Here is a 60,948-nt window from a genome sequence, read left to right as displayed (position 1 = left end):
CCTTTAGGGACATCTTTTTGACCATTGTTGATTTTTAAAATAAAGAAGAAAAATTCAAAATTAATACTTATAGACATTTAAAAGTAAAAGGCAATTAAGGTAAAAATAGAATGCAAGCACACAACAAATGGAAAAACCGGTGCCATCCAAATAAGTTTTAAACTTTAGTTAACAATGGTCCAGGATTAATTTCTTACTCTGGATAAATATTCTACTAGTTATATAAGATGCTGACATAAGAGGAAGCTAAGTAATAGGTATAAATGAACTCTCACAGCACTTCTCAAATTCTTCTAACAATTTAAAAAAAAACAAGGAAAATTTTTTTCAAATAAATTATGCCTTCAGCTGCCAAAATTTCTTGATATAATTAGATAATATTTTAAAACACATTAGAAATAAGTGTGTTCACTTAACATTATAGTCACTTTATTGCTCTAGAAAGTTAATTTTCAAAACCATCAGATTACACATACAGTGATGAGGCTAGTTGCACACACACAAAATCAACTGTATATTATGAGGTTGCTTCTCCAACATAGTGGATAAATATTACAAAAATACAAAAATAGCTGGTTACAGTTAAGCTATCAAAGTAGAATTTTTCTGGCAATCTAGCCTAAGAATTTCATCTTTCTATAGATTAGAAAGTTGAACAAAAGGAAAATTGATATTACTGATAAATCACTAATGAATGTATTTGAGAAATCCATATTACATGCAGACAGAAGAAAACAGGATACAAAAACAATTATATTATTCTATACTAAAATTGTGCTACGTTTTTGAACATTCCCAATCATGCAACAATAATAAGGATCAGAATGAATTTTATAAAGTAGTTGATGGGAGTTCAATGAACAGGATTTAACACATTATACAACTCAAATCACAGTTGCATAATACAGCCAATTTCTTCAAATATATCTATGCATTACAAGACTGAAATGCATACTATTCCCGATTCCTCTCCCAGGCCCATTACATATTACCTTACCTAAAAAACTTTCCACTTAACCTTTCAAATCAGATTTGATGGATAAATATGTAATCTATAGGATATTCTTCATTATTATTTCAGACATGAGTATAGCCATATGCTCAATCTTCAGTTACATTCCTTTCAAAAGGCATCTGACTGCTGCAATTTTCTAGGAAAATTCAAGCCTAAGAAACCAAGAAAACTGAAGTCAAGAACCTGAACTAGGTAATTTTACAAACTATAATACTAATAAACCTATCTGTCCACATTTGTAAAAGGATTTCCTATTTAAGAAATATTTCTCAATGGGTCTTTGAAAGCAAAGTTGTGTCACTACTACTTTCTGATATAAAGTGGTTATGTGACCCCAAATATTTATCCAATTGACTAACAGGCTTACAGTTGAGTTAAAAAAAAAAAAAAAAAATCAAAGCCACAGAATTCTTATGGAAATAAAAATTCAGGAGCTCCTAGCATAAGACATAAACTGCCTCTTATAATGATACATCCAAAATAAATCTGTCCTAGCAAAGTAGCACAAAATCAATAACAATTTGAAATAGAATTACAGTGCTTCTGTTAAATCATCAACCAAAATTACTGAATGGCAAAAGAATACTGCCTTAAAATATACTAAATTCACATGTTATTACCATAATGAATTCATGCCAGATTAGGTTACAAATTAGGTAGAAACAAATTTCAGAACTATTTTTTCAAAAAATAAATGTACTTCATGATACAGGCACAGCAGCATCTAAAAAAACTGATACATTTATCACTAGATACAAACTTCCTTAACCATTAGCAACAGAGCACAGTAAAATTTTTCTCATCAACTTTTGAAAAGGCTTGATTTAACATGCCAGGAAAATGACTATTTTTCCATTGAGATGCATTTACTATGTAAATTGAATTGAGGTCAGTGTTAACACCTGGAATTTAGTATACCCTAGTAGAAGTACCAGCTGCTAATAATGCTTATATTATATACATAGCTTAACTAGATGTTAAACTACGCAACTGTTGGTGCCAGTCTGCTTATAAAGGCAATGCTTTGGAGACAAAGTCTTCTCACGAACAGTGGACAAGCAGGCTTCATTATTATGTGTTCAACAACAATTCTCAGTTCGTTAAACAAGTTCCTGCAAGATAAAATAGTTTTTTTTCAAAAAACACAAGAAAAAAGCAGTATAGTGTTACAAAATGCTGATGAAGATGTTACCCAGTCAACAAAGAATTTGAGGAATGATTAACATAGAATGAACCATAGGGAACACACAAATATATACATCTCCAGGGTGGCATGCAACTGTTGTCCCAGCACTCAAGGGGGACTGCTGGAACCAAGGAATTCAAGACCAGTGATGGTAACATAGTGAGACCCATCTCAAAAAAAACAAACACATCCAAAAAAAAAAAAAAAAAAAAAAAAATATATATATATATATATATATATATATATATATATATCTCCATATCCACAATGAAATTCTCAAAATCTGCACCCATATCTTTTTTCAGTGAAAAAGTTCAAATAACAAAAGCATTCTAAAAAATAGTTATCTTGGGCTGGGGATATAGCTCAGTTGGTAGAGTGCTTCCCCTGCGCGCACAGGCCCTGGATTCAATCCCCAGCACCACCAAAATAAAAACCATCTCTGAGGACTGAGATTAGGAAAGACTTTCATTCTTTTCTTTGGTAGAGTCAGGTAATATTCACATTTAACTTGGGCAAATTCAACTTGTTCTTTTTTCTTTTTTTTTTAAAGGGGGGGGGAATTTTAATATTTATTTTTTAGTTTTTGGCGGACACAACATCTTTGTTTGTATATGGTGCTGAGGATTAAACCTGGGCCGCACGCATGCCAGGCGAGCGCGCTACCGCTTGAGCCACATTCCCAGCCCTCAACTTGTTCTTAAAAAGAGCAAAAAAAAAAAAAAAATTATGGGTAATTCACACACTACTAAAGAACATATTCTCTCAGAGTTTTCCTCTTCTGTAAATTAAAAGCATGCACTTAACAGAGTTGTAATGAAGTTTAAATGAGACAACAAAGATGGTCAATAGAAGTTACTTCCCAGAGCTTCTTTCTATTGATAGAACTGGCTCTTTATATTCAGACTAAAGCCCATACAATATACTATATGATCTTATCTCAATCTAACTATGGCTCATCTCTTGCCACAACTTCTGATTGAGTTATGTTGCATAGATATGCCTCAAACACAGTGTGGACTTTGCCTTTGCCCCAACTGTACTCACTGCCTACAAAGTACCCTTTATTACCCATGGTACATGTTACATGTATACTATTTGGCAGGTATATCCAAAATCACATATATTGTACTGTAAAATTTGTAAGTGATTTGAAAGAGCAAGAGTATTTTCCTATTCGTGAGTTTGACCTTATATGCTGACTCATCCTGCATGAAGATGCAACTCTTGTTTTACTTTTCTGTATCCGTTTTGTGACATCTATAGTTTGAACTTTTTTTTTTAAAGTATTTAATATGCTCTCACACAAAGACAGGAATACAATTTGCAAAAATGCACATACAACCAAAGGCCAGTATTTTCCTTGTTACAGCACCATTATTCACAGTCTCTTTAGCTACCAGACCCAAAACCTGGAGATGGAGGCATTCTATCTCATTCTTCTTCCCACACCCTAAAATGCTACATCCTAAGTATCTTTCTAACATTTTAGCTTTTCCACTAGTGAAGGCTCTGTACTACTCTAATGGGTTTGCACAGGTCATCTTCTCTTCTTGATAAGCTTGTAATACATCTTCTGAAATAACTCTAAATTGGGGGCTGGGACTGTGGCTCAGTGGCAGAGTGCTTGCCTAGCATATGTGAGGCACTTGGTTCAATCATTAGCACCACAAAAAATAAGCAAGTAAAAGAAAGGCATGCTATGCTGTCCATCTAATTAAACTACAACTACATATACATATATGTAGATATATATTGTAAAAATCAGATCAAACAGGTGTTCCCAATCCTTCCATGTACAAACCTCAAAGGCTCCCCAACCTCGAAATAAAATCCACACCTTTTCATGATCTAGTCCTTTCTACCATCTGTCGTTCTGGGCAAAGACCTTTACCACTTCCCTATGTATCTCCTGAGCTCAGACATCAAATGTTGGTATGACAAGTACTTTCAGGCACCCTTGTGCCGGGACTCAGGTTCATTCTTTAAAAGACTTGGTTTAGGGCTGGGGATGTGGCTCAAGCGGTAGCGCGCTCGCCTGGCATGCATGCGGCCTGGGTTTGATCCTCAGCACCACATACAAACAAAGATGTTATGTCTGCCGAGAACTAAAAAAAAAATAAATATTAAAAAAAAAAAAAGACTTGGTTTATTATCCCACTTCCTCAGTGAATTCTCACTTATCTCCTAATCTCTATGATTTCACAGCACCTTATCATCATACTGACTTAGGAGTCTAATTAACTTGACAGTAACTCCCACAAAGCAGATATTTAATTCTACATGCACCTGTTATAATCATACATTATCAATGTTTTCTGAATAATTCAGTCAAATGAATAAAGCTAGAAAGTACCCTAAAAAATACTGTGGTCATAAAAAAGAAAGAAAAGAGTCATGGTGTTCAGCAGAATCTTCAGTGATGATGAAAATACCAGGTATCTGGGCTGTCTAATACAGTGGCCATCAGTGACATATGGTTTTTAAGTACCTAAATGAGTTTATTGTGACTCAGGAGCTGAGTTTAAAATTTTAAAACAATAAATATCATGACAGGTAAAAATGGTATTAACTGTCAGTACAGACAGCCTCAAAACCCTTAACAAAAAATAGTGTAGTTCAGAAGATGTAGTTTTATTGCATTTTTTATTGATATTTTCCATTACCTTTCCACTGTTATGATTAAAATGTATACTTATAAGCAATCTTTGAAGACATTTATTAGCACATATTTGTGGTAGCTTGACCCACTGCTATCTTTTCATTTTTATTTACTGAAACATTCTAAATTTCTAGATGTACTAATGTGACTTAAGGGTATATGAAAAAAACAGGGTATAATCTGCGAATGAAAAATGAAGGTCAGGTCAGGGAACTAGAAGATAATACCTGAAATGAATGCATGGACCAGAAAGAAAAGGAAAAGACTCATGGAATCAATAAAAATGAAGACATTTTATTAAGGAACTCATTAGGATTGTATGTCTAAAACAAATAAGCTCTACTTCAGAAAATATCATAAAAAGACATTGTCTAAAAAAAAGCATAAAAAGCCCCCAGAGAGAAAAATCAGCTCATAGAATAAGGAAGATATTTATTTAGAACCTAAAAAATAACAAGAGTCTAAGTACTTACTTTTTAAAGAAAAAGTCTCAATAGGTTACCCATGCTGGCCTGAATTCTTGGAATCATGGAATCCTATTACCTCACCAGCCTACATAATAGCAGAGACTAGAGGCACATGTCTGAATAGTCTAAGTACTTTTAAAATATGGTTCATTTCACCCTCAGGAGGAGGTTTCCACCTCTACCAATGAAGAAATTTAAATTTAAATAACTTGCCTACAGTCACACACCTGGTAAATGATGGGTCAGCATTCAAATTCAGCTCTTTTAAGTGTACTTGTGATGGTATTATAGAGTTAATCATAACATACTGATTGAATTTCCGGCTGAATTCTACTACATTATTTTAAACATGAAAATAAAAGCTGTGTTAACATTACCAAATTACATTTTAAAATCTACTAAATGCAGTTATTCATTTTATTTCTACTTCACTTTAAGAACAGAATATATAATTCAGTGTATACTAAACTTCCATTCCTGAAAACTACTAATTTCCTAAAATACTTCTCTGCTTCCTCATTATTCTCATCCAACCCATTCTGTACAAGAATATCAGAATATTCTGAGCATGTTAAAATCATCATTCCCACACATCTAACAGATTTTAAATTTTTGATATTGAAACTCAAGAAGTTTTTGACATGACTCCAATATACCTTCTTAACCTGCTTTAGCAATTTATCATTCTGAATTTGCACTGCAGTCAAACTCCTTTACTCAATGCCCCTTCAAACATGGCCTGCACTTTTTTTCCTCTGAACTCATGTTCCTAATATCTGCCTGCCTACCTAAAATGCTTTAATGTTCTAATCCTTCCAGATCAAATTTAAATCTCTAATTTGGGAAATTTTCCTAGGCTTGTCTATCTTCTGGCCCAATGACCACTCCCGCTTCTGTGAACTATAGATAATACGGATAAAAAAAAGCAACCATATGTGATCCCTGCCTTACCCAAGGGAGACATGTTCCAGGAGCCTCCATTGGGGCTGTTTTTTTTTTTTTTTTCCATACACATATACCTATGATAAACCTTTATTTATAAATTAGGCATTATATATCATAGATATGCTAGGCAAAGGGATGTTCACATCCCAGATGGGAAGGAACAGGACAGCACAAGATTTCATTATTCTATTCAGACCTATGCACAATTTAAAACTTGTGAATTATTTATTTATGGAATTCTCCACTTTTGGATGATATGTAACTGAAATAAGAAATAGTAAAACTGTGGATGAAGGGGACTATATATTGATTTGTGAATATTTTATCCTAAACTATTGCTTATTAGTATTCAGGACATGTTTTTGTTTCAACTAGGAAAGCTCCTAGAGAATGGGATTTTTTGTATTACACATCTTTAAATTACCTAACCATAGTAGTGTTTTCAAGGTGGTCAAGATAACCCCAGTTGTAATTTCTAAAAAGAAATACAGATGTTTCCAGACTAAGAAATTCCAGTTTTTCAATTTTATGATGGTGGAATAGTGACACATTCAACAGAAACCATATTTTCCACGACTAGAAATATGCTGAATACTCTTAATTGTGAGAGTGTGCAACAGCAGAAAGCTGCAAGCCCAGTTAGCCATTTAATCATGACAGTGAACAACTGACATAGTGTACTGATTGCTGTGATGTTTGATAGGGCAGGTGTATTAAATGCATTCTTGACTTCACAATATTTTCAACTTACAATGAATTTATAACGATATAACGCTATCATAAGTCAAATAGCATCTGTACAACTACCTCAATAACCCTAGCTAGTTCTAACACATAGAACTTAAATTTATACCACCAGCAGCATGGTGATGCATGCCTGTAATCCCAGCAGCTTGGGATGCTGAGATAGGAGGATCATAAATTCAAAGCCAGCCTCAGCAAAAGCTAGGCACTAAGCAACTCAGTGAAATGCTGTCTCTAAATAAAAAACAAACAGAGCTGCAAAAACGTCTCTTCCAAGTTCTAAACTGTTAGTCAAATTACTTTTACAAGTTAAAAATACTACATTTCGACAATTCTCTAAAAAACAGAACATACTTAAACTTATCATCAGCTTACCGACAATATGGATTTCTTCTGGAGGAATATCGAAGAGTCAGAAATCTATAGTAAATAAAAGGCTGGAGCAAACTTCCTTGACCACTGAAATAAACAAATACAGAGTAATAACATACATTACCAATTCATACATATACTTTCAAAAGGCAATAGTCAATTCAAATGGAGAATGTATGTCTTCATTTAAATGAAATATATCTAAACCCAAGTTATTTTTAAAAAGGAAATAAAAGAATATAGATGATGGTAAAGAGTAAAATGTTATTGCTTAAACTTTTATAAACATAATCTATAAATATTACCTATTTTGTTTTGGTGGTAATAGGGATTGAACCCAGAGGTGCTCTGTTACCGAACTACAGCCCCAGTGCTTTTCATTTTCAGACAGGGTCTTGCTAAGTTGCTCAGGCTAACTTCAAACTTATGATCCTCCTGTCTCAGCTTCCCAAAAATGCTAGGCTTAAAGGCGTGCACCATCACACCTGGCCATGTATTACTTTTGAATTTTTTATTTATTTTTCAATGCTGGGGATTGAACCCAGGGTTACTCTATCACTGAGCAATACCCCCAGCCCTTTTTACTTTATTTTGAGATATGGTCTTACTAAATTGCGGAGGTTGGCCTCAAATCCTACTGTTTCAGCCTCCTAAGTAGCTGGGATTTCAAGTGTGGGACACTGTGCTCAGCTGAAATTATACTAAATAAATCAGTAAGTTACATAAAAGCGTTTCCATAATTATCATTGATGAAATTAAATTTTAAGACTTAACACATATTCAAATAAAAAGTACTTTATTTTATATAAACAAACAAAAACTCAAAACTATACTGGCAGTGCTGGAGTTGTGGCTCAGTGGTAGAGCGCTTGCCTGATAAGTGTGAGGCACTGGGTTTAATCCTCAGTACCACATAAATAAATAAATAAAGGTACTGTGTCCATCTACAACTAAAAACAAAATATTAAAAAAAAATTATACTGGCTCACTAGCAAATTTACACAGCCTATACTAATTAGTATTCTTGGTTAAAAAGCATAATTAAATACCTCAAGAAAGATATGTATATATAAATATGTTATGTCTATCTATCTATAGATATGTTTTTGAAACTCCAAGTCTGGAATTCTTCCTAGAAAACTCCATCTGGATTAAAACTTTCATGAAAATAACTAATAAAACATAGCAATGGGGCTGAGGATGTGGCTCACTGATACAGTACTTGCCTGGCATGTGCAAGATCCTGGGTTCAATGCCTAGTACTGCAAAAATAAATAAAGAAAAAATAAGTTGGGTATGGTGGGACAAGCCTATTATTCCAGCTACTCCTGAAACAGGAGGATCACAAGTTAGGTCATCCTAGACAAGACTCTGTCTCAAAATAAATTTAAAAAGGGCCAGAGATGTAGCTCAGTGTTAGAGTACTTCCCTAAGCATATAAGAGACCCTGGGTTCAATCCCTACTATCACCAAAAAGAAAGAAAAAACACAACACAAACCTACAGTGGACAGAAAAGTAGTAGGGTGACATAAATTTATATAACACCATTATGTTTATGTAATGGATTTAGTATGCAACTACTTATAATCTTTGTTATAAAAACTATATAACAACTTTGAAAAGAGCAAAACATAAATCTATACGTACTATTACAACTGTATCTTGAAACTTAATTTGGAGAAAATACATTAAGATGCTAAAGGTAGTTTCTTATGCTAATTTTTTAGTCTTTCAAGTTGCATCATATTATTTTCGGGGGGGAGGGGATGTTGAATCAAACTCAGGAGTACTTGACCACTGAGACACATCTCCAGTCCTATTCTGTATTTTATTTAGAGACAGGGTCTCACTGAGTTGCTTAGCACCTTGCTGTTGCTGAAGCTGGCTTTGAACTCGTGATCCTCCTGCCTCAGCCTCCCAAGCTGCTGGGATTACAGGCATGTGCCACTGCACCCAATGCATGATATTACTTTTATAGAAAAAGTACAAACTTACAAACATCACTAAATTAAATGTTACATCCATTTTCTCCAACAATTTGACAAATTAACTTTCTAAATTGAAAAAGTAGGACTAGGGTTGTAGATCAGTGGTAGAGCACTTGCCTAGCATGTGTGAGGCACTGGGTTCAATTCACAGCATCGCATATAAAAAATAAATAAAATAAAGATTCACTGACAACTAAAAGTAAAAAATTAAAAATCAAAAAAACAAACAGGGACTGGAGTCGTGGCTCAGTGGTAGTGTGTTTGCCTAGCATGTGTGAGACACTGGGTTCGATTCTCAGCACAACATACAAATAAATAAAGGTCCATCAACAACTAAAAAATATTAAAACAGACAGGGGCTGGGGTTGTGACTCAATTGCAGAACGCTTGCCTCATATGGGTGAGGCACTGGGTTTGATCCTCAACACCACATAAAATAAATGAAATAAAGATATTCTGTCCATCTATAACCAAAAAATATTTTTTAAAAATAAATACATAAATTGAAGAAGTAATGCAAACAATACAGAAAATGTACATAGAAAATACTCACTGAAAAACAAGTTTCCCCTCATCCAAATTAGCCCTTTCTCAAAGTTTTAGCACAATCTCAAATACACTTCTATTTATGTACACAAGTATACAAAATGGCTAATACTAACAGTGCACACATGGTAACACCCCATACTACTGTTAACTAACATATTATACCTTGGAAAGCATCCCATATGACAATACAGAAATTACCTTGTTCTTTTTATAGGTTCAAATACTCCTTCTTATACTTACTTGTACCATTATGTAATAAGCTCCCTAGTAATGAATATTTAGGATAGCTCCAGTTCACAATTAGGAATAAAATTATAATGATCATCCGTTTACCCATCTTTGCATGCATGTACATGTATGTGTAAGACAATTCAAATTATAAGTTAGTTCATTTTTAAATATAGTTTTCTAATATTAGACTGTGTGTCTACCATGAAAGGTAGCACACAAAGAATAGTCATTATTTATGATTGCTTTAAATGTTAGCTTGGGTACATTCAAGTTACATATTTAAAAGCATAAGTAGCTTTTCCTTTTAGAAATGGAGGCCTGGGGATGTAACTCAGTGGGTCAGCCCTTGTCTAGTATATGCAATACCTTGGATTCGATCCCCAGGCACTGCAAAACAAAACAAACAAAAGAAATGGAATATAACTTCATAAACAAATTTTAATTCTTTAAAATAAAGTAATAAAAAAACACAAAACACTGAAAAAAGAACAAAACTCAGAAAGACCTTCCTTGTTCATGAACTAAAAGACTATTGTTGCTGGGTGTGGCAGTGCATGCCTGTAATCCCAGCAACTCAGGAGACCAAGGCAGGAGGATTGCAAGTTTGAGGCCAGCCTGGGTAATTTAGTAAGACTGACTCAAAAATAGAAAATAAAGAGGGCAGTGACATAAGCCAGTGGTGGAGCACCCCTGGGTTCAGCTATAGCTAAAGAATATTTATATTGTTAAAATGTCCATACCCAAAATGATACACAGATTCAATGTAAACAGTATCAAAACACCAACTTCACAGAAATAGGAAAAAAAACCTAAAATTCATATGGAACAAGACCAGAAAAATCAAAAAAATTATGAGCAAAAAGAACAAAACTGGAAGCATCACACTACCTGTTCTTACACATAAAGGAACACAGTAACCAAGACAACATGATACTTGCATAAAAACCAACACAGACCAAGAGAACAGAAGAGATCCTACAAATAAATACAGCCAACTAATTTTCAACAAAGTGTCAAAAACATATACAGGAAAACAAAAACACACACTAGAAAAAGGATAGCCTTTATAATGGTGCTAAAAAAAACTGGATATCTACAGGCAAAATGGAATTATATCCCTCTCTCTTACCATATACTAAAGTCAACTCGAAATGGTCAAAGACCTAAATGAAAGACTTGAAACTATCAAAGTACTAGAATAAATCATAAGAGGAACACTTCAAAACACTGGAATAAGCAAATTACTTTTCTACATAAGACCCTAAAGGCAATCAATAAAAGCAAAAATGGACAAATGGGATATATAAAACTAAGAAGTTTTTGCACAGCAAAGAAAACATCAACAATGAAAAGGCAACCTGGGAGAAAATAATTGCAAACTATTCAACTGAGAAGAGATTAATATACATGATACACATAAGGAGTTAAAAAAACTTAAACAAATGGACATATAATCTGAATAGGTGTTTTTCAAAAGAAAATATACAAATGAACAACAAGAAAAAGTGCTCAACACTACTAGCCATCCGGGAAATGCAAATCAAAAACCACAATGAGATATCATCTTACTCATCAGAATGGCTACAATGAAAAAAATAAAAAAATAACATGCTTGGTGAAGATGCAGAGAAAAAGCAACTATTAAATTCAGCGGGTGAGAATGTAAATTAGTACAGCCATTACGGAGAAAAGTATGGAGTTTCCTCACAAAACTAAATAAAATTAAAAAAAAAAAAAAAACAGAACTACAGTATGATACAGCTATATCCCACTTTTGAGTATACAGCTAAAGTAAATGAAATCAACATATCAAAGGGATGCCTACACTCCTGTGTTTGTTGCATCACTATTCACAATAGCCAAGATATGAAAATCAACTAAGGAATCCATCAGCAGAAGAATGAATAGAGAAAATGTGGCATACATATCCAAGTACATACACATAATAATTATTTAGCCACACACACAAAAATATATTGTCATTCATGGCAAAAATGGAAGGAACTGGAGGACATTATAAAGTAATAAGCCCAGCACAGAAAGGCAAAAATTGTATGTTCTCACTCATATGTATAAGCTTAAAAAATTGATATCAAAGAAGACAGTAAAATAGTAATTACTAGAGATTAGGAAGGGAAAAGGGAAGGGGAATACAGGGAAGTTGGACAACAGACACCAAAATACAGTTTCACTACAAGAGTAAGTTAAGAGTAAAGAAAACAATAAAGCTATTTCCTCTTTAAATATTTCTAGTAAATTCATATCTCCTTTACAATAATGTGAAAACTAAGATGTATGCGTACATAGTAAGTGTTTAAATGAAATCTTTAAGGAGCACAATTTAATTAATCTACCAAGAAAAATGAGGTATTTCTCTAAATTGCATTGCATTTCATTAAAATTATTTTAGTCATTTTTTTTTTTTTTGTGTGTGTGTGTGTGTGTTGCTAAGGATTGGAACCAGGGCCTCACAAACGCTAGACAAACACACTACCACTGAGTTGCAACCCCAGATCCTTAAGCTAATTGAAGAGGAACAAAATAATTTTGCTTATTAAACAGAATTTGGAGGTTTCGAAGTGTAGACATCAATTACATCCATATCCATATATATAATAAAAAAAAGTTACCTACTATTTTTACTTTTAGCTACTTACAGGAAACAAATGGCAGAACCTGGTATTCCTCAAGACCAGGATTAGATAACCCAAGAAAAATGAGTAAGAAAGTAAGGAGGCAAAAAGTTCCTTTTAATAATTAAAGTGTTTAAATGATCAAGATCACACAAGAAAGAGATGAAAATTAGACCTATACATCAAGGGGAAAATACTGAAATTTTATTTTATCCCTCTTTTTTTTCCTTTGACTTAGATTACATTAACCCTTTATGTAACTTCAGTTTTTAGGATAAAACTTAACTAAAATTTGGGATGAAAGTTTTAAAGATGCATCAAATTCTGTATTCAGCTTCCTTGCAGATGGAAGAACTTTCAACATTATCTATTTCAATTAACTTTTTTTTTTATGCAGTGCCAGAATCTCACACATGCTAGGTAATATGCACTTGCCCAGCACGTGTGAGGCACTGGGTTTGACTCTCAGCACCACATAAAAATAATAAATAAAATGAAGTATTGTGTCCATCTACAACTACAATAAAATAAATAAATAAATATCTTTCATTTGCATCAATCTAGAACTTTATTTAAAGTATATTATCTAGTTGGACCCATAACTTAAGCAATATGTGGTGACCATAGAGTTTTCAGAGGAAAGCATTACTTAAAAGATAGGAAAAGATGCATTTACATTTAAGGAAATCTACAAAATGAGACTGCTAAAGAAAGATGTAATTATCAGGTATACACAAACATCATTAGTTTTTCAAGGCAATGAATATGAAATTATAAAATATAAATTTATAATCAATAATAGTTTATTACAAATCAACAAGATTAGGAAAAACAAGATATGTAGACATTTTACAGGACATTTTGGTATTTCTATTAAACACAAAATGAATTTAGCTTATAATACGGCAAAATGAAGTCTGATATGTTAAAGAAAACACTGACACCTAAGTGTAAGCAGAAAAAGATGTATACTACATCAGTATTTGGAAACAAAAAAAAAAAACATGGAAACAAAATGTCCACCAATAAAGAAATGGGTAATAAAACAGCACACTCATCTGATATAACACTATACAACCATTAAATGAAACAAACCATGACTGTATATTAGTATAAACAGGTTATGAAAACATTCAAGTAGGAAAAAGCATGGGAGAGACAATAAATTATGATACTTATGTATTTACTACACACTTGTATATTATTAAAGGATTCTTTTATATGTACATATCAAAACAAAACTGCAACTAAGGGTTGGGGTTGTGGCTCACTGGTAGAGCACTCGCCTCGCATGTGTGAAGCACTGGGTTTGATTCTCAGCACTTCATATAAATAAATAAAATAAAGGTCCATCGACAACTAAAAGATTAAAAAAACTGTAACTAAGACCTATAATCAAATAATATTTTAACTTTTATCTATAATATCTTGTTCCTTGGAAAACTAAAAATTGAAAAAAGAATCATCCAGATAGACATATGCCCTGTTTTAAAACTTAAATACAAGATATCAACAGAGAGATCAATGATATTTTAATGTTCTAACTTTCAAAAGGAAAGCTTTCTTTATTCATGAATTACTTTCCATACCAAGGGTACAAACAAAATAAGGAGGCAATCATAGATAACTATTACTACAAGACCATAATTCCAAGCAACATGAAACTTAATATTTTTATTTATTCATTTAGTCATTAGCTTTCCAAAACAAATGTATTTTTATTCTTACCTAAAAAGCATAAAAACTGTAGCAGGCATCAAGAAAATTTCATTACAAGCAATGAATTTCAGAATATTCTGTTGATTACCACTTAATTTATCCAAGACAGATCTCAACAAAGGTAAACTATTTGAACCCTTTGCCTAAAACAAAAGAAAATATACATTAGTGATAATGAAGTATTTTTGATAACTCAATTACAGCCACCCTTCAGGAAACATGGAGGATTGGTTTCAGGATACCACTAAGATTCCAAAATCTGCAGATACTCAGATGCTTATTTAAAATAGTACAGTATTTGCATATAACCTAAAAACATCCTCTTATACCTTAAATCTTCTCTAGATTGCTTATAATTCCTAATACCATGTAAACGCTATATATATAATTGTTAATATTGTATCATTTAGGGGAAAAAAGTCTATACCTGTTTACTATAGACACAAACTTATTTTTGCAAATATTTCTTACCTGCAATCAGTTAAATCCACAGATGCAGAACCAAGGGATAACTAAGAGCTGACTAAATTTTCTTTCTTTATAGATAAATAGCACATCCAACAGGCAAGAGAACCAGAAGTTAGTGATACAAAAATGACTGAAAGTTTACAACTATTTAAAAATGAACAATGTATTTTCTTGCTTTATTTTGTGTATTTGAAGTCGAAAACATTAATGAAAATATTTTTCATTCTTAGATGCTTTTGTTTCTTTAAAAAAAGATTATTTTACCAAAAAATGTTATTATTTCTCTCCAATCTTAACAAAATCTGCCTATTCAGTAATACAGTTAAAATATCTGTGATTCCTTAGCCAATAAATGATAAAAATTATGAAGTCCTGGGCTGTGATTGTAGTTCAGTGGTAGAGTGCTTGCCTAGCACATGTGAAGTACTGGGTTCGATCCTCAACACCACATATAATAAATAAATGAATAAAATAAAGGTATTGTGTCCATCTACGACTAAAAAAAAAAAAAAAAAAGAAATTATAAAATCCAATGAAGTCTGATTCAAGGCACAAATTTGGATATTTTAATTAAAATTTCAGTGTATATGCAGTAAATCCACCTGGAACACTTATGTTAGGCTTAATGTTCCAATCCAGCAATGAAATAATTTCAGGAAGACAGCAGTCCTTAATATTAGTGTAAGAGAGATTTGGTATAGTCTACCTGGTATGTTGGAATTATACAGTGACTAAATAAGAAACCTCTGACAACTCATCAAATCTTTTTTTTTTTTTTTGTACTGAGGATTAAACCCAGGGGTGCTTTACCACTGAGCTACATCCCTAGTCCTTTTTTTATTTTAAGACAGCGCCTGTCTAAGTTGCTGAGGCTGCCTTTGAACTTATATTATTCCTGCCTCAGCTTCCTGAGCCACTGGAATAACAGGCATGTGCCACTGCACCTAGCAACTATCAAACTTAAAAAGGTTTTTAAAAAAAAATTAAAAAATGGAAATTCCTCTGAGAACCAAGGAATAATTTTAAGTGCAATCCTTTATCTACAAAATGTATTATATTTGTTTTGTTTTTGTGGTGCTGGGGATCGAACTCAGGGCCTTGTGCATGCAAGGCAGGCACTCTACCAACTGAGCTATATATATCCCCAGCCCCAAAATGTACTATTTGTGACACCTCAATAAAAACTTCTAAACTCAAAACTACTATATCACTAAATAATTCATAACAAGTGTGTAAGAGAACAGAGGAACTTCCTTGTGACAAATGCCAGAGTGTCTTAGATCTTAAACTCCCAGGAATCAAAGAAACAGCATTATTTTACTTACATCAAGGACCTTTTTCGTGTATGTGGCAGCGTGAAGCAAAGAGAATAACAAGACTGGGAAAATACTCACTGAAGAAAACAATTAAGGAAAACACAAAATTATCAAGTACTTTGCAAAACAAGCCATGTATTAAGTTCAAATATACAAATCTGAAACACCACCTGCAAAGTGAGTTCAGTGAAATGGCTATTGGTTTACTAATATATTTTGAATTAAATGAAGTTTTTGTTTTTTATAAAAAAGAAAGTAAACTATTTCACTTTCTAAAACACCATTATTTTTATGAAGAAAACTAACAGTGAAGTTTTTTTTCATTTATTTTTTATTGGTTGGTTAATAAAACACTGCAAATATTTGCTAAATTAAATTAAAATCTAGGCTACCTCAAAGTTTTTGAGGTAATAAAACATTGCAAATATTTGCTAAATTAAATTAAAATCTAGGCTACTTAGTTTTTTTCTATGCATGTGGTTTTTAACCCCACAATGGCCATCCTGGCCACTTAAGTTAATCTTCAAACACAGAGATAGTCTTTTACAGTGCTTTCACAGATCTCACCCCAGGTATAAACTACCACGGAACTACAACCTCAGCACATTTAACTTTTTACTTATAGACAGGGTCTCATTAAGAGAATGAAGATAATTTGAGGCAATGGTTTAAGGAATAATTCCCAAATTTTTCTCAGTTGAAGATGTTTTATTATTTCTTTCCTACAAAGATCCCATTATATTTTAAGATAACATACCTATAAAGCTGATATAATTATCCTCTCAATTAGTAAAAATAAAAAAGATAGTATATATCTGGGGTGGTATATAATCTACTGAAAGTCTCATCAGTTTAATTTCAGACATAAACAGAAAATCTTTGTATTTAAAATCATTGATTTGGCTTAATGCCCCAGGGTAAATATACAATTTTCATGCAACATTTTGTAAAACAGAAATTTCTCAGAAAATTCCATTCTCCACCCCAAATTTTTGCCAGCCTTATAATAAAAACAAACAAACAAACAAAAAAATTGTCATTTCCATGAAATGATAGAGACTATTAGTCAATCGTGACTGGTAAAAATACTGGCCCTAAAAATATAAGCAGTTTCTAAGAAATGAATCATTGTTTTTCTATACTTGCTGAAGGCTTGACATGAATGGGAAGTGGTAATGCTCTAACAATCTAAGACTCAAATTTATTACATTCTCTGTTAGGACCCAAAGGTTCCAATTTCCAATTGGTAAGCACCTTCATATAGTATTAAAAGAACCAAATCGTGTTAACACAGTAGTTCTCCAAATTAATACCCTGACCAATTCTTTCTTGCCACTCACAAGAATTAAAATGTCAATTACCCAGAGATCTCTCTCTCTCTCTCACACACACACACACACACACACACATGCACACACAATTTTAAACTTTTTAATGAATCATAAATCCTTTGAAACTGATGAAAGGTATAATCCTCTCTTCTTTAAGGCCCTCTGTGAAACTGTTTTGGCTTAAATAATACAATTTAAACTCTGACATGTATCCAGACTTGAAGATCGATTCAATAAGTAGTAGTATCAGATAATGAAAACAGAACCCTGAATTGGGATCAAGACACCAGCCTTCCAGTCCTGGCTCTATCACAAACCTCATTTTCCTTATCCTCTGTCAAACAACAAGAAATCAAAGCCAGAGATTTCTAATGATTCTTTTATCGCTAATATTCTAGAGTTCATAAATCATTTTTTCCTAGTACTGGGGATTGAACCGAGGTGTACACTACCTTAACTTTTTACTTATAGACAGGGTCTCACTAAATTGCCCAGGCTGACCTCTAACTTTTAATTCTCTGTCTTATCCTCCCAACTAGCTGGGATAATAGACATGTAGCACAAAGCTTGGGAACAAACTGTTAATAACATATTCATAATCTTAGCTCTCAATGTCACTTTTAAATTATTTAGAAAAGATAAGGGGTGAAAAGTTTACAATTTTAACTCTTAAGTACTTGTCATTGATAGAGCAAGGGCAATGTATCACCTTTGTAAGAACAAAGATCGGGGCTGGAGCTGTGGCTCAGTGGTAGAGTGCTTGCCCTTCATGTGTGAGGCCCTGGGTTCAGTCCTCAGCACCACATAAAAAAATAAAATAAAATAAACACAAATAAAGATATTAAAAAAAAAAGATCAGAATGTTTATGATAATATTTTGGCCACCTTTATTACCATAATGCCTAACTTCCTTAGGAATTAGATTAGTATTCCTTGACAATTACTAGTTTATGTTATTCTCACTGCTCCCTTTCCCCTCCCATAGAAATTTAAGGAAGAAATCCTAAACTTCAACATTCCCATGAGAAATGGGTTAGTGAATAACCAACTGCATATACAAGACGGGTTGTCTTCCCAGTCATGGGTCTCATTTGGCATGACCTCATGACTCACTCAACAAAAGTTAAGTAAGCACCTGATCTGTGCCAGACACTGAGCTATACTTCACTTCCATCCCTTTATAAATAGTGAGGAAATGGAAATTTATTTTGCCAGTATTTACGTGTTGGAGGCTGTGTAGGCCACGTATGATTATGGGTTTGTATGAGCCATCACAAGGAAGGGAGGTTACTTTTCTGAGAACTTCAATAATGCCCAGATTATGCTGACATCCTGCCTTAGCTCAAAGACCTAGGTACAAATGCAGACGAAGGTGGGTATGACCTGCTAAGCTTCAACCAAGTTGTTTCTGCCACCTTCTTCCTGTTTCCTCAGGAAGTTCTTTACACTGAATCCCACTGGTGTTCCTACTCATTTAAATAAAGCCTGGGGACTCCATTTAGGAGAGATAGACCCAATCTCCATCAGAGCTGGTCTCCATCGGATCCTGGTTTTCACTTATTTTTGTGTATTATTTCTTAAATTTCTCATACTTTTAATATTTCTAATCTGACTCATCCCCCTAGCTTGGGGAAACTGAGTAAACATCACAAAGGTCATGAACTATAGGTAGAGTGTGTGCCTGGCATATACAAGGTCCTGGGTTCAATCCCCAGAATGACAAAAACAAAAACTATTTAAAAATGATAATTCACAATATAGGTATCATCTAAGTGGACATTTAGTCTTAGAGAAATACTTTTTTATGTTTTCCACTATATATAGTTGTATCAGAAATATTCAAAAGCCCTTAAGCTGGATTAGTGGTGCACACATGTAATCCCAGCAGCTTGGGAGGCTGAGGCAGGAGGATTACAAATTCAAATTCAGCTTCAACAACTCAGCCAGGCCCTAAGCAATTTAGTGAGACCCTATCTCAAAATATAAAAAAGGGCTGGTAATGTGGCTCAGTGGCTACACACACCTGGGTTCAATCCCTGGCACCAAAAAACAAAACAAAGAAACAAAAACCCTCAAACTCTTACATCAGCACTTCTTAAAACACTAAGTAACTTCCTAATGGGTGATCTATACAAAAAAAACTAAGAAACATTAATCTCACAATGCACAAAGGTCCTATAACAAAGAATCCTATTTCAAAATCTTTAACTTGGTGCTTCCCAAACACAATGAATTGTAGAACTTCTCTCCTTTTTGGAATAATACCCATTATCATCCGGCAATACTTTTGAAATTGTGAAAGCATACATATTCCAAATGAGTTATTAATTCTCAATAGCTACATGGATTATCCATCTGTATCTATATGTTGTTTCCATATATGTTATCCATGTTTCTACATTACATACAGTAAATATTATTTTAAATTTACTAATCATTTCTTGATAAATTTTCATTTGTTCCTAGGTCACTGAAAGTTAAAAAAGGAAATAGGTGGGCTGGGATTGTGGCTCAGTGGTAGAGCACTCGCCTCACATGTGTGCAAGGCCCTGGGTTCAATCCTCAGCACCACATAAAATAAATAAATAAAGTTATTGTGTCCAACTACAACTACAAAAAAAAAAAAAGGAAATAGGTGATGATCTACCTTTTTAAAAGGAAGACATCTAGATACTTTCTCAAAGAAGCTATAAATTAAATGAAAGAAAAATATTTGGGGGGGAGGTATGAGGGCTTGATCTCAGGGCTTCTTTACACCTGAGCTACATCTCCAGCCCTATTTATTTATATATTAATTTACTCAGAGACAGTGTCTCACTAAGTTACTCAGGGCCTCGCTAAGTTTGTAAGACTGACCTCGAATTTGGGATCTTCCTGCCTCAGCCTCTTGCGTTATTTGGATTAAAGGACTGTACCACCACATATGCCCAGTTAAATGAAAGAAAATTTTAAGTATTCACAAATCCTATATAAGCTTATGCTTTGAATCTGAACTTTAAAATACCCATTGTTAATCAAGAAATTTATAAAAGAGAAGAACATTAATAGACAAAGTTTAAAAATCCCAAATCAGCTCTTCAAAGTTTACATTTCAAGCTTTAGTGTCTGAAATTTTTAAAATAAGCATACCTTTTTCATATAAATGAAGTGCCAAAAAGCAAAAACTTCAACTTTTATTGAATGCCCTTGTTACTAATCTTTCCTATAGCAAAAAATAATCAACAGATCCCCTACATATTTAGTTGGTCATTTCACTATCAAAAAAGTAGAAAAGGATACTTGTAACAGGGTAGGAATTGACAAAGATGAGTGAATACAACAGGTAGTGGCAGCTGTCCTCTAATAAAGCTTGGGCCAGAAATGCTCTGCTTAATTGAAAGTGCGGCAATCTTTGATGTAGCCTCAGAGCACTGGTAAGAGCATTTGCCAGCAAAGCACGTTGGTAAAAGCTTGCTGCTTCATGCAACCTGTAAATTACCAGAGGAGAAGTTATCATGAGACAAACAACTACCATGTCTCTTCCTCCCTTGTGAATTGCATCATAATTGCACAACACCTAACTCATTTAACTATCAATAGAAAAAAATTACTTGAACTTGTTCTACCTTCTTAGAAGCATCATTTCATATACATATGTCCAACTAAATTTTATAAAGCAGTGATTCTTCGCATCAAGATAAAAAGGTCAAAAATGCAAAAATCATGAACTTGTCTTAACCCTGCACCTACATTTTCGCTCAGATTTTCACCATGCTTAGTTTCACAAATCATAAATCCTTCCAACTGATTATATTACTAAGGACTTGTATTTTTATCTGTCCCTGAACCTTTTACAATTTAACAATTCTTACACCTAAAAAAGTATTTCATAAAAAAACAGAACAATTATCAAAGCCAGAATTATGTATAGTACATACCCAAGAAGAGGCAGAACAAACAAAGCAGAGCAGTACACTGTGAACAAGCGAGAAAGCCACATTGCAGTGTCCAGTTTATTGGTCATCATGAATTGCTGTATTTAAAAAGAAAAATATGGTAGTAAATTAAGCCTGCAAATTATGTTAAGAATATATAGTTTTATTCATATTCAAAATATTTCAACAACCTTATAACATTTGTTTTTAAATCATTAAGTGAAAACTCTCAAGGCAATTAACTGTTTCACATAAATGCTCAATGACAAGTTAAAAAATTCTATAGTGTTGATTTGGAAAGCACAGGAACCTGGACAGAAATTTAACTACAATTGTCTGTGTTCTTTCAACACTTGTAATATTGGCTTCATCCATTTAAAAAGAACATTAAATAAGAACTAATTGCTCTCAAGAGAACCAAATGCCTGCCCAAATAGGCAGGTCTCAGAACTGAATAAAAAGGCAACACACAAACCCAGTTTGAATTAAATAAACTTTTGAAAGGACAAAGTAAAAACCACAGTCATCAGTCAGTTACAGTTGAACTCATTACTCAGTGGATGATCTGCCTAACACAGTGGAGGTGCTCAACATACAACTATCAACTATTAAATATCGCCTGCTTCTCTGATTATGACTTTCTGCATCCCCTTTAGGCTCCCCTACAAGTTTTAAGATGGGATTTGTGCTTTATTTGTCCCTATAAGTTTCAGTGACACTATATTAAACTTCTACATGCATATTTCTTCATTTTTTCTTATTCTTTTCCTTTGCTACTTTTCTTTCTCCAGTACGTATTCATTAGCACTAAAAAATGTAAAAATATGCTTTATCATTAAGATGTATTTTATATTCATATTCTAAAGAGAATTTTACATCTTTCAACTACAGTACCACAAATACTGTTAACACTGAGATCTAATACAAACATACATGGGTATATGAAGGATAACAAAGTTTCACAAATAATACTTATTCTTAATGTATTTAAAAAAAAAAAAAAAAAGGCTTCCACAGAGCTAATTTTGAAACTCACTAATGGGTGTATTTGAAGTTTCAGAACACTGCTTTTAACCAATTTAACTTCATTATCTTTGGGGGGAAAAGTGTAAAAAAAAAAAAAAAAACTTTTTAAGTAAAAATGCACGAACATTTAAAAATTCAAATACATTCTACTGCATTCCTTCTTAAATCAATATGTAGGTACTGTCAGAAATATGAAATATGCCTCTTGTTGATTATATCCTACCTACCATACTATTTCTCCCTTAAATTTAAATGATCAGGAATGGTCAAACAGAAGGCTAAATCTAGCTTTCTGTGTTCAGTTCCTCTACAAATGTCCAAGCTCTACATCACAATCTGAAATTTAATTTAGGGATATTTTCTTTAAAATCCATTTGTGTAGGGTGTTCATTTTACCATAAATTGCTGAGCTATGCATTTCATTTTATCATACAATAAAAGAAAAGTCAAAAGGGCATATTTTGGTTTAGATTTTTGAGAGTGACTAGCATTGGTAGTACACATCTATAGTCTTAGCTGCTTGGGAGACTGAGGCAGGAAGGATCACTTGGGCCCATCAAGAGTTCAAGACCAGCCTAGGCAACAAGTGAGACCACATTTCAAAACAAAACAAAAAAGAGTGACCTGGCCAACCACCAACTAGCAGTAAATAGTACAGACAAAAAATATTAATGAATCTTCAGGTAAAAAAACGACTGAGGAACAAGATACAGAGTCTCAAAAACTTCTTCTTAATTAAAGGGAAAAAAGGCATCTTTATAATGTATATTATAATCTTTATAATAAATAAACATGAAATGCTTCCTGATATGGGGTTGGGGTTGTGGCTCCGTGGTAGAGCACTTGCCTAGCATGTGTGAGGCACTAGGTTGGATTCTTAGCACCACATATAAGCAAGTAAGTAAATAAAGGTCCATCATTAATTAATAAAAGAAATGCTTTTTTATAATGCACAGAGAAGAACAAAATAATCATTCATGTGATTCCAGTTTGAGAAGCATTCTACAGAACAGGTCTGGGCTCTAGAAAATTAACAATCTTAGGGCTGGGGATGTAGTTCGGTTGGTAGAGTACTTGCCTAGCATGCACAAAGCACAAGGCCCCTAGGTTCAATCTCCCTGGCCACAAAAAAAAAAAAAAAAAAAAAAAAAAAAAATTACCAATCTTGAAAGACAAAAACGGGAGGGAAGCAGATATATGACCAGTAAACATAATGCATGCTTTCTGGCAGAACCCCTGAGGAAAAGGAAGCAGCTTTAAAAGACAATTAAGGAAACTTGAACATGAATGGCATATCAGTTTATACCACCTATCAATGTTAAATTTCCCACATGTGATAACTTAACGTGGTCATGTGAAAGAATACCGAAATATTTGTGGGTTAACAAAGACTTTTAAATGAGCCAGCAAAATTTTAAAGTGTTTATGTAGAAATACTTGCAAAATGTTTTCAAAAAGTAATTCGCCCAATTCACACACTTAGGGTGGAAAAATTAGAGGATAATAATGCTTCGGATGCAAGTAACTAGGAAGTTGCTGACTGGCATCTTAAAAAAAAAATTACAAAAGCTTGGTACTTCGCTTTGTAAAGAAGTAAGAACAATGTGAAGAAGGAAAACAACAGATGGTTCTGTGCGTCATTTCTATACAATGGCATAAAGTTGACACATAGGTTTCCAGTCCCCACGCAAGTGCGCCATGAGGCTAGTGTCACGGCATACCCTTACACGGCATCTTCAACCTTGGGGCCTAGGACAATTAGAGACTGAGGTGTGGGGAATGGCAAAAAGGACCAATTTCCAGGACACGCAGGTGACGGCCACCTGCTCCAAGACAGCCAGTTGTGGTTTCAGAAGCAAACTTGTAGCTCCCTCTGTAGCTTCCCTTCGGTTCTCCCCTCTCCGCACCCGCACCCACTCACTCATCCTAGTCCAGAAATCTCTGCGCTTCTGGAACGCTCCGGGTCCTCGCAGTACTTCCTGCTCCTTCCTACCTCTGGCAAATCAACCAACGCGACCCTGCAGGCTCACTTACCACAGCGCCCGCCCCTTGGGGGCCGTTTGGGGTCGTATCAGCCATGGGAGACACACAGGCACCCGGGACGCTGCAATCGCGGAGAGAAGAAACAAGAAACAAAATGTCAATGTCGGGACCACGACCCAGGTAACCTGCTTCCCTCCAGAGGCCCGCCGTGCCCTGCTCCGCTCCAAGCTTTCCAGCCTCCCGAGGAAAAGAGCCTTGCCCGCCCGGTTGCTGTAGACGGTCCCAGAAGCACCCACAGCCACGGGGAAATACCTGTCCCGCACCGCCGAGATCAAAGCGGGTTTTCCAGAAAGACCGAAACGAAGGCGGAGCTTCGGAGCAAGGCCCTAAAGGGCCGAACCAACGGTGCCGGCGCCCGGTTAACTCCGGCCCCGGAAGTACTCTTTTCATTTCCGCAAGGTCGAGGCGTGAAGACGAAAGCACCCCGGAGGTGGCCCGGAGCATGACGGGAAGTGTAGTTTTTTCTCTTCGACTCCACCTGTCTTTCACTCAAGTAGGGCGAGACAGAGGTATCAAATTTTGCCTCATTCTCCCTGCTCTGATCATGTCCAAACCACAGTATCTCTCTCCTCCTTAATATAGAGATGTTAGATACATCTTTGATCTCTCCCTCAAGGAGCTCACTCTATGGTTCAACTTCTAAAATTATTTTAGTAATTCTCAAAGAGGCCTGCTGTATGACAGGTTCCATGCTTGGCTTGAATGATAAACAGGTGATTATGCCACGGTCTGCAGGAGACCCAGACAAATAAGTCGAAATCACGGCATAAACTTGTATAATATGGGCAGAAACTGAGTTAATCTCAAAGAGCACTGAGAAGGGTGCCTAAATCAGAAGGGGACTGGGAGGTTTCCTGCAAATGGTAATTCTGATCCTAAATCTTGAAGGGGGCCAGGAGAAGAAGAAGAAGTTGGGTCAAAGGAGATTACAAACAGAGGAACAGAAAGTGCATGAAATTACAGGAGAGTCAGAGGACAAGTTCAAACTGAGCAGAATGAAGGGGATTGTGAAACATTTGGGCTAGAGAGGCAGGCAGGGATGTGCTCATGAGAGGATCTAAACTTGATCCTGAAAACCAGAGACCCATGGTATTATTTTAAGCAGAAGTGTGACAGCATAAGATTTAGAAAGATCATTGCTGGGGTAAACAAGTCAGTGCTTAGAAGTCTTGTTATTTTTGAAGGTGAACTAAAAAGGACTCCAAAGAATGTGCTAGGGAACATAAGGAAGAAGGAAACTATCCACTTCCCTTATCTCCAGTATTTGTGTAGGTATCAAAGCAGAACAAACTCAGTTGTGAAGTAAAGTCATGTGCTCATCAAACATTTGAAGAAACCTTTATGTGTAGTTGATGTGCAATCTGTCCTGTGTCTTGTTCCCCTTTGCCTGTAGGCATGGTGTAGCCCCCAGTTTATTCCAAACTGTGGCGCCAAGGTTTACCTGAATAGTAAAATGGCCAAACATTCTCTGCTGAGTCCTCCAAGTTCTTTTGGGGGGGATTGGAATATATTATACTGGGGCCTTTACAGCCCTGGGGTTAAGCCATCACTCTGGCAGTAGCGTGAAGGACAATAAGGGGAAGCTAGGAGATTAGTTGGGAGGCCCATTACACATAAGGAAGAAGAGATGAGATTCTAGATTGAGGCACTGTAGTGGGGGAAGAGAAGAGGAAAGATGACTTGGAGGCTGCTTCCAAGACTTGGTGACTGACTGGGTATAGGTGTGCGGGAGAGGGAAGGTCATCTGCTAAGATCTAGAGAAGAAGTGTAGGGAAGAATGCAGTAGATGAGCAGTGGATTGAGAATCAAGCATTAAAGGAGTGAAGAGAAGGAACTGACCAGAGACTATAGGACAGGTGATATATTCCTGCCCCTGGACCTGTCATGCTCCTGCTCCCTCAGATGTATACTTATCCTCAGGACCCATGGGGCAGTCCTGGTGCTACTCAGTTGCAACCCAGAAATCAAATGGTGTCTCTCAAAATCAAGTAAACTTCTCTTTTTCTAAGGCCATTGCCCAAGTTCAGCCCTTAGGATCTGCAGCCTGGATTACCTGTCCTCCCGCTGAGCTAAAATGTTACTTCCTCTGTACTCCCCAGATAAATATTACATGTTTTATAGTACTTGTTACTTCCTAATACTACTTATAATTGTCTACCTGCCAGAGTGACTGTTACTGATTTTTAAAATCCTATTATTAAAATATTAACATATTAAATGTTCCTTATTATAAATTCCATATAGCAAGGAGATTGTCATAGAATCCTTTTAAAATTTTTGCTGAGCTTTTGCATAGATAGCAATAAAAGATTATAATGAATGAGTATAATTCCATGAATGTTGCTTGATATTTTTAACGAATAAGATGAAAGTGAAACAACTAACACATTTATTAAAACTTTATTCCTTTGATAATAATGTGATTAACATATTTGCTAGATTGAACTCTTAACTTTTTAATATCAGATGAACATTAACTCATTTTTTGTGCTACTCACAATGTAACAGCTACCGACATAACACACTTATAAATTTAATCCATACTATTAACATTTTCTGCATCACTTTTTATTTAAAGTGTAGACGACCAACAAAACAACTAATAAAGCTCTGATTTGTAGTGTTGGCTGATATTTTCTTGGTATAAATACTACCAAGATCTTCTTCAAACTACCAACATAATGTTTCTGAATGTTGGAAGTAGGAAGGTATGGGCATAATACACCAATACATATTTCCATCATACAGCTATCATGGGCACAAATAATCTCAAGAACATAGATAATAAGATGTAGTAATGTAACAATGGTCCACTTTACCTTTTAAATATAGCCCTTGCTGCTTATTTTAAAAGAGACATGTTTTTCTTTTCCTCTTCTCCCTGTCCTCTTCCCTAACTTAGAGCAGGGAACAATATTACCTTGTGTTATCTGTGCTCCACAGGAAGGAGATGTCTGCCAAAGAATCTAGGAAGTAAGTATCTCCCAAATTAACAAGTGAATCCTAACACACCATCAAGGTACCCTGGGTCCCCCTACCAGAGCACACCTGGTAGAGTTTCTTTAAAAGCCCCCTGTTCCTCCTGATGGGCAGAATCACAGCCTCAGGGACAGGAGTCCCCTGTATTTCTCCTTTGCTAGCAAAGAAATAAAACTTCTTTTTCCTTTTTCTCTAAACCATGTCCTCATTATTAAATTGACATGAACTGGCATTGGGGACAAGGACTGAGATTTTGATTTTAAATTTGGCACCCCAAGTGGGACCAGGGAACAGTCCTTGCTCTCGCTTTCTTGGGCAGACCTGGCACTCCAAGCAACTGCACTTCTATGCTGAGGATGAACAGTGAACTTTTTGAGAGCTCACTGCTGGAAAGTCAGGAGATGGGCGAGTGTGCCTCAGGTGGAACTAGAAGAGCTATATCCCTGGGAGTAAAGGGAGGGACTTAGAAACTCCCAGCAGCTGCCCTTTTTGCTTTGGGGGAACTCCCACTTTCCTTCCCTGAACTTTACAAATTGCTCCATCTTGGTCTACTTTGAGAAAAAGGAGACTGAGCCCAGTGAAGTTGCGACACATTGGCCATCTGGTAAGCTCCCCTGGTGTGCACAAGGAGACCCATGATTCCACATGTCTGGTTCCCCTTTGAGGGAACATCTGGTCCCTCTTCATAGGAACATCTGTCTGTAGCATTGCTGATGTAAAAGTCATGGTTCAGTAGGAGTTGGGAACTTGGGGGGATTTCCCCCTATCTGTTCTATTTTAAAGGTTTCTGTCAGCCATGGTTTGGGAATCCTCTCTGTTTGTATGTCTCTGTTTTTTGTTTGTATCTGTTTCTGACCCTTTAAGATTTGGGCAATACTGGGTTGATCCTATAGATTGTTTCTTGGGAAAGATCTTGGCCAAATGGGCCACCTAAAGATATAAACCTGTCTATAAAAAAGATGATGTTTTACTTGTAACAATCTGGACTTTGGAATGGTTTTCTGAATTATTGTACAATTTTGTGGTTGTGAGTTGGCCTGTCAGAGGCAGAATAAGTGAAAGATTCTGTGAGTACATAATAAGGAGTCTAAACAGTCAAAAACTAAGTTGAATACAAAGAGCTGCTGCCTCTAATGTGCGAGTATAGCAGGACACCAAAAGAGGATTTAATTTTTTTTAATCCCTTTAACCCAGTGCTGACAGTCTGAGCACCTGTAAGAACATCAGCCACAGGAATGCTTAGCAATGTCTGGTCGCAATTGATAAGGACCATCATCTAAAGACAGAGCAATGCTTGAGGGTGATGCCAATGAGCATAAACTTGGAACTATATTTAAACTGCTTGTCCTGCCACATCAGAGATCTTCACTCTGAAGACATCAATGAGACTGACTGCCTTGCTGTCCATCCCTGGATCCTCTCCACCATTCTCTGACATCCACCCATCTACTGGAGTAAACCATCAGACAACATCAATGTCCACTTATAAGAGAAGTCACGTGGCATCAGAGGTACTTTGGGGCTCATGGTGTCCTGGGATTGTATGATGTATTTGCTGTGTTTAATTAATTAATGTGAATTGAGTTAACTGTATCTGATGCTTGGTGTAACCAAATATATATGCTTGCATTCAAAGACAATCCACCTCCAAGTAATTATTAAAGCCCCCCTCCCACCCCACGTCACCAGCACTGCTTTGCAGTTTAGCCCCAGGCAGCTGCAAATCATCCTGCAGTGAGTCAGGCACTCCAGTCCTGGAATGAAGAAAAAGAAAAAAGAAAAACTCAGGAAAGCTACCTGGTCTATAGAGAAATGGGCAAGGAGGGCCGGGCCTCTACTCTGCTTTCCAGCCACTCTTTGCCCATGGCAATAAAATTAGAGTTTGAGAATAAGTTTTCCATTTGTTGCTTCTGCAGACAAATGAAATCTATGTAGGCTGTAGGCCTCACTGATTTTCTTTCTGGGTTCAAAAAAATGAAATCCATGGATGGTGGCAGAGGACAAAAATAAAAGAAATAAAATTAGTTTTGAATGAGAAAAAAAGATGGAACTCCCCATGATGTGAGGGGGGGAAACTGGCGGAAAACTTTTTGAGAGTATACTAGTCTGGGGACTTCGGCTTCTGGGTAAAGACAGGGTCAGAGTCCAGGCTGCACAGACATTAAAAGCATTGGGCTAATTGTTGGAATCTATGCTGTACAGATGTTGGGAAGGTACCAAGGCTGTTGGCTTGGCCCATGACTTCATATTTGGTTTTTAGTCCTTAAGTCTGAATTTTTTGCAACCTCTGGTTGGGTCCACTCCCATTTCCATTTTTCTCACCACTCTAGGACAAAGAAGTGGGCTGAAATGCATAACCTCACAGGTTGCCTTTACATTCAAAAAACCTTATCTGGTGTCCATTATACTCATTGTCTGATGATTAACTAGCTATCTTAATGGCGGTGGAAAATGAAAGCTGCCAGTCACAAGGAATGTGGCAATAGGCTCCAGCACTATTAAATAATAACCTGGGAACAAAATGGTCTCCCCTTTTGAAGATCTGATAAGATGCCCTATTTAGCCAAAGGACCCTTCTGGGTGCAGCCCTGCCGGTTGCCCAAGAGCTAAAATAGAAGGGCCTCCCCAAGTCTCCATGAATGCAAGTGCTTGTGTCTTGGCTTTGCTGATTTCTGCAGAGAGAGGTCCCTAACAATCTCTGTATGGTCAATATGACCTTCACTGGACAAAGTGCCCTAGATACATAGGTATATAAAGAGAGAGTCTCTGGGTACGATTGACAGTGGGGAACTCACCTAAAGTTGATAGCATTATGATGATGATAAAGGAGACTGGTCAAACAACCTGTGCTCCAACCCTTTGAGTATAAACTGAAAGGAAAAATAAGATTAAGGCACTTTTTTTTTTTCAGTATATGCCAGAGTGTGATTCCTCTCCTAGGATAAATTTGTTGTGTAAGTTAAATGTAGAGTAACATTCTCACCCAAAAAGCAACAACTTCATTTGCAAGTGCCTTCCAGGAAAAGAAAATAAAGCCTGCTCTGCTGGAGGTCTATTAGAAGTGAGTGAGGCATTCTAGATCAAAGGGACCCTGAGAAAGGTGATCAGTGTTATCTTAACCAAGATTTTGTTTTAGGAAGAAATAACTTGCTCCAAGGGGGAAAAAGAATACTCCCTTAAAAAAAGAGGCATTCATTCTCTTTGGACAGTTGTTTAAAATGAGAATTGAGTCAGCTTTGCCAGATATCCTACTCTCCCTGTTCTGCCTGTTAAAAAAAAAAAAAAACTTCACTGATGAGTACCAATTTATACTAGACTTGAGAGCTATAAAATATCAAAGTGTGATGTGCATTACTTTTAGGATTTTTCTTTGCCAGAGAAACAGATGCCTTAAAATTTTGAACAGGCTTGATTTTCATAACCTAAATTTATGAGACTAGAGATATGTATGCATCTGAAACTAAATATATGTTTGTCTCAACCAATAAGTGCTGTCTTTTATACATTGCATCTGACATAAAAGGGCCACATTGCCATTTGAAAAGCTGGCTTATATCTATTGCTTTAACTAAGTCTAGTTCTGATCATTAACACTGTTCCTAAATGAATAAGAGATTTAAGGCCATTCTCTTATGGTGGGCGGGGGCGGGGGGGGGAGATCTAATACAGGGGCACTCAAACACTGAACCACATCCCCAGCCCTATTTTGTATTTTATTTAGAGACAGGGTCTCACTGAGTTGCTTAGGCCTCACCATTGCTGAGGCTGGCTTTGAACTCAAGATTCCCTGTCTCAGTCTCCCAAGCTGCTGGGATTATACAGGTGTCCGCTATTGCGCTAGCTCTTAAGGCTATTCTTGATTTTTGCTAGTATTACTAAACTCTACAAGCCTATACTATCTGTGGATTCTGAATTTTACTGTGAAAATTGAACTTCGTTAATATAAGGCCATCTGCATAATTGTGATGCTAGCTATTAGTTCTTCCTTGTATATTAAATATTCATGTTCTCCTAATATACAAGTTTTAGAATATAAAGCTTAGGAGAGCACTTTACCAAGGTGGTGTTTTCCAAATTAAAGTTGTCCGAACTGGTATTTTCAAACTTATAGAAGTAACATTTCTAGGGGTTGGGATTGTGGCTCAGTGGTAGAGTGCTTGCTTAGCACATGTGAGGCACTGGGTTCAAACCTCAGCACCACATAAAAATGAAATAAAAATATTGTGTCCACCTACAACTAAAAAATAAATATTAAAAAAAACCATTTCCATAAGTTTATATATATTGGAGATTTATTTATATCAAAATTTAATGTTCTGTAACTGGACCTGTTATCAATAAGATATGTGTAAAATTTTGTGTTACCTTTTACACCGGGGTGGAAAATTAAATGTATTTTTGAAAGATAATGAAAGTCTGACCTGTTTAAAGGTTAATATTGTGAAACGTAGAAGTATTCTGCCACTTTTTCCACAAAAAGAAAGTTAAAAGCTCTCTTAGCCTATCTTTGATTAATGTTTTAGGTGTAATATTGTATTGTGTTATTCGTGAACAGCCCCACCTTAACTGAGATAAGTCTCTGCCTCCCACCTTACTCCATGTTAAAATGGCTCCAAAATAGGCTAGACTTTAGCTCATTTAAAGTTGTGTTCAAAAGATTAATTTTTGTTGTAAAGATTAATGTAATCTCAAACAGGGAATATAATGTATAACTAGGGAGGGAGAAGAGGAATAGCACGGATGGTGGAAGGAGACCCTCATCATTATACAAAATACATGTATGAAGATGTGAATTTGGTGTCAACATACCTTATATACAAACAGAGATATGATAAATTGTGGTATAAAGGTGTATTAAGAATTATAATGTAAAAAAAATAAGAGAGCTCATGTATAATGGCATAATTTGGTGTGAACATACTTTATATACAGAGTTATGAAAAATGTGCTGTGAGTGGATAATTATGATTGTAATGCATTCCACTATTGTCATAGATGTAAGAAATAAAAATAAATAAATAAATAAAGTAATGTATAACTAAGTAAAGATTCAAGATTACAAAAGTCATTTTTCTTAGTCCACAGCTATTACACAAATTAAATGTTTGTGTGTGAGTGTGTGTGTGTGTGTATTTGTGGTGTTGGGGATTGAACCCAGGGCCTTGTGCATGCGAGGCAAGCACTCTACCAACTGAACTATATCCCCAGACTCCTAAATATGTTTTTGCTCTATTAATTTCATTTTGTATTTTCCTTATAAACATTATAACTGTTGCCTGGTAGTGTTTTACAGAGGTAATAAAATCTGGGTTAATTTGAAAGAAGCCATCTAAGACATCACCTACAGGACAGATAGTGTTACAGTTTGTATGTGAAATGTCCCCCAACAGCTCATGTGTGAGATAATGCAAGAAGGTTCAGAGGAGAAATGATTAGGTTATAAGAGTCATAACCCAATCAGTGAATTAGTCTCCTGATGGGGATTAATTGAGTGGTAATTGAAGTAACAGGATGTGGCTGGAGGAGGTGGGAATTGGGGTGTGGCATGATGTATCGTACATCATGTACCATCAGAGAAATGAAAAGTTGTGATGCGATGTGTACAATGGAAAGATGGTGGAATGTGATGGACATCATTACCCTAGAGATACATGTATGCAGTCATACATGTACCTAGGGTAATGATGTCCATCACATTCCACCATCTTTCCTGCCCCCATATCCCCTCTACTCTTCTCCCTCCCCTTTGCCCAATCAAAGTTCCTCCATTTTTCCCATGCCCTCTCCCATTATAGATAAATTCAGCTGACTCTTAAAAATAGATAGGAACAAGGTCAGTTTTGACCAAATTGGTCTTAAACACCTGGCAGGAGAGTATAGCCTGAGCACAGTCCTACATGGACATCTAAAAGGAGAAACAATGTTTATTATCATTAATTATTATTTAATGTAACTTAAGATGTATACTGTGTCAGCCCTACCAAAAGTAAGTAAAGCTGGAGGCTGTCAAGGAAGTATTCTTGTGGGAGTGCCTAATATTTAACCATCACAGAGGAGTCTAGAGACACAAGCTTGTCCTGCTTTCCAGAGACTGGCTAAAATATTAATTGCTTTTTTATTAATTGTTTTAAAAAAGTAATGCTTTGCCGTCTTGTTTATTGGTTGTCCTAGTATGAACCTTGCCCTCTGTATACCTTTTCCCCTCACCTGCCAGATGCCACCATGGACCTCTGAACTTCTGTGATGCTGAATACCCTTAACTGCCCATGCCCCATCTGACAAAAAACAAGGACTTTGGGTCACTTTCTCCCAACTTTGCCCTCTCTCAGCAGGAAGCAGCTTGGAGATGTCGATGTCCATTTTTTCATAGACATGGAATATAGAAATTGACGGTGGGGAAAGGTCATAGTAGTTCACCTTGTGAATATAGCCCTCAGTTGCTCTGAGGCTTATTTAAAAAAATATTTATTTTTTAGTTGTAGTTGGAGACAATACCTTTATTTTATTTATTTTATTTTTATGTGGTGCTGGAGATGGAACCCAGGGCCTAAGGTGAGCGCTCTATCGCTGAGCCACAACCCCAACCCTGAGGCTTATTTTTAAAAGGACAAGTTTTTCCATTCCTCTTCTCCCTCTCCCACTCCCTAACCTGGGGGTGGGAAACAAGATTACCTTGAGTTACTGTGCTCCACAGGAAGGAGATGTCTGCCAGAGGATCTAGGAAGTGAATCCTTACATACCTTCAGAGCACCCTGAGACCCCCCTGTTGGGGGACACCTGAAATGTAGCTTTTGAATACTGTCTTTAAAGCTCTGTTTTCTCTAATGGGCAGAATCACAGCTTGGGGACAGGAGTTCCCTGTGTTTCTCCTTTGCTAGCGAAGCAATAAAACTTCTTTTTCCTTTTTTTCAAAACCGTGTCTTCATTATTAAATTGGCTTGAATCGACATTGGGGACAAGAACCAAGCTTTTGGTTACAAGGGTATATATGTCACAGATGTTAATCTTCTGCCATATCTGCTTTTTTTTTTTTTAATAATACTTAGATATAGTTAAAACCACCCCATTCCATTTTCCCAAGTATCTAGAGTTGCTACTTCATTGAAGTTATTGTATTCTTTCTGTTCATGTTTTTTTTTTCCACTTTATTACTGTAATGTCAGGCACCGGTGACTAAAAGAAGGCAGATTAAAAGCTGCTGAACGAGGCTTTATTGAGATTCAATCCAGGAGAGTACAACAGAGCAGGTCCAGGTCTGGGGGAATCAAGCAGGGCTCAGCAGGACTGGAATTTTTACTAGGCTTAGGGCAGGAAGGGAGGGCTTGGGACAGCAAAAGGAGGGCTTGGGACAGGAAAGGGAGATTTTTAGAGTCCCTTGTCTTACTGGGTTTGGTCAGGGGAGCTTGCTGAGATCCAGGATTGGTCAGGAGACCCTGCTGATTGACAAGTGATTCTGTTGGCACCTGATTGGTGGTTCTTTCGCACGTGTGGGTTGCTTGGTGCTTTGTTCCTCAGCCACTTCAAACCAACCTAACAATTACATATTTAATACATGTACAATAAACAACATAAGGTATGATTTTGTAAGCCTCAAACCCCTGGACTCAAGCAGTTCATCTATTTCAGCCTCCAGGGTAACTTTTGCATCTTCAGGGATATATCATACTTCATGTATACTCTGGCTACCTATTTTTCAGTAAAGATTGTAATTTAAAGATGTATCCAGATTTGTAAGCATAGGTTTGGTTTATATTAATTCTAAATATTCTATTCATGAATTACCAAAATGAATTTGTTCATTGTCTTAGTGAAGACCATTTAGTTTTTCACTTTAAAAATCAATTCTACAGGGGCTGGGGTTGTGGCTCAGAGGTAGAGCGCTCACCTACCATGCGTGAGGTACTGGGTTTGATCCTCAGCACCACATAAAAATAAAATAAAGATGTTGTGTCCACCTATAACTAAAAAATGAATATTTTTTAAAAAATCAATTCTACAATGATATGCATGATAGCTTAAATAGAGTAATATATTTAGAACTGAATAGAGTAAATATTTAGAACCGGAATAGGTAGGTCATAGGGTATCTTCAACTTTGCGTATTAAATAATTGCCAATAGCCCTAATTCCTGCCAACATTTGTTATTTTTATTTCAGACTAACTATGTTAGTCTATTTTCAATTGCTTCAACAAAATAGTGGAGTCTTGGAACTTCTAAAACAAGTTTATTTAGAAGTCATATTTGGAGTCTGAAAGTCCACATTGGGTGGCTCCATGGCTAAGTCACAACATGGCAGGGAAATGAGAAAGGAAACAGGAAGTCAAGCACATGGCAGTGGTCTTACTTTATAACAACCTACCTAGTGAGAACTAACTCACTCTGCAAGAAGAGCATTAATCCCTTTTGAGAGCAGTGCCCCCACTGACCTAATCTCCCTTCAGTAAAAGTTCTACCATCTCTCTTTTTTTTTTTTTTTAATATTTTAATATTTATTTTTTTGACAGACACAACATCCTTGTTTGTATGTGGTGCTGAGGATCGAACCCGGGCCACACACATGCCAGGCGAGCGTGCTACCGCTTGAGCCACATCCCCAGCCCCACCACATCCCCAGCCCCTCTACCATCTCTTAAAACACCACATTGGAAAACAAATCTCCAGCACATGAATCCCTTGGGGGACAACCACATCCGAATCACAACATCAATCTTTTGCATATGATATGCTATTATTGATTCAATTTATATTTTCCTGAGTGATAGGGAAGCTGGGCATCTTTTCATGAGTTTATTGGTGACCAACATTATTGATCACTCAGGTTGTCTCTCTGTTGCTTGTTTTTCTATGGAGATGTCTTTCCATTATTACTGATTGTTGAGTTCAATTTTTTGTGTGTGTGTTGTTAAAATTATGTTTTGACACTAGTCTTTTGTTACACGAGTTGAAAAGTTTTCTTTCTTTCAAAGATGAATAAAAATACTAAATGAATATAGAGAGAGGGAAAAGGAACAGTTTGTCTTGTGACCTTAAACCCCAAGCTGAGCCAGAAACTGGCTAGGCCATGGCTCTGTGAAACAATAAATTAAGATAAATGAGATAGGGCACAAACTAGGTTGCTTTCCAAATGGTTCATGGTTTTTATGCCCAATTTATGAAAGATGATACTTTCCATTAAAACTCTTTTTAATAGGTTGACTTAGTTTTGCTGACTGAATCAACTTAGTCATATTAATCTAATAATTGAGATCTTTTGATTTCACCCTGCTTCTGCATTCTCATATGTGCTGAATATAGAATAAAAAGGGTCACAGATATGGACCTCCAATGGAGATTCTCAAAAGCTTTTTAAGAAGAAATCATTTGTTTTGAACGACTAAAAATGAGATAACGTTGAGAGCCACAGTTTAGTCTGAATGACGCCTAGCATTTTGCCAGAGGGAATGGTTGAAAGGTGACCCTGCTCCCGGAATAGGGCGGCTCCAGGGTTAGGGCGGATCCTGCTGCCTTGGGCACCCGGTACTTTGGAGTTCCTGTGGAGTTCTCCCGGGGTTCTGGGAGAATTGGCGCGGAGCCCCGTGGAGGGAGTGTGTTCCCAGGAAGTGTGTGTAGAGTGCTGTTGAGAGTTGGGGAATAAAGAGTTGCTGTTTGAACCTACAAGGCTTTGTGGTGGCTCGGTTATTTGTGCCCAGCCAGACTGTGGCAGATAACAATGTATCATCTTGTACTAAAATGATACTTACATATGGCACTCACTTTTAGTTATAGCTACATTTTCTCCTTTTATATTCTCCTCCTGGCACACAGGCATTTCAAATGCAGACAGAATTTTCTCCATTTCTGTGTCATTGTCTTAGCTTCAAATAAAACTATAAGTGCTGATGTCAATTCCAGTACAGTATCAGGCAATTGAGGGACCACATAAAGCATACTGATGCTGTAGTACAAGAAGTTAAGAGATTTCTCTGGTTAGTTTCAACTATTGAATGAAGTAATATCTAGTATTTCTCCTCTGCAAAAGCATTACAAATAATGTTGTGTTATGTTTGTGTTGTATTTATGGATAATATATGTAACATTTGGATGATATTCTCAATTTCCCTCTGCTTTTTTTTTTTTTTTTGTATTTTTAACAATTGACATCTGTCTTCTTTATTCCTATGTATTTTCTTACTTTCTTCCTTGATCCTTCTTTTTGATGTTGAGACGATTTCTTAAATTGACATGATTGCCTTAGACGCTCCTGATTGTGAGTATAGCAGTCCCTCCTATGTGAGGTTTTTCTTTCTACAGTTTCAATTACCTGTAGTCAGCCATTGTCCAAAAATATTAAATTGAGCTGGGCACCGTGGTCCACGCCTATAATCCCAGTAACTCTGAAGGCTGATGAGGGAGGATTGCAAGTTTGAGGCCAGACTCAGCAACTTAGCAAGACCCTGTCCAAAATAAAAAATAAAAAGGGCTGGGGATGTAGCTAAGAGGTAAAGTGCCCTGGATTAAATATATAAAATTGAAAATTCCAGAAGAAATAAATAACTTATAAGTTTAAAATTGCTCAGTTTTGAGTAACATGAAGAAACCTCCTGCCAACCCACTTTGAAATGAGGCAGATGATCCTCCTTCTGACACTTCGTCAGAAGGTCAATAGTAGCCTAATGCTATGTCACAGTGCGTACGTCATTCACCTCACTTCATCTTATCACATAGGCATGGTTTAAACTCACATCATTACAAGAAGGGAGAGTACAGTAACAATAAGATAGTTGAGAAAAAGACCACATTTCCATAACTTATACAGTATGTTGTTATAATCATTCTAGTTTATTTAGTTATTGTTGTTAATCTCTTATTATGCCTAATTTTAAATTAAGTTTTATCATAGGTATGTATGTATCAGAAAAAAACATGTAGGATATATAAGATTAGGTACTTCTTGAGGTTCCAGAAATCCACAGGGGGTCTGTGGAATATGCCCCCATGGACAAAGGGGGATTACTGTAACAGAAAGGACTACTGGAAAAGAAATTAAGCCCACACAGATAAGTAGGAGATTAAAGGCAAAATAATATGACTAGATTCAATGACTAGATTAAAGAGTCCAAAAGACATCAAAGAAATCTCTTCTCCCTCTTCCCTTTGAGTCGACTTCATTGTCAAACTGATTTTCCTTCCACATTAGCTCATGTTTCACCATGTTAGCAAGACCAGACCATAGAACAGGCCTCTGCCCAATACTTTTAAATAGTAATCCAGGCTTGAATTCTATTAGATCAAATTTGGTCCCATTTAAAATTCTTAAACTAATCATTTGGTTTAAGAGACAGCAAGGCTTTGGTCCTTCATTCACTCTTTTTTTTTTGTTATGAAGGTTAGTGAGAGGAATGTGTGTGGGATTAGCAACAACTAAAACTCTGTGTCACTATGAAAAGAACAAGGTATGAATGCCAGGGACAGCAAAAGCCATATAATTCTACCACAATCATCATTTTTTAAATTGATGCTTTTTAATTTTTGCATTTTTTTCAATACCTGCCAACTAACTTCTACTTGAAAAGAGTTTCCATGGAAGTAGGTAAATTCCTAAGTGTCATGCAGCTTATTTTAATTGAAGGTAAGAACATCCTGATGTAACATAATCCCAGAAGCTGAAGCAGTTGGCTACCAATAGGCCATTACTCCTTTTGGCTAGAGGTTGGCTGAGAGTGCAAGAATTGATTCTTGAGTTATTGATGACTTGGCTCTCTCCAGTTTCCAAGTGGGATTCTCCTGAACCATCAAGTTATCAATTTGCTCATTTCTGCTTCCAGCAGTGATTAATAATACTGTGGTTGGATAGAGCATCTTTGTAATTGCTAAGTGCTGAGTCATTCATCTCATTAGGATTGCATTCCTACTTTCCTTTGCTGTCTAAAAAGTAAGCTCTGTAAGTTCAGTAGAGTAGCTCTTGAGTATGCGGTCTTAATAAAGTTTATTTTCACTTTTCAAAATCGGTAATGTAAGTGAGACTGGTAAGGATCGGTCCCGCCCATGGTGTTGAAGATTGAACACCCGGGAAACTCAGAGGCATGTGCAAAAAAGAAATTTTATTTAAAGGATGGAACAGAGAGAGGCTCCTCCAGAGAGGAGGTGGTCCAGAGAGGGTGCCTGAGGGAGTGGGGGCATCCTTCCCCTTTATAGTGTAAGGGTAAAAGAAATTGAAGTTAAAGTGTAAAAGACCGGGCATTGTAAAGTTTCTAAGCTGCAAGGCCTGAGTTAAAATGTAAAGGACCAGGTATTGTTAAGTTCCTAAGCTACACGCAAAACCTGAAATTCCTGTAGCTGTTAAGACAATGCTTGGAAACAGCCCAGTAAATATTTCCCCTGATCGCCTGGTTGTTTGATAACCTAGGACCCTCTGTGTGACCTTGCACGTAGACATCGCAGGGCCTAAACCAATCAGTTTGAATGTACCTCCCCCCTTAGAACTGACCTATCACTCCCGCCCAACCTGTTCCTGCCAATGAATGAACTAATCATGTTTAGGAGTTGTTGTTTGATTTTCCCGCGGTGTATGATGATTTGTTAAAGGAGACTGTGATGTATGTAAAGTCCCCGCCCTCCCCAAAAAGTGTACTTAAGCATTGCACAACCCCTGCTCTGGGCTTTGGGCTGCTCTTCTTTCTGAGTGAGCACGGGGCCCCAGCGCGCTGGATTGGATCCTCAATAAACCCCTTTTGCTGTTGCATGAGCTGCGGTCTCTTGGTGGTCTCTTCCTCCAACGTTCACCGGACCCTTACAATAGATATCAGGTTTCCTTTCTTCTCATGCACCCTCTTCCCACTCTCCCCTTCTGGTAAAGGGCAGGAAGAGAGCCATCCAGCAAGTATCTCATTATTAACTCCTTGTTGGGAGGAACAATTCTCTGGAGGCAGGTGACCTTGGCACCAGCTAAGGAGGAGGAGGAGGCGGAAGTGTCCTGGAGGTATTAGCATTCTGTTTTCTTTTGAACCAACCCCTGTCTTCCTGACCCAACCAAATCATCTATCTACCCTGACTGCTTGTTCTTTTGTTATTATCTTATAAGGAAAAAAAAATATGACTTTGGAATAAGCATACATGCAAAGGAATGCTGAAGACTCTGGAGCTAAAGGACTTTGACTAGGCTAAGTTTAAGCTCTGGATAACTGATAGCAATGTCACTAGTTCTTGTCTATTATGTTAATTTTCTATTGGTGTTCCAATAAATTATCACAAGTTTGGTGGTTAAAACAACACATACTCATTATTTTATAGTTCTGGAAGTCAGAAGTACCATACAGGTCTCAGTAGGCTGAGATCAAGGTTCAGGCAGGGATCCATTCCTTTCTGGAGGCTCTAGGTGGTTTGTTTCCTCGCCTTTTCCAGCTATTAGAGGCCATCCTATTCCTTGGATTTTCGGACCAATTTCTTCATCTTCAAAGCCAGCAATGTGATGTACACAGTTATGAACACACCCTCTTTCCCTTGTTGAAAAATTGTAAAGCTGGGCTGGAGTTGTGGCTCAGTGGTAGAGTGCTTGCCTAGCACATGTGAGGCACTGGGTTCAATCCTCAGCACCATATAAAAATAAATAATATAGGGCTGGGGTTGTGGCTCAACGATAGAGCTCTCACCTAGGTGTGTGAAGCCCTGGGTTCAATCCTCAAGCACCACATAAAAATAAATAAATAAAGGTATTAAAAAAAACTATGAGAAATAATTTTAATAAATAAATAAAAATAGATAGATAAATAGATAATATAAAGGTAATGTGTCCATCTACAATTAAGAAAATATTTAAGTTGCTGGGTGTAGTGGTGCACACTTATAATCCCAGTGATTCCACAGGTTGAGGATCACAAGCTTGAGGCCAGCAATGTTGTTCAGTGGTAGAGTGCCATGGGTTCAATCCCCAGTACTGATGAAAGAGAGCTGACCAGAAGTTACCACGCTACCTCCAATCATTGACTCACATATAGTGTTTTGCTAGATTTAAGGGGAAAAAATTTTATACTGGGGTTGAACCCAGGGATGCTTTACCACTGAGCTTCCTCTCTAGCTCTTATTATTTTTATTTTGAGACAGGGTCTTGCTAAGTTGCTCAGGACCTTGCTGAGTTGCCTAGGTGAGCCTTGAAATTGTGATTTCTGTCTCAGCTTCCCGAGTAGCTGGGATTACAGGACTGTACCACTATACCCAGTTGAAGGAAATTTTTAAGCATTTCTGCTTGAAAAGATAAGGTATCCAATAACTCTTCACAATGGAGAGTTCACCACTCTGATGTACAGCAGTTACCCTAACTCTATTCTCTTTCACCTCAAATACCTCAATTCACCCTGACAGACTAATTTACTGTACACTTTACCCTACCTTTTGAAACTCAATCACCAAATAGATAAAAATTTCCAGGAATGTGGAACCAACAAGGAAGTAGGAGATAATGAACTTAACACTTAAATATTGCTAATCTCAAAACATTTTAATTTGTTACTTTATCATGGATGATCTGGGCAATAACTCTATTGATCAAGATCACACTGTCTAGCTGTGCTTTAATTATAACCAAATCCAAGCAAAATTAAATAAGAAGAATATGAGCCCTACATAATGGGATTTATAGGCTTCTTGAAAGCTTAAAAAAGTCAGTTTGGGATGCTGAATTATATTTGAATATATTTACAGTTTGATCAAAGTCGAGTCATTTTTATACTTATTTTTCTATAATCTACATATTTTCTCTCTGCTAGTGAAGAAAATCATTTTTATTTTTTAAAATTTTTTATTTTTATTTTTAGTTGTTGATAGACCTTTTTTTTTTTAATTTATATCTGGTGCTGACATTTCTCTTGGCCTGGTCTTTACTTAGAAGTGACTGTAACACTATCCCTTGTAGACACCTGTGCCTTCAGAAGCAGCCCAATGATGTGAAATGTTTTAGTAAATCTCCAAGAGAAATGCAAATTACCCCACCACTGTACGTATTTTTTTGTCTCATACCAAACCTCAGAAGGCTGAAACACATTATGCAGAAAAGAGAATGCAATTCAGATTCAACTACCTGCTCTCATGAACATTTAACTCATTAACAGTAGCAAGAGTTAAATGTTTAAAACTCACAGGAGACAGGCTTGGTGGCACATTCCTATAATCCCAGTGCTTGGGAGGCTGAGGCAGGAGGATGGTGAGTTCAAAGCCAGCTCAGCAACTTAGTGAGGCCATAAGCAACTCAGTGAGACCCTGTCTTTAAATAAAATACAAAAAAGGACTGGGATGTGGCTCAGTGGTAAAGTGCCCCTGGGTTCAATCCCCAATGCCAAACAAACAAATAAACAACAAAACAAAACAAAAAAACCCTCACAGAATGTTAGAAATAAATCCTCAAATGTCATCTAGCTCAATAACCCCCTTTTCGTGAGGCCGGAGATTGAACCCAGGGCTTCATGTATGCTAGGCAAGTCTGCCACTGAGCTACATCCCAGCTCAAGCACTTTCCTTTAATGAATGACTAAACTAAGGATGAGGGAAGATGAGTCCCTTCAGTCTCATGATGCCACCTGATGGTGACATTTTAGCTCACTGTCAAGAAAACCCTTCCACCCTCTGGACACCCTGGATCTATGATGGGACACATCCTTAAAACACAACTGGCATATTAAGATATTACCAAATATTCTTTTCCCACACTTGTTCTTGAGTCACCAGTTATTAATAGACTACCAAGAACTGAATTAAGTATAATCCAAAGAGTTCAGGAACTGTGTGTACAACTTGGGCTCTTCAAAAATGGACATAAATTGTCATAAATATATGTGTGTTTACATACGTATTTGTATATATACATATTTATAAATATACACACCTTTACACATATATCGTCTCACAGTGATATCATCAGTAGCTACATAACATAATAACATACCTATATACAATATAACCAACCATAAATGTATTCAGAAAAAAGAAATAAAGGCAAATTTTCTACTTATCAATATTTCAGTGTGAAAAATTTATCACCCTTTGCTTCTGATACGTTCAGTTGTCAGTTCTTAGACTTTATACTGTGTGATAATAAGCATTAAATCTGTTACATAACGAAAAAAATATGCCTTGAAATGTTTGTTTAATGTGAAAAATCAAAACATATTTTTAGTGCTGTTGTAGGTTAGTGGGAGAGAGCTTGCTTAGCATATGTGAGGCACTGGTTTTGATTCTTAGCACAGCATGTAAATAAATAATTAAAATAAAGGTCCATCAACAACTAAAAAAAATTAAAAAAATATTTTTAAAACATGAACTTTTACTGAAAGACATTTACACATTTACAGAATCATCTTCTGCCAAACGTTAGTGATATATATATATATATATTTTTTTTTAATTTAATTTTTTTGGTATTGGGGCTTGAACAACGGGGCCAGCCCTTTATCACTGAGCTATATCCCCAGTGCTTTTTATTTATTTTTTGTATGGAGACAGGGTCTCACTAAGTTGCTCAAGCTGGCCTCAAGCTTGTGATCCTCAACCTGTGGAATCACTGGGATTATAAGTGTGCACCACTACACCCAGCAACTTAAATATTTTCTTAATTGTAGATGGACACATTACCTTTATATTATCTATTTATCTATCTATTTTTATTTATTTATTAAAATTATTTCTCATAGTTTTTTTTAATACCTTTATTTATTTATTTTTATGTGGTGCTTGAGGATTGAACCCAGGGCTTCACACACCTAGGTGAGAGCTCTATCGTTGAGCCACAACCCCAGCCCTATATTATTTATTTTTATATGGTGCTGAGGATTGAACCCAGTGCCTCACATGTGCTAGGCAAGCACTCTATCACTGAGCCACAACTCCAGCCCAGCTTAACAATTTTTCAACAAGGGAAAGAGGGTGTGTTCATAACTGTGTACATCACATTGATGTCCAAACAATAATGTGAGGTAGAGATCAGAAAATCAATTCCACATGAATTGGAACTGTTTTAGAGTATTTGAATTATAATGATTTCTTTTCTTTCTCAGTGGTGCTGGGGATTGAACCCAGGGCCTCGTACACGAGAAGCAAGTGCTCTACCTACTGAGCTATATCCCCAGCCTCAAATTATGATGATTTCTAATGATATGTGTTTTTGGTTTTTGTGCTTCTGACAAACATACACAGATATAGATACACAATGCTATAGCTAAAACACACTGGAATATTTGCATTATTACCAAAAGAGAATCATATTACTAATGAAAAACATTGCTTAATGATCAGAGTTTGATTCTTGATTATGAAACTCTATGGTAGCATAACCAAGTGATTAAAAGCAGGGACTTGCATTGTTACTTCCTAGCTGCCACCAGGGAAAATTAGTTAATGTCTTGGTGCCTCAGTGTCCTCATCTACAAAATGGGGGGAATCAGAGTATCTACTTCCTAGAGTTGCTAAGATTTGTGAAGTCCTTAGAACAGTGCTTAGTTTTCTGTAAGTGCCAAGTACAAATTTGTCATTATTATTACAAGGTTATCCTCTAGAAGGATTGATTGCCAATGATTGGCTCTAAATCTTTTGGGTGGTGGGAAAAGGTATTGTCAAGTCATTGTATTGATGATCATTGAGCAAAGTCCTCTGTTCTCCCTACCTCTAACAAGTCCACAGATCTCTCTCCTTTACTATCATTCACATAGAGATGATCTTGGACTCTGATATTTGCATTGCTTGGTTATTTGAAAACAGCATTTTTTTTTAACTGGGGATTGAACTCAGTGGCACTCAACCCACGGAGTCACAGCCCCAGACCTTTTTTCTATTTCATTTAGACAGGGTCTCACTGAGTTGCTGAGGGCCTTGCTAAGTTGCAGAGACTGGTTTTGAACTTGCATCCTCCTGCCTCAGCCTCCGGAGACATTGGGATACAGGTGTGCAGCATCGCACCTGGCTGAAAACAATATTTTGATAAAAGATTTTATTGTGTGAATCTGGTTTTGTATCAACATCTTATTTAGTTTGGGATGCAATAACAAAATACTATAAGCTGTGTGACTTAAACAGCAGAAGTTTATTTTCTCACCATTCTAGAAACTGGGTGTCTAAGACTAGGGTACCAGCATGGTTAGGGTCTGGTAAGGCCTCTCTTCTGTAATGCAGGTGGTCACATATTGTTGTGTCTTCACATGGTGGAGAGAGAGAGAAGCAGCTCTTTAGTGTTCCTTCTTATTAGGGCATTAATCCCATCGTGGGCATCCCACTCTCAGGGTCTCATTTAAATGTGAGGACCTTACAAAAGCCCAAATGCCATTACATTGAGGGTTAGGATTTCAACATTTGAGTTTTGGGAGAACACAATTCAGTCCATGGTGATCATGAAACCCACATGACCAGATATTTCTTTCTTCCAAATGTTTGTAGACGACGACAGGGTCACAAAAAGAAAAGGAGAGAAGTGTCTTCTACACCTCTGCTCTTCTTTCTTCTGTTTTCTTTTTTTCAGTCCCGGGGATTGAACCCAGGTTATCTACCATTGAGCTATTGTTCCAGTTCCCATATTTTAAAAAATTTAAATTTTGAGACAGGGTTTCAGTAAGTTGCTTAGGGCCTTGCTAAATTACTGAGTTTGACTTTGAACTTGCAATCCTCCTGCCTCAGCCTCTCGAGTAGCTAGGATTACAGGCCTGCGTCACTGCTCCCTGCTCTTCTGCTCTTCTCGATGTCTTGATTAATATGCCTCTTTTGTGGAGTTTACTGAACCACATTCAAGCTTTCCTCTCAAATTACTAGATAGAAGAAATACTTTCAATAATATTATTGGAGTTAACTGTACTACATATATTTTTGTTCATTTTCAATAGCAAAATAATTGAATCATGTCCTCTCAAAAGAGATATGTCCCAAATCCCGGTATTTCAGAATTCGTCTTTATTTGTAAATTGGGTCTTTGCCAATGTAAATGTTAAATTGAGGTCAGCTGGGAGCAGGGTGACTTGGGTGGCACACACCTGTAATCCTTAGCTAAGGTGGAGGATTGCAAGCTCAAGGCCAGCCTTGGCAACATAGTGAGATCCTGTGTCAAATTAAAAATATATATATTTTAAAAAGGGTTGGAGATGTGGCTCAGTGGCTGAACACTCCTGGGTTCCATCTCTGATACCCCCCCCACACACCACACACACACAAAGTGATAGTGGAGTAGTCTGGGCCCCTAATCCAACTTGACTAGTGTCCCATGTGAAGACAGAAGATTAAAGTGATTCCTCTACAAACCTGATGCCAAAGATTGCTGACAAGCTACCAGAAGTCAGGAAAAGGTCAAGAAGGATTTTACTATAGGTTTCAGAGGGAGAATGACCCATCTATTACCTTGATTTCAGTTTTCTTGCTTCCAGAACTTTGAGAAAACAAATTTCTGTTGTGTTAAACCAGCCGGTTTGTGGTACCTTATTACAGCAGTCTTAGGAAACTAATACGTTGTTTCATCTTCTGGAATGGGATTGTAGGGAAATAATTAGAAGCACTCCAAATTCTTATTTTAAGTTTGTATTTATCCTTTCCCTCCTCCTTTCTCATATATGGTGAGAAATCAAAAGGTCATCAAAATTTATTATTTGTTTTTAAAATTCACTTTGCTGGCAAAATGAGTCACATAGCAAGTAAGACACAATGACAAGACAAATATGTTGTTTTATTTAATCCAAGGAGATAAAGAAAGCGTTTGCTGCATAGCATGGCTTATTGCCAGAGGAGTTGTTGGAAAAACAATTTTAAGTATGTTAAAAATGACATTTACAGAATCAACTATCAAATTATTTGTGGAATACATTTAAAATTAAATTTCCTTCTCTATCCACAATATCAAAGAACATTATTAATATTGTTTGCAATATTAATTATGCAAAGTAGGTGGAGGATGACAGACTCGCAAATAAATTGACAATTTAGATAGAAAATACTTACTCTGAAGTACTGCTTCAGATACAGGAAGACCATTGAAGAATCACAGAGGTTTCTAAAGACTTGACACTTTCCTAAATAGTTTTCAAGATTTAAACATTTCTTTACACCCTGTCACATCATTAAATAAAACATACCTCCCAATGACTTTCATAGAAAAATCCAAGAATACCCAAGTCAAAATCCTTTGTGTACAAATAACTTCTCTGAAAACAGGAAGTCCTTAAGGGAGAAGATATGTGCAGAATTGCCGCAGTCTGGCTGGGCACAATCAGGAGCCACTTGTCAAAAGAAACTAACTTTATTTTTAGAACCACACACGACAAACAAAATAGTCTCTCAGGAAAAACCCTCAGAGCCTCAACTGCCACCACCGGCTTTCCACAAGCCTCTCTCTCCCACACCAGCTTCTCTCCACCTCCCACAATCCTCATGCTCTTGAGGCCGATTGGCTGGGTCATGTGGGCGGAGCCAAAAAAGTCCCCCAATGAGCAGCTCCGTGGTCTGAAAGGGCAGGGAAACAGTCCAATGAGCATCACCGCAGAGGAGCCAATCAGCTAGATGTTGCTGGGGCCGAGGAGCCAATCAGCTAGATGTTGCTGGGGCTGCTGTGAGCCAATCATCAGCCGGCAGCTGGAAGTTTGCTGGCAGCTGGAAGTTTGCTGGGGCCCCTCAGGCTGTGGCTCTCAACACAGAATAAGCAAGATCAAATTGAGATCAGACTTACAGGTTAGCATTCATTTATCTGGTAATGAAAAGTAATAGAACTAGACAGTCATCTATTTTGCCCCTAAAAATGCTCACTGATAAAAAGTATACTGGAAAGGTATGATCAGGATAGTAAACAGTGTGTATAAATAAATAAATATATATACACTATGTCATTTACATATATATATTTATATAAATGTTTAAATCTTGAAAATGATTTAGGAAAGTGTAAAGTCTTTAGAGTTGTTGGAAAAACATTTTAAGTACATTAAAAAAGAAGTTTACAGAAAAAAATTATATATACATATATATATATATATTTTTTTTTTTCTTTCTTCTTTATAATTCTGAGGAAGCATGGTCATCTCCTCCTGTCATGCAAGCTTGATCTGGCACCTATTAGCCACTGGGACGCAGTATTAAAATGACCAAAGGCCCAACTTTTGTGGAGCTTGCATTATGGCAAATGAAACAGAAATAAATATATATTGTTCTATGATATGTTCTAACAACTTACCTAAAAACTTAACCTTCATGATTGAATTGATAGATTATATCATATGAAGAAGTGAAATGGATGATTTCTCAAATTTGTAAACTTAGGACTATATTTTAAAGTCTAACTCTTCTGAGATCATTATGAGTGATCACTTCTGAGATCAATAAAGTGTGTATACTGTTAATGGGCTTTATTTGGCAGCTTAATTTGAAAGAAAACCATGGGGCTGGAGATGTGGCTCAAGTGGTAGCGTGCTCGCCTGGCGTGTGTTCAGCCTGGGTTCCATCCTCAGCACCACATACAAATAAAGATGTTGCGTCTGCAAAAAAATAAAATAATAAAAAAAATTTCTCTCTCAAAAAAGAAAGAAAGAAAGAAAGAAAACCATGGATGTTCTTCAGAATTCAGTTGCATTCAGTTCTTTCCATCTATAGCAAATGTAAACATATGCTTTTTGAGGGGCCTCCCTCTTCACACCACTGTATACTATTCTGTTAATGTTGCATAGATAAGTTTTGGAGTCCATAAATGTATTACATGAATACAGTTCAACAACCAATGTTTTCTGGGCGCAGAGACTATGCCTGGAATCCCAGAAACTCAGGAGGCTGAGGCAGGAGGATTGCAGGTTCAAGGCCAGCCTCAGCAATTTAGGAAGACCCTGGCTCAAAAAACAAAAAGAGTTTGGGATATGGTTCAGTAGTCAAGCACCCCTGGGTTTGATCCTGAGTACCCTCACCCCAAATCAATTTTTTTTAAGACATGACAAAAGAGTTTGGATCCTTCTGCTCCCTCTTAGGGTCCCACAAAAAGCTACTAGAGAAAACACATCAGATTTTGGTCATTTCACAGGTCACCTCATTTTCCTTATGTTTCTTGTTACAGTTGTTCTGCAGGCTTCCAAACTTTCAGTCCAAACTGTCCACCAGTTCAAACACCACTGCCAAATGACTTAAGAAATCAAGACAAGCTGGGCATGATGGCGCATGTCTGCAATCCCAGCAGCTCTGAAGGCTGAGACAGGAGGATCGTGAGTTCAAAGCCAGCCTCAGCAACAGTGAGGTGCTAAGCAACTCAGTGACACCCTGTCTCTAAATAAAATACAAAATAGGGCTGGGGATGTGGCTCAGTGGTCGAGTACCCCTGAGTTCAATCCCTGGTACAAACACACACAAAAACACACACACATACACACACACATACACACACATGAAATCAAGACAGTAATTGAACATTCCAATAATCTCTGCAAGATCATTTGATCTTTATATAAAGAAAAGGGCTCAGTGGTGGAATTCTTGTGGACTTTTTCTTTTTCATTTCTCCAACATACTAGAGATATCAGGATCTTAGTTGCAAGTCTGTTTTTGCTTTGTTTTGTTTGAGGTACTGGTGGGATTGAATCCAGCTATACCCCACCCCTGAGCTACATCTCTAACCCTCATTTTAAAACTTGGAGAGAAGGTATCCCTAAGTAGCCCAGGCTGGCCTGGAATTTGGGATCTTCCTGCCTCATCCACCCGAGTCACTGGGATTACAGGTATGAGACATGGCTCCCACCCACATATGGGTGATCTAAGGAGAAAAGAATTTTATTAAAGAATATTGAACAACTCCCCCAGACAACAAGGCTTAGAGATTCCACAGTCAGAATCATGTTCTAGGACTGATTCCATGAAGCCACAATTGTGACCAGGTTAGGCCCAGATAACTCAACTTGAATCACCATTACCACCCACGGTTACTGGACTCTTGAGCTAAAACCAGACCAGCTGGGATGTGGCTTAATGGTAGCAGCCCTTGCCTGGCATGCATGAGGCCCTCTGTTTGATCCCCAGCACTGGAAAAAAAAAAGACACTGACAGCTCTTTGAATCCCATGTACCTGCCCTATCTGCCACTCTCTGCTACCTAGGTTTTCCTCAGATCCTATGCTGATGCCTGTGTAGCACTGTGCAGCAATGGCTGCAGAAAGGGCTGAGATTGTGACATCTTCAGATACCAGGCAGGCTCCAGAGTAGGAAGGGCCTCCCTCAAGGAAGGGGATTTAGATAAAATGGCAAAATTACCTCCCTCAATAAACTGGAAGTTGGGTCACTGTGCCTTGATGATCTAGTATGTGAGCTGGAATGGACTTGAGACTTTTGCTCTCTTAATTATAAAACACGGAAACAAACCAGCTCTGAGGAGAGGGTGCTTTTCTACTGCTTTCCCTCCAAGCAACTCCTTCAGACATAACAGCATGGTGAGGTTTCATGCCAGACATCCATAGTTGTTTTTTTTTTTTTTTCCTGGTTGTGCTAAGGATGGAACCCAGGACCTCACACACACTAGGCAAGCAAGCGCTCTGCCTCTGAGCTACCCCCCAGCTCCAGAGTGAGTAAGTTTCTATCTAAATTGTCAATTTGTTTGCGATCTTCCATCTTCTACCTACTTTGCATGATTAATATCATCCATGATATTAATGTTCTTTGATATTGGGGTTGAGAATGAAAATTTAATTTTAATTTGTATTTCACAAATAATTTAATAGTTGATCCTGTAAATGTCATTCCAGTCTAATTCCCTCTAGGCTCTCAGTGTATCCGGAGCTCTTTTCTTTCACCTCCCACAGTACTTCTCTGCCTTGCAAAGTTGTGGACTGTAAACACATCTGATGTTTGGTGGACACTCCAGGTCGGGTTAGTGTAGGAGTCAAGGTGGGCTGGAGCTTGGAGGTTGGAGCTATTTGCCTCACAACTGACATAAAGATAAGACGTTGTCAGTTTCATTATAGAGATGCGAATTTTGTGAGAGTAAAATGTGTTCCCCTCCCCCCTAGCAGTCCCCTTTCAGGTTGGCTACCTTTTGAAATGTGGGTTCAGAGTACAGGCCCTGCAGCCAACCTTCCAGTTGTATGGACTTCCTAGTCGCATGATGCCCAGAAAGCAACTTTACAAACTCCCCAGGGTTGCTGTGAAGACTACTGCATTGATATTTGTAAGGGGCTAATAAGGGGGCCTGGTGCTCCCTAATCCCCCCCAATAGTAATAGTTATTAGCGTCACTATCCTTTGGAGGTCAGCGTCCTTCTCAGTTCTCATCAGCATTGGCCTCTGCCAGCCCCTCTCCCAGGACCTTGCTTGGAGACGACTACTCAAGTTTATTGAAGTGAGATCTGGCATCTGGAAGGACCCAGTTAAGGGGAGACTGGGAGAGGCAGAGTGGTACATTGCGGATCACAGCACTAAGCATCCTGAGGCAATCCAAATTGTAGGACTTTCCCTTCTGGGGCAAAAGCTGGTGATGGACCCCAGACTCTTGGTAGTAATGTCAAATAATTGATCTAGGAAGGAAAAGAAAGCGTCCACCTGAGTCCAGAGAACTTACTTGCTCAGTGTGATGACTTAGAATGTACCTAATTTTGCTGCAAGGAACCCCCTACCAACTTGTTTAAGCCTTTTCAAAAATGGCATCTTTCATATGCACTGGATGCCCAAGGTCTTGTTCAAACTGCAGATTCTGATTCAGTAGGTCAGGGTGAGGCCTGAGACTGAAATCCTATGCCTCTTTCATTTTTTCTTTTTATTTTGGTTGTGAAAGGTGGAGAGAGGTGTCTCATTAAGTTGCCCAGGTGGCCTTGAACTTTTGGTCCTCCTCCCTCAGCTTCCCAAGAAGCTGGGATTATAAGTATGTGCTACTACATTCATTTCTAATGAATTCCCAGGTGATGCTGATATGTTACTGGACTATACACTATACTTAGAGTAGCAACGATATACAACATGGGTAAAGAGGGAAATAACACATGTAATTTTTTTTTCTCATCATTGCAAGATAAAGAGATGTCCAGACCTGGGAAAGTTAATTCGAACTTGAGTTGTTTCAAGATATGTATCACTGAGGAAGGGTTTTGCCACAATGCATCTCCTTTACCATTTCCAGCCATGTGACAAAGGAGGGACTGTTTATGACTATGTTGTTACGTGTGAAAGAAAAATAAACATTTATCCAAGCCTTAAGATGAATTGATCTCAACATGAGTTAAAGCACTTTAGCAGATGAGGACAATCTGCAGGTTCAAAAAAAGTTGTAAATTACATTTCTGTAAGAGTTTATCACAGACCCCTGCAGCAGAATCATCCAGTATATATGTCCAAAAACTGGCTCCTGGGCCCCACCCCAGATAAAATGGACACAACCTCTGAGGGGAGGGAATCTTTAATAAGGAAACACCTATTCGGGCAATTCTTCTTTCCCCACCCTTTTCTCTTCCCTTGCCAGCTTTGGGAATTGAATCTAGCCTGGCTAGGCAACTGCTCTATCACTCAGCTACACTTCCATCCTCAATGGAAAAGAATTTCATGATATCACTGGTACTGGGGATTGAACCCAGAGGTGCTTAACCACTGAACTATATTCCCGGTCCTTTATTTTTTAATTGTTTTTAGTTGTCAATGGACATTTATTTTATTTATTTATATGCGGTGCTGAGAATGGAACCCAGTGCTTGCCAGGCAAGCACTCAACCACTGAGCCACCACCCAGCCCAGTCCATTCTATTTTTTATTTTGAGACAGGGTCTTCTTAAGTTACTTATGGCCTCACTAAATTGCTCAGACTGGACTTTGAAACTTGCAATCCTCCTACCTCAGCCTCTGGAGTCACTAGAATTATAGCCTGCACTACTGTGCCTGATTCTTATGCAAGTTAAAATTCAAGGAAACTTTGAGATCTCTGATAAAACTGGGTATCATCTGATGAGCTCAAAATGCAATGAACTGATGAGAGTGTTGAATGACGGACTTCCCCAATCCTGAACTTATCCTAAAATATTCTGATTTTTAATTTTTTTTAAAACCTAGATTCTGCAGGAATATTTGGATTCATGTAAATACCCTTAGAATTCACAGAGAATCTGGTCCTATGCTTGCTGTTTTTAAATTGACATTTGGTGAAAACTATTGGCACACATATAATATAGTCAAGTCAACGTTATTTCTACAATTTGTATGCACAGTGGAGTTCTGAGTACTTTTCTCTTCTGTGTAGCAAATGTAGAGTCAAATAGTTGAATGAAGCAAATTTCCAACCAAAGTAGTAGAGCACTTGCTACGCAGTTATGTATTTGGAAGTATCTTCCCTGCCAATCCTGAATTAGTGCTACATCCATGGAAAAAAGAGAGCATCTCCTGGAGAATGGAAAAGAATTTCATGATATCACTGGAATGAATTCCACCCTTGACTAAGAGACTGTTCAGTGAAAACAATAGCCATTTGGGCATCTTTTTCAGCCTGACTAAGACTGTAATCCCTGCAGGCCCAGCACCACTGAGCTATAATTGTATGTATAATTGTGTGGTGTCTTAAAGGCATTTTCTGTGTAGTATTTTTTTTTAATCAGAAACAGCAGAAGTTTACCAGAACCAAAAATACTTTTCTTCACATTGTCAAGTGGACTTTCATGCTTTTCATCCATTCTTCAGAAAATGAAAAGATAATGCCATGTAATCACAATTTCCTGGGATTCTGAAAAACCATTAAAGAGCCACATTGATGCCCTCTGAATGGACACACTGTAGCACGTTTTGGATTGGCTATGTTCTGGGGGTTCTTGACACTCATGCTCAAATCAGAGTTTTCAAAGGTTTCTTTTGTATCCAAAACACCCAGACTGTCTGATTTCAACCCTGCATGTGCTTCTGGGTGAATGCAGATGGTAAGTTTTTTTTTTTCTTTTTTCTTTGGTGGGAGGACTTAATTAAAGCTTATATTAATTATATACATACTTCGGGCTAGACAATTATTATATTTAATTTTTTGAACGTGTGTAAAATGAAATGCTTTAAAGTTACATCTTCCGTTGGCGTGTTCCTCCTGGATTGTTCTACATTTTCTAAAGATCAACCAAAGACCACATATAATGAGCTTTATTAAAAACAGGGATAAGAGGACAATTCCTGGCACTGTTAATGTTTAATTTTTTATAGCTTCATTTTATTTACTCATTTTTTTAATGTGGTGCTGAGGATTGAACCCAGTGCCTCACGTGTGCCAGGTGAGGGCTCTACCACTGAGCTACAACCCCAGCCCTGTTAATGTTTAATTTAAAGACAAAGCAGCACACCTCTCTCCCTAGATGTTAAGCTGAATGTTGAAACTATGCTATTGTTCTTAGGCCACTAATGTAGCTTTCTCTTCTTATATTCAAAAATACTCTGAAAAAACAGTTTCCAAGAGCCTTAGTGATTCCCAGAAACATGGTTGTATAAAAACAAAAATGATTTGTGATGTATTCCTAGATATGTTCCAACAATCAATCTCTCCCATTACTGTTTATTGCATACTGAGCACCATGTCAGGCATGGAGCCTGTTTTGGGAAGCCACCTGAGGGTGAGACGTGTGAGGACCTTTTTCTGCATTGTAGCCAGTGAGTGGGAAAATCTGGAATGTCCTGTGGTGGTCCCCATAGGGTAAGATCGCCCAAATACACATGAACTCCCCCTCAGCCCTGCTAAGAGGGCCCATGCAGCTCTGGAGATGGGCATAACCTGCTAGGAACCAAGCAGCTTACCTGCCCCCCTCCCCACCTCTATCCTGCTTTGGTGAAGAACTTTCCATAGAATTTCTTTGATGTGTTTCAATATAAATAAAGCAAGCCGGGCTCCCTTTTTGTTAGAAGCTGAACCCTGTCGGGGTCAGTTTTGTCCACTTTGAAACTACTTTTCTGTGTCCTGGGGTTATTTAATTTTTTTTTAGACATTGATGTACCTTTATTTTATTCACTTATTTGTGGTGCTCAGAATCAAACCCAGTGCCTCACACATGCTAGGCAAGTGCTCTACCACTGAGCACCACCCCAGCCCCCTGTGGTTGTTTCATAGTACTACTTTTCTTAGCTTCTATTTCTCAGCTGGCCCATCCCACTGGAGGGGAATCCATTCCCTTGCCCATGTGGGACGTGGGCAACAGCCTGTGTAATAGTAGGTTAGTTTTAGTTCTCCAGATAGAAGGAATTAGAAGGGAGATCAAACCCTTGCAAAGATCAGGCTATACAAGAGTCAGGTGGGAGAGTTAGAGAGCCACAGCACCAGTGAGCCTGGTATTTTGGGTGGGTAGGCAAGTCCACAAAGGCCTGGGACTGAAAGCAAAAATCCCAACTGCAAGGGAAAGAAACAATATGGGTTACCCAGGGGTGCCTCAGGACTGTGTTTGCTCTCCAGCCACCTTGGAAGGGTGAACTCATGGGATATGAAGAGTTTGCTGTATAGGACTCACTATGGTGTCATGAGCCAACCATGGGCTGTTAGTGTGAGCTATGAGCATTTGAGCACATGAGGGGACTGGACTGACGTTGCCTCCTTGACTGGGCTGTGGGATGTGTGTGTCCTTTGCTCTGCCTTTGATCCCACACAGCACCTGAGATGGGTGTGGCCTTCCAAGATGTCAGTCAATCTGCTGACCACAAGACATCATGAAGCTAGACTCAATCACCTGAAACCTGACACTTTTCCTTATTTAGAAAGAACATTCCATAGAACCCCCTTTTGTGTGCCCCCCTATAAATATAAAGAATCCAGGTGCAAACTCTCTCTTTTCCAATGGACCTCTCAGGTAGAGAGTCATTCGGATTTTCAAACGGTATTTCTGTGTGTTGTGTGCTTTTGCAGTTTTCTGAGTTATTGATGTAGCCAGATTTTGTGAACCCAGCATAGGTCGCCACTTTAGCTAGTTGGCGATACTCAAGAATATGAGCCCAGTGATTTTTCCATAAATCTTCCCAAGATCTTCCTTAAATCCAATGTCAAAGAACCCCTTTAAAGTCTGGGGATGCGGCTCAGAGATGGTAAACTTGCCTCACGTGTGCAAGACCTACTAAGTGCCATCTCCACCATGGCAAAAAAACACCAAAACCAAAAAACAATGCCTTTAAGGGCTTATATGTAGGCATATGGAGCTGGTTCATCTGACATGGATGAGAAAATTTGACTCAGAAAAGTGAAACAAGATACATAATCTCCTTTATCAAATTGAGTAACACCTGTTTTGATCTGGATGTGCTACATGTGATTCTAACACATGTGAAGAATTTTATGTTATTCTGAATATAAGAGACAACCAGATTGTGTTTCTGTAGGATCTATCCTATATCCCACTTTTGTGAAAAATACATGAAAGGCAAATAGACTGAACAATCCAAGTGCCCCTGATATGTACAATGCCCCAACAGGTGTCACAACAGTGAGGATAGTGGAAGGAACAGGAAGGGAAAGGACTTGGTATAGGTTGGTTAGGTTAGTTAGGTATTTTTGGTGCTGGGGATTGAACCCTGGGTCACTTAACCAATGAGCCACATTCCCAGGCCTTTTTATTATATATTATTTTAAAAATCAGTGATTCAAAAAATATTTTTAGTTGTAGATGAACAAAATACCTTTATTTTGTTTGTTTAGTTTTTTTTTTTTTTTTTTTTTAATGTGATGCTGGGGATTGAACCCAGTGCCTCACACATACTAGGCAAGCACTCTATCACTGAGCCACAACCCCAGCCTACCCCAGCCTTTTTTAACACTTTGTTTTGAGACAGGGTCTTGCTGAATTGCTTAGGGCCTTGCTATGTAGCTGAGGCTGGTTTTGAACTTGCAATCCTCCTACCTCAGCCTCCAGAGCTGCTGGGATTATAGGTGTGCACTATTGTACCTGGCCTCATAGGTTAGTTCTAATCTCCTATGATTTCTCCTCTGATAGCATGTGAGTAGCAATGCTGAGGGGAGAGATCCTGTGGAATCTTGAAGTGTTCTGTGACCATAAACAAGAGCCTTTAGCCTAGGACTAAGAGCATGCTTTTTGGGACCCAATTATTCAGATTAAATTCTATTTCTGTCATTTTGTAGCTGTGTGACAATTCTGTTTCCTTACCTGCATATACCTGTGATGTCAGGCATATCTATCTCATAGGAAAGGAGAAATGAATTTAAATATCTAAAATAAATTTTAAAGAATTATCTACTTTTGTCAAGTAGAACTGAAATTGAAATTCAGCAGTCCATGAATCATATCACTATATACTGTACTGATTCTTTGAAGATGGTTAATCTATGTAAGTCATATCAGTGACTATCATATCTCATATCAATGAGATAACCTACTAATTAGAATTCACAACTTGCCAACCACTCTAGTCAAACGGAAAATGGCTATGAGGAGTAAGACCCTGTCCTCATACTTGAGCATATTTCAAAAATATCTGGAGAAATTTTAGAGTTCTGTTTTTATTGAGCTTGATGTATTAAGCTGTTATTAATCATGTTAATGTAATTAATATATATGAAAAAATCAAATTGTTTCTTGAAGTACCACAAGCAACGCTATTGTATTTTTGAGTTGACATTTATTGTCCACCAGGGGGCAGTCCACTCATGGAAACCAAGGAAAGTCAAGAATAAATCTATATGCTTTTTATACATGTAATTAAAAAAAACATTTTAAACTAGTTTCAGTTTCAATAAAACTTTTGCTAGAGCTACAATCACGTAGCAGAGCTGTTCCTGCCTTCTGGAACATAGAAAACCAAGAGACAAAAGAAATAAAAATGTAGCATTAATCTATAATCCAGTATCAGAGCTGGCTGGATAAATAAGGTACTCAAGAGGGACTCTATAAAATGAACTGAATCAGGGCTTAGTTCATCATACAGATCAGGATTTTCACACAAGTGAACTAGTTACAATTAGTGGGAATCTTAAAGCTTCAACTATATGATACATAGATGTTCATTAAAGGGTGGCCGAGCCCTGTGGTGCATGCCAGTAATCTAAGTGACTTGAGTGACCAAGGCAGCAAGACCACAAGTTTGAGGCCAGCCTTAATAACTTAGTGAGACCCTCAGCCACTTAGCAAACCCCTATCTCAAAATAAGAAAATAAGGAGGACTGGGGTTATAGCTCAGTGGTAGAGCACCCTGGGTTTAATCTCTAGTATATGTGTTGGGGTGGGAAGGTGGGAATCATCAAAGGGTTTACATCTCCTACCTACTCTAAAAAGTGGTGCAAAAAATAGTAGCTGTAAAATCAGAAAAAATATGGGCTTCTCAGTTAAGAAATTCATTGCCAAGTTCAGGATCATTGGTCCACACTTTGGCAAGTCTGGATGACTTCATATCCAAATCAATAACTGTGTTTCATAGGCCAAGAATTGACATTTAATCCTGGAATAGATGTATTCACAGCCAGAATACAGAAACTATAGAGATAGAAAAAAAATTAAACATTTTCATCTCTAAAACTTCTTTGGGTTTCGATGAAGTCAGTTCAGTGGATCACATTCTACGTGGCAAGGTCAATTGGGTGCTATAGCAATAATATAACCAGGAACCAGTCAAGTATAGTGGAAAGATAATGAACTTGACATTAAAAAAAGTCAAATACAAATCTTGGTGTCTCTACTTTTCAGTTATATAATTGTGGTCAATATACATGTAAGAAAGTTTTGCAAAACTATGAAAGACTAAGATATAAGGAAGAAGTAAAGTCAATCAAACCTGTACATTTTTCTACCATATGGAAGCATAATTAGGTTGTATATTTATAAGATTTTTACCAGTTATATAGCATATTTCAATATACTTTCTTCTTGACTCAGTTGGGATTTTGCAAGGTTAAATGATACAATTTACACAAAGTGCATAAAGGTGCCTGAGCATCAGAGCCAATATGCGATGAAAGGCCAGCATCATTATTATAATGTGATCCTCATACCAATCCTGTGCACTAGATTGTCATCTTCACATTGGTGGGCTTTTAAAAAGCAAGACCCAAGAAAAATAAAGCAACTTGTCCAAGGTCACATAGTTGGGTTGTTAGATCCAGGACTTGAGCTCATGTGTTTTATCTCTTCCAGAGTACGTTTCAAGATACCACTTAAGGTAAACATGAATAGTATTGTAAGGAGGCATTTGGGCTTTTTCCCCTTAAAGAATATAACAAAATGAGAGTCCAAGTCAGATGCCCCACTATTGGCCACACTTTTGGTCCTGACTTAGCAGTGGCACAGACCCCAAATGTTCCTTCAATGCATTAGTAAAGGACAGAAGTTCTTCATTTTCATTGAGCATAAGAATGCCCTGGAGGGTTTTGGAAAATACTGGGCTGAACCCCAAACCTGCCCAATTAAATCAGAATGTCCAGTAAAAGATTTCTTCCTCTTTCATACTTTGCATGTGGATGAATCTGGAATTTGATGTCAATTCTTTCAACTCCAAAAGCTGCCATTTGCAAATGTTGTTGGTCCCAAGAAAGGAGATTGCAGTAACAACTGATTATAGAAAATCAAAACTTTAAATTAAAAGATGGAAGATGGTCAGAGGCAGGTTGCCAGGAAAATGTCAATCCAGAAGACAAGATACCTAAGGAGAAGTCAGACTACGGAGAATGGATAAATGACATATACTGACTCACCTTTCCAGATATGAACAACTTTTCAGCATAGAGAAACCCCCTATATTGTACACCAAAAAAAAAAAAAAAAAGAAAAGAATTGATTAACAACTGCATTGTGTCCCTATGAAGAACAGGATTAATCATGGCAGGCAGCTCTAAAACAAACTTCCTTCATGGTGTTATTGTTGGATAGAGAGACATGTCTCTAAGACTGAGAATGGTTTGGTAAAATTTTTTGTACTTAATGAGAGAACCCAGAATAATCTAAATTGTTAGATTCTTAGAACCCAGAATAATCTAAATTTGAATGTCCAGTAGAATCCATTAACCAAAACATTTTGCTAGTCAAGCTAATGGATATCCTTTTAGTTCTAAATTTACTACACGAGGATTCATTTCTCTAATGTTAAGTAATACTGAGAAGTAGAAATAGGATTCTCTAGGCAATCAGGAAATATGAAGGTCCCTTTTCATTATCTGCCAGTGACAATTCACCAAGTCTTCCCCTAATCTCCCATCACCAAATGCAATAGGTAAGCATGTCATGGACCCTGGATCAGAACCATTATCTAAAGGCTGTGGTGGGAAGCCCTGGTCAGAACTGTCAAGGCAATTCTCAATATTATGCCAAGTCTTTGAGATATACAGACTGAATTACTGCTTCCTCTCAGGGCTGAAATTGGGAGTGGAATCCTCCTCCTTGGAAAAATTCCTCCCCCATATTTGGCATCAAGTTTTCAAAATTTGTCTCAAGTGTGCCAAGTATAAGTTATGTCATTATTTAAGCATAGTTCTTTCT

At 37.2% G+C, this 60,948-nt stretch overlaps 1 protein-coding gene across 2 annotated transcripts; it reads right to left on the bottom strand.

The window, feature by feature from the left end:
* Positions 1-407: 407 nt before the first annotated feature.
* Tmem33 (transmembrane protein 33) lies at positions 408-25,010 on the bottom strand. Of its 2 annotated transcripts, XM_046455601.2 has the most exons (9): positions 24,863-25,010; positions 24,602-24,671; positions 21,545-21,639; positions 20,907-21,094; positions 16,306-16,373; positions 14,522-14,655; positions 7,395-7,478; positions 2,007-2,127; positions 408-1,167 (listed from the first exon to the last, which is right to left on the bottom strand). In XM_046455601.2, exons 2-9 carry the CDS (start codon positions 24,644-24,646, stop codon positions 1,162-1,164), a joined length of 741 nt encoding a protein of 246 aa, XP_046311557.1. In that variant the 5' UTR covers positions 24,647-24,671; positions 24,863-25,010; the 3' UTR covers positions 408-1,161. The 2 variants fall into 2 exon arrangements, with proteins under 2 accessions (XP_046311557.1, XP_046311472.1); XM_046455516.2 differs by having other exon boundaries at positions 408-2,127.
* Between the last annotated feature and the right edge of the window lie 35,938 nt (positions 25,011-60,948).

The sequence above is a fragment of the Marmota monax genome, unplaced genomic scaffold, assembly GCF_021218885.2.
Source record: "Marmota monax isolate L192 unplaced genomic scaffold, Marmota_monax_Labrador192_F-V1.1 WCK01_AAM20220418_F8-fsc00025, whole genome shotgun sequence".
In the NCBI taxonomy this organism is placed as follows: domain Eukaryota; kingdom Metazoa; phylum Chordata; class Mammalia; order Rodentia; family Sciuridae; genus Marmota; species Marmota monax.
Note: the sequence above shows the minus strand (reverse complement) of the source record. Positions and strands in the feature narration are given on the sequence as shown.

Bases quoted from the DNA above. Each gene is read 5' to 3' on its own strand.
- Tmem33 (XM_046455516.2), bottom strand. From the start codon at position 24,646: ATGGCTGATACGACCCCAAACGGCCCCCAAGGGGCGGGCGCTGTG. The intron at 21,095-21,544 runs GTATGTACTATA...GGTAATTTACAG, and splicing joins TTTGTTCTGCCTCTTCTTGG to GTTGCATGAAGCAGCAAGCT. The intron at 16,374-20,906 runs GTATCCTTTTCT...TGTTTTCTTCAG, and splicing joins CAATTCCTACCCTGTTACAA to TGAGTATTTTCCCAGTCTTG.